Source organism: Natrix helvetica (genome assembly GCF_964273705.1).
Source record: "Natrix helvetica genome assembly, chromosome: 1".
Taxonomy (NCBI): Eukaryota; Metazoa; Chordata; class Lepidosauria; order Squamata; family Natricidae; genus Natrix; species Natrix helvetica.
The window spans coordinates 346,995,869-347,067,957 of NC_138548.1; the positions used below are offsets into that span (position 1 = coordinate 346,995,869).

Below are 72,089 nucleotides of genomic sequence, written 5' to 3' on the forward strand. Positions count from 1 at the left end.
AGCTAAGAGGAAGCTTTTGAGTAGAGTTGAACAATTTTCTAGGTTCACACAATATGCAGAGCCCAATCATATCATGATCATTATATCTGCTTTCTTCTTCCTCTTCCTCCTTTCTTTCCTTCCCTCCCTCCTTTTAACCACTTCACGTATCAAAGGAGATATAAAGTTACTCTTCGCTTCCAGAAAAAATATCAATAATTTCAAGGGGGGGGGGGAAACCAGCCCAGAAACAAATACTAGAACAATAAATGTTCTAAATCTGATTAATTGGACAGCAATTATGCCAACAAGCAAAAAATAGGTGACCCTATGTAACTAAGGGGTCGGTGGCTCAGTGCTTAAGATGCTGAGCTTGTCGATCAGAAAGCTCGGTAGTTTGGTGGTTTGAATCCCTAGCGCCGCGTAACGGAGTGAGCTCCTGTTACTTGTCCCAGCTTCTGCCAACCTAGCAGTTCGCAAGCACGAAAAAATGCAAATAGAAAAATAGGAACCACCTTTGATGGGAAGGTAACAGCCTTCGGCATTTAGTCATGCCGGCCACATGACCACGTAGATGTCTTCGGATAGCACTGGCTCTTCGGCTTTGAAATGGAGGTAAGCAACGCCCCCTAGAGTTGGGAACGACTAGCACATATGTGTGAGGGGAATCTTTACCTTGTATAACTACAGCTTGCTGGGTGACTGGGCTAGTCACTCTTAGTCCTATTTTCCATGATGGTAGTTGTGGCCAGAAACAAACCTGCTATGTTTGCACTGCACTTAGGATTTATGGCATGCAGACACCAAATAGAATATTAATGCTAAGACTCATCCCAAGATTGAACCCTCTGCAAAGTGACTGGTCAATGGCCAATATTCAAATAAACCTACCAATCAGGAGAATCCCCTTGTCTGTCATTGATTAGAAAGCATGGAGTTGGAATACATGACATCTGTCATTATAGGCAGTCCTTGACTTACAGCCTTCAATTTGAACCCAACATTTTTGTTGCTAAGCAAGACACGTTAAGTGAGTTTTGCCCTGTTTTACCACCTTTCTTGCCGCCACTGTTAAGTGAGGTGCTGCAGGTGCTGGGTTTGTAACACAGTTGTTAGGTGAATCTGGCTTCCACATTGACTTTGCTTGCCAGGAGGGTGCAAAAGGTATACACATGGCCCCAGGATGCTGCAACCATCGTAAGTGTAAGTCAGTTGCCAAGCGTCTGAATTTTGATCATGTGACCATGGAGATGCTAGAACCATCATCTATGTAAAAGCTAAACTCTATCACGAAATCTCCAGAACTTCGAAGCCTACAAACCTGAAATTTGGCATGTATGTTCCTCTTGGCTTCTAGGTGCTCACCAAGAAAGGATTTTTTGAAATGACCAGCACATCATCAGTATTTCTTATAACTGCCAGTTGCCTTATAGTAACATGCTCTGATGCTACCCCTTCGCTATACCGGGCATGGGCATGGCCAGCGCGTGACTCATCTGTCCTGCAGGCTGGGAGTTTAGACATTCTACTCCCCCTCCCCACCTGAAAAGAACTCTGTTCCAACTGCCAGTTTCGTAGCGAAACACGGGTATCCAGCTAGTAAGTGTATAAAACAGTCACAAGTCACTTTTTTCACCGGCTATAACTTCAAACAGTAACCAAATGAACTGTTCTAAGTTGAGGACTAACTATAGAAAACTGTAAATGGTGCACACTCTACATTCCTTCTTCACCCCAAAACATAGACACCTGGATTCAGGGAGGTGTGGATAAACAATGAAGTGGTTGATCATGTTTATGAACAGCAGTTTCATTTACGGAGTGGTATTGAAAGCCATAAGTCGATGGCCACAAGGTTTAGACAAGCGGTCGCCAACTGGTGATCTGTCGATCACTGGTGGTCCATGAGAAAATTTTGGTAGTCCACAGAAATTTTTTTGCATTTTTTATATTGCACTAAATCAGGGATCCTCAAACTACACCCCCTGGGCCAGATACAGCCCACCAAAGCAATTAATCCTGCTCGCTGATGGGATGGGGTCCTTCAGGCACTTAGCTTGGCTGCCTGTTTAGTAGATCCATCCCCTCCCTCCCTCCCTGGGAGTCCAGGCGCTTCAGTGAGCGGCGCATGAAACTTTGGCCGGGCTCCAAAGAGATAGAGTTTGCAGGGGGGGCAATCTAGCACCCCTGGCTGGCTATAAGACAAACATTCGTTCTTGGCTGTATTTGAGATTCCTAGCTGCAATGGACAGCAAAGCTAGGGTTGACCCCCGGGTGCTTCTCTCTGCCAATAGGCGGACAAGCTAAGTGCCTGAAGGACCCCATCACGTCACTAATTCATATTAGTGGTTTGCGGGATTTAAAATTATGAATTTAGATGTCCTGATTTGTGGGCAACGCATTATTGTCAACCTTCTTGATACGATGCGCCTGATTTTTTTCAAAGAAATCACCACGCCTACGTTAATCAGCAATATTTTTTTAATAGAGGCCTCTTATGTCATACAAACAATTAAGTAAATTAGGAAAAATCAAAATACAAAGATCAAATCATACAAGTTAAGGATTAAAATAACACAACCACCAACATTCTTCTCCCATGCTAGATGCAATAGTAACGGTATGAAAGGCCAATGAGGGACGGGGTCTGACTTTCAATATTTGTAACTAGCTTCCTTTCCCATGTTTGGTTTTTGATGTGCTGGCCTGTCTTTGAATTTGTAACAAGGCAGGGAGGAAAAATGGGACATCTGGTCCTTGAACGAAGATCCTGCTCAAAATATATCTCATACCCGGCGTTCTTGTGTCTTTAAGACTGTGGACTTTCAGAGATGCATATCCAGCCTCTTGTGTGTACTTAGGAGAAAAGGGCATCGTCTAAAATCTTGATTTTTGAGGATTGCAATGGCAGTCAAGGCCAAAAGGAGAATGTTTCTGGGGACACCATTAAGGTCTCCATTGTGGGGTGGACAAAGAACCAAATCAAGATTTCAGTAAGCTTTTAAAGACTTTTCTTGGTTGGATCAGACATGTTCGGACACAAGAATACTTTGACATAGGTCACCCCTCAAAGAAAGTTGTACTAAATGATAGGATGAGGAGGGAGAGAAAGAAAGAAAAGAAAAATGAAAACCCCAAATCCTTTCTAACCGCAGGGGAGTTGTGTTCCACAAAGAAAATAACACAACTGTGTGATTTTTTTAGGTTCACAGAGAAATGAAATCACATGGCTTTGTGTTGGGATAGTTATGAGAACAAAGCCCATTTATAACCTTTATAAGCCTTGCCGTCTCATTAATTATTGTGTTTCCTCGAAAATGCAACCTGTCCCGAAACTAGAGCCTTGCCACATTTTTCGGGTGGGCAAAAATATAAGCCCACCCCCCGAAAATAAACCCTCTGGACAACCCCCCCCTCCGGCCAGGCAGAGCACCGCCCACTGACCTAGCGTTATCCCAAAAACGCCAAGTCGCAGGAGCCGGGGGGGGGAGCGCTCACGTTGCTTGCTGCCTTCGGGATACCGCTAGGTTGGGGAGTGGCATTCTGTCCGGCCAGAGGGGAGAGTTGCCGAGCAGCTGCTCCCTTGTGAACTGGCTCCCGAAGAGCCGGGCACAGCCTCAGGGGCGAAGCAGCCATGAGGTAGCCATGCTCACGAGCAGCCGCCCGGCAAATCCCCTCTCCAGCCGGGAAGAGCGCCATTCACTGACCTAGGGGGTATCCCTAAGGTGCCAAGCCACGTGGTGCTCTACCCGCCCCCCAGCTTGGCACATTCGGGATACCCCCTAGGTCAGAGCATGGAGCTCTGCCTGGCTGGAGAGGGGGGTTGCGCGAGCGCCTGTTCTGCCCGCAGCCTCACCAAGCCCTTGCGCAGCTCTCCCAGGCCAGCGCCGCTGGCCGCTGCTGCCCGCCACCACCCCGCTCCGAGCATAACTTCCAAACTCCAAAACTCGGGGCCGAGTCTTCCAGCATCGGCCGCTCTAGGAGTGCTCTCTATGGTGGGCCGGCTGCCGGACAGAGTGTCTTCCAGGAGGCGGGCAGAATGCCACATGGCTTGGCACCTTAGGGATACCCCCTAGATCAGTGAAAGGCGCTCTGCCCGGCTGGAGAGGGGATTTGCAGGGCGGCTGCTCCTGAGCGTGGTTACCTCATGGCTGCTTCGCCCCTGAGGCTGTGCCCGGCTCTTCGGGAGCCAGTTCACAAGGGAGCCGCCGCCCAGCAGCCCCAAAACAATAAGCCCTCCCTGATAATAAGCCCAAGGCCATATTTCGTGGGGCAAAAGAAAATAAGCCCCCGTCGTATTTTCGGGGAAACACGGTAAAAGCGGGCAATGATACCCAATTATAGTCAGTTCCCCCAAAATCTACTTGGTCCTTTAGAGACAGAAACATCTGGATTTGGGGTGGGTAAAAATGGATGCATGCCAAACTTAATAAAAGACCAGCTATTATGGATCCTATAGAAACCAAAAAGGGTTGGAAATGAAAGCGACTTTTAGAAGCAGCTTTTCCTTTGTTAAAATGTTTTTTTTAAATCATTGCAAAAATCTTTTTTAAAACCCTGATTAGAAAAGCCTCACCAAGAAGGTTTGTATCCCTGAGTATTAAAAGATGGACAAAAGCTTAAGCTTTGAGCCCTTCCTTTCCTAAAGGAAAACAAATCTAAGAAAATAAGAAAGAAAATGGCTGGAGGACCTCCCCGAGATTACACAAATTAAGATGCTGAGATTTTGCTAGACAGGCTGCTCAGGTGGAGTGCATTGGGTGGCCCATCACAGCGGAGGTCGAGGTGGGAGCGATAAAAACTTCTCCTTCATGAAACTGGGGCACGTAAACAGCAGCAAACGCAGTCGTGTTGTAGCCCTGAGGCGGTGGAGGAAGCTGGTGGACGGGGCCAAGACTGTGGGGCGGCCCTTGGGGTGGCCCATGAGAACAAGCTTGGGGTAGAATAGGACCATCGGACTCCTCCCGAGGGCCATTTCCGTTGCGCTTGCCCTTCTGACGGCGGTTGCAAAACCAGACGCGTACTACCTGCAAGAGACAACAAAGCACATGTAAGTTATAGCAAGAGCACTTATACTGCTCCATACCACTTTACAGCACTCTCGGGGGGGGGGTGTTACAACATCAGCATATTGCCCCCAACAATCTGGGTTCTCATTTTACCGACCTTGGAAGGATGGAAAGCTGATTCAACCTTGAGCTGGTCAGGAATTCCTGGTTGTGGGCAGAGTTTGGCTGCAATACTGCCTTCTAACCACAGCTTATGGTCAAGCCAATATGATGAGGGACAGATCATTGTGCTAATCCTCCCCAAAATGGCTTTCTCTCCATAGCTCCTCGCAGAGCCCATCCTCTAGAAGGACTCTACATGACCTGCCCTTGAATGTTGCAACCGCAGAAGAAACTGAAGTGGCCTCTCCAAATGTCATCCTTAGCGAAGCATGCAAACCCGCGTCTGTGTTTCTTGCGGCGTTTGAGGAGAACGCAACTTTCTCCTTCCGTCCTGGCCAGTTTTTACAGAGGCACGATTGTGAGCATTTTAACACACCGTTTGGTTTGGTGGCAGCAGTGCCTCAGACAGAAAGTCCATACAGAGAGTGGGAAGGACAGCCGAGAAGAGTATAGGAAAGACACTTCCAGTTATTCAGGATACTGATTATAAGCACTATGTGCTTAGAGCTCGAAGCATTGTTAAGAGACCCCACACACCCACTTTACGGTCTGTTTTTGTTGCTCCCATTTGGGAGGAGGCCCATATTCCTCCCCAACCTCCTCGTTGGCCGCTGGTGGGCCACAACAGTCACTTGGAGTCACCACATATAAATTGGGCGGCCACATGAGTGTGTTTAATTAATTTTTTAAAAACCTGCTAGATGTCTGGACTTCGACTTCCGTGATACCTGAGCCAGCATGGGCATTGCTCAGAATGCTGGGAATTGAAATTCCCCTCATCCCAAAGCTGGGAATATGCTGCGAAGAATTCCAGAGTTTTTCTTCCTCTGAACTCCTTGGAGGGACTGGCAGAGAGAACCATGTGCATAGCAGCAATTGGGATGCTAATGGGAAAATTGCAGAAATAGGAAAAATGATCTAGAAAATTTGAAGAGGAAGCTAAGAGGAAGCTTTTGAGTAGAGTTGAACAATTTTCTAGGTTCACACAATATGCAGAGCCCAATCATATCATGATCATTATATCTGCTTTCTTCTTCCTCTTCCTCCTTTCTTTCCTTCCCTCCCTCCTTTTAACCACTTCACGTATCAAAGGAGATATAAAGTTACTCTTCGCTTCCAGAAAAAATATCAATAATTTCAAGGGGGGGGGGGAAACCAGCCCAGAAACAAATACTAGAACAATAAATGTTCTAAATCTGATTAATTGGACAGCAATTATGCCAACAAGCAAAAAATAGGTGACCCTATGTAACTAAGGGGTCGGTGGCTCAGTGCTTAAGATGCTGAGCTTGTCGATCAGAAAGCTCGGTAGTTTGGTGGTTTGAATCCCTAGCGCCGCGTAACGGAGTGAGCTCCTGTTACTTGTCCCAGCTTCTGCCAACCTAGCAGTTCGCAAGCACGAAAAAATGCAAATAGAAAAATAGGAACCACCTTTGATGGGAAGGTAACAGCCTTCGGCATTTAGTCATGCCGGCCACATGACCACGTAGATGTCTTCGGATAGCACTGGCTCTTCGGCTTTGAAATGGAGGTAAGCAACGCCCCCTAGAGTTGGGAACGACTAGCACATATGTGTGAGGGGAATCTTTACCTTGTATAACTACAGCTTGCTGGGTGACTGGGCTAGTCACTCTTAGTCCTATTTTCCATGATGGTAGTTGTGGCCAGAAACAAACCTGCTATGTTTGCACTGCACTTAGGATTTATGGCATGCAGACACCAAATAGAATATTAATGCTAAGACTCATCCCAAGATTGAACCCTCTGCAAAGTGACTGGTCAATGGCCAATATTCAAATAAACCTACCAATCAGGAGAATCCCCTTGTCTGTCATTGATTAGAAAGCATGGAGTTGGAATACATGACATCTGTCATTATAGGCAGTCCTTGACTTACAGCCTTCAATTTGAACCCAACATTTTTGTTGCTAAGCAAGACACGTTAAGTGAGTTTTGCCCTGTTTTACCACCTTTCTTGCCGCCACTGTTAAGTGAGGTGCTGCAGGTGCTGGGTTTGTAACACAGTTGTTAGGTGAATCTGGCTTCCACATTGACTTTGCTTGCCAGGAGGGTGCAAAAGGTATACACATGGCCCCAGGATGCTGCAACCATCGTAAGTGTAAGTCAGTTGCCAAGCGTCTGAATTTTGATCATGTGACCATGGAGATGCTAGAACCATCATCTATGTAAAAGCTAAACTCTATCACGAAATCTCCAGAACTTCGAAGCCTACAAACCTGAAATTTGGCATGTATGTTCCTCTTGGCTTCTAGGTGCTCACCAAGAAAGGATTTTTTGAAATGACCAGCACATCATCAGTATTTCTTATAACTGCCAGTTGCCTTATAGTAACATGCTCTGATGCTACCCCTTCGCTATACCGGGCATGGGCATGGCCAGCGCGTGACTCATCTGTCCTGCAGGCTGGGAGTTTAGACATTCTACTCCCCCTCCCCACCTGAAAAGAACTCTGTTCCAACTGCCAGTTTCGTAGCGAAACACGGGTATCCAGCTAGTAAGTGTATAAAACAGTCACAAGTCACTTTTTTCACCGGCTATAACTTCAAACAGTAACCAAATGAACTGTTCTAAGTTGAGGACTAACTATAGAAAACTGTAAATGGTGCACACTCTACATTCCTTCTTCACCCCAAAACATAGACACCTGGATTCAGGGAGGTGTGGATAAACAATGAAGTGGTTGATCATGTTTATGAACAGCAGTTTCATTTACGGAGTGGTATTGAAAGCCATAAGTCGATGGCCACAAGGTTTAGACAAGCGGTCGCCAACTGGTGATCTGTCGATCACTGGTGGTCCATGAGAAAATTTTGGTAGTCCACAGAAATTTTTTTGCATTTTTTATATTGCACTAAATCAGGGATCCTCAAACTACACCCCCTGGGCCAGATACAGCCCACCAAAGCAATTAATCCTGCTCGCTGATGGGATGGGGTCCTTCAGGCACTTAGCTTGGCTGCCTGTTTAGTAGATCCATCCCCTCCCTCCCTCCCTGGGAGTCCAGGCGCTTCAGTGAGCGGCGCATGAAACTTTGGCCGGGCTCCAAAGAGATAGAGTTTGCAGGGGGGGCAATCTAGCACCCCTGGCTGGCTATAAGACAAACATTCGTTCTTGGCTGTATTTGAGATTCCTAGCTGCAATGGACAGCAAAGCTAGGGTTGACCCCCGGGTGCTTCTCTCTGCCAATAGGCGGACAAGCTAAGTGCCTGAAGGACCCCATCACGTCACTAATTCATATTAGTGGTTTGCGGGATTTAAAATTATGAATTTAGATGTCCTGATTTGTGGGCAACGCATTATTGTCAACCTTCTTGATACGATGCGCCTGATTTTTTTCAAAGAAATCACCACGCCTACGTTAATCAGCAATATTTTTTTAATAGAGGCCTCTTATGTCATACAAACAATTAAGTAAATTAGGAAAAATCAAAATACAAAGATCAAATCATACAAGTTAAGGATTAAAATAACACAACCACCAACATTCTTCTCCCATGCTAGATGCAATAGTAACGGTATGAAAGGCCAATGAGGGACGGGGTCTGACTTTCAATATTTGTAACTAGCTTCCTTTCCCATGTTTGGTTTTTGATGTGCTGGCCTGTCTTTGAATTTGTAACAAGGCAGGGAGGAAAAATGGGACATCTGGTCCTTGAACGAAGATCCTGCTCAAAATATATCTCATACCCGGCGTTCTTGTGTCTTTAAGACTGTGGACTTTCAGAGATGCATATCCAGCCTCTTGTGTGTACTTAGGAGAAAAGGGCATCGTCTAAAATCTTGATTTTTGAGGATTGCAATGGCAGTCAAGGCCAAAAGGAGAATGTTTCTGGGGACACCATTAAGGTCTCCATTGTGGGGTGGACAAAGAACCAAATCAAGATTTCAGTAAGCTTTTAAAGACTTTTCTTGGTTGGATCAGACATGTTCGGACACAAGAATACTTTGACATAGGTCACCCCTCAAAGAAAGTTGTACTAAATGATAGGATGAGGAGGGAGAGAAAGAAAGAAAAGAAAAATGAAAACCCCAAATCCTTTCTAACCGCAGGGGAGTTGTGTTCCACAAAGAAAATAACACAACTGTGTGATTTTTTTAGGTTCACAGAGAAATGAAATCACATGGCTTTGTGTTGGGATAGTTATGAGAACAAAGCCCATTTATAACCTTTATAAGCCTTGCCGTCTCATTAATTATTGTGTTTCCTCGAAAATGCAACCTGTCCCGAAACTAGAGCCTTGCCACATTTTTCGGGTGGGCAAAAATATAAGCCCACCCCCCGAAAATAAACCCTCTGGACAACCCCCCCCTCCGGCCAGGCAGAGCACCGCCCACTGACCTAGCGTTATCCCAAAAACGCCAAGTCGCAGGAGCCGGGGGGGGGAGCGCTCACGTTGCTTGCTGCCTTCGGGATACCGCTAGGTTGGGGAGTGGCATTCTGTCCGGCCAGAGGGGAGAGTTGCCGAGCAGCTGCTCCCTTGTGAACTGGCTCCCGAAGAGCCGGGCACAGCCTCAGGGGCGAAGCAGCCATGAGGTAGCCATGCTCACGAGCAGCCGCCCGGCAAATCCCCTCTCCAGCCGGGAAGAGCGCCATTCACTGACCTAGGGGGTATCCCTAAGGTGCCAAGCCACGTGGTGCTCTACCCGCCCCCCAGCTTGGCACATTCGGGATACCCCCTAGGTCAGAGCATGGAGCTCTGCCTGGCTGGAGAGGGGGGTTGCGCGAGCGCCTGTTCTGCCCGCAGCCTCACCAAGCCCTTGCGCAGCTCTCCCAGGCCAGCGCCGCTGGCCGCTGCTGCCCGCCACCACCCCGCTCCGAGCATAACTTCCAAACTCCAAAACTCGGGGCCGAGTCTTCCAGCATCGGCCGCTCTAGGAGTGCTCTCTATGGTGGGCCGGCTGCCGGACAGAGTGTCTTCCAGGAGGCGGGCAGAATGCCACATGGCTTGGCACCTTAGGGATACCCCCTAGATCAGTGAAAGGCGCTCTGCCCGGCTGGAGAGGGGATTTGCAGGGCGGCTGCTCCTGAGCGTGGTTACCTCATGGCTGCTTCGCCCCTGAGGCTGTGCCCGGCTCTTCGGGAGCCAGTTCACAAGGGAGCCGCCGCCCAGCAGCCCCAAAACAATAAGCCCTCCCTGATAATAAGCCCAAGGCCATATTTCGTGGGGCAAAAGAAAATAAGCCCCCGTCGTATTTTCGGGGAAACACGGTAAAAGCGGGCAATGATACCCAATTATAGTCAGTTCCCCCAAAATCTACTTGGTCCTTTAGAGACAGAAACATCTGGATTTGGGGTGGGTAAAAATGGATGCATGCCAAACTTAATAAAAGACCAGCTATTATGGATCCTATAGAAACCAAAAAGGGTTGGAAATGAAAGCGACTTTTAGAAGCAGCTTTTCCTTTGTTAAAATGTTTTTTTTAAATCATTGCAAAAATCTTTTTTAAAACCCTGATTAGAAAAGCCTCACCAAGAAGGTTTGTATCCCTGAGTATTAAAAGATGGACAAAAGCTTAAGCTTTGAGCCCTTCCTTTCCTAAAGGAAAACAAATCTAAGAAAATAAGAAAGAAAATGGCTGGAGGACCTCCCCGAGATTACACAAATTAAGATGCTGAGATTTTGCTAGACAGGCTGCTCAGGTGGAGTGCATTGGGTGGCCCATCACAGCGGAGGTCGAGGTGGGAGCGATAAAAACTTCTCCTTCATGAAACTGGGGCACGTAAACAGCAGCAAACGCAGTCGTGTTGTAGCCCTGAGGCGGTGGAGGAAGCTGGTGGACGGGGCCAAGACTGTGGGGCGGCCCTTGGGGTGGCCCATGAGAACAAGCTTGGGGTAGAATAGGACCATCGGACTCCTCCCGAGGGCCATTTCCGTTGCGCTTGCCCTTCTGACGGCGGTTGCAAAACCAGACGCGTACTACCTGCAAGAGACAACAAAGCACATGTAAGTTATAGCAAGAGCACTTATACTGCTCCATACCACTTTACAGCACTCTCGGGGGGGGGGGTTACAACATCAGCATATTGCCCCCAACAATCTGGGTTCTCATTTTACCGACCTTGGAAGGATGGAAAGCTGATTCAACCTTGAGCTGGTCAGGAATTCCTGGTTGTGGGCAGAGTTTGGCTGCAATACTGCCTTCTAACCACAGCTTATGGTCAAGCCAATATGATGAGGGACAGATCATTGTGCTAATCCTCCCCAAAATGGCTTTCTCTCCATAGCTCCTCGCAGAGCCCATCCTCTAGAAGGACTCTACATGACCTGCCCTTGAATGTTGCAACCGCAGAAGAAACTGAAGTGGCCTCTCCAAATGTCATCCTTAGCGAAGCATGCAAACCCGCGTCTGTGTTTCTTGCGGCGTTTGAGGAGAACGCAACTTTCTCCTTCCGTCCTGGCCAGTTTTTACAGAGGCACGATTGTGAGCATTTTAACACACCGTTTGGTTTGGTGGCAGCAGTGCCTCAGACAGAAAGTCCATACAGAGAGTGGGAAGGACAGCCGAGAAGAGTATAGGAAAGACACTTCCAGTTATTCAGGATACTGATTATAAGCACTATGTGCTTAGAGCTCGAAGCATTGTTAAGAGACCCCACACACCCACTTTACGGTCTTTTTTGTTGCTCCCCTTTGGGAGGAGGTTTCAAAGTATTTCTAGCAGGACTAGCAGATTATGTAACAGCTTTGTTCCCTATACCTCCGAGCTAGACAGTTTTATTTCTCAGTGTCATATAAAATATGTGGGTGTATATATATATATAATTTTGTTATTTATTTATTTTGTCATGCTTGTGTATGTTGGAGATGATGACTAAGAGCTGTATGCAACAACATTTCATTTTAATGTATGCAGATTCAAAGTGACCATAAAGTTATCCTAAGTCTCTACATTTAAATCTAAACTCTGAGGTTTATCTCTGGATTTAACAACCCCGCATTTCCTGAACAGGGCAGTCATAGCAATCTCTCAACACTTGGGTCCCATCCTTGAAATGGGAGTCATGGGAGACTTTAAGAGACAACGTAGAACCGAAGAAGCTTCTTGGAAGAAGTGAAAAAAAAAGCACCTTTGGGGTTTAGTCATGACCTGGATAGCTGAGAATCTCCACAGACAAATGTTGAAGGGGACATCCCAATTGGCTTTACACATTGCAGTCAAGCTTGGTTATTTCATCAGGTGGCACTTGGATTTAATAAAACCACCAATGATTCAGTTTCCAATAAAGGAGAATATTTGTAGCTCAGGGTTAAAACGAAGGGTCCTTGGTGCTCTCTGAGCTTGGTTATTTTCTTGCAGACGTTTCATTTACCCAAACTAGGTAACATCATCAGTGCTACTATCTAGTTGGGATAATAAAATGTCTGCAAGAAAACAGCCAAACTCAGAGAGCACCAAGGACCCCTCATGATTCTGGGAGTTGAAGTCCACAAGTTCTTAAAGTTCCAAGGTTGGAGACCCCTGGTCCAGAAGACTGAATACTCTCTGGGTTGTCCTTCCTTTCTTCACCATCTGGCTGGATTCCCCACCATCCAGTCAGAGCTGAAGAAGCTTCTTGGATGAGAAGCGAAACGTCTTCAAAGGAAAACCAGAAAGTCTAGTTGCCTCTTGAAAAAGCACCTTTGGGACAACCATGACCTGGATGACTGAGAATCTCTATAGATATGTTCTTACAACAAATATTATGAGTAGAGGTTGCTGTGAACTTTATGCATTTCCAGAGGCATCTCTCTGGTTGAACACAAACTCAATATAGTTGTATGATGGGATGAGCTTTAGGCTCATGACCATAGCTTTAAGATCCATATGTATATTAAGATATATATATGCTGGTTTTGTTGTATTCGGGTCTTTTCCTGTGTAAGATTGAGATTGTCTGCTAGATATAGCATATATATATATATATATATATATATATATATATATATATATATATATGTGTGTGTGTGTGTGTGTGTGTGTGTGTGTGTGTGTGTGTGTGTGTGTGTGTGTGTGTGTGTGTGTGTGTGTGTGTGTGTGTGTATCTGTACTGATAAATAAAGGGAGACTAGTATAGATCTATTTCGAGCTAATTAGCTCTCATCAGCTAGCCATACCCTTACTGGGATTTTGAATATATACATACATACATACATACATACATACATACATACATACATACATACATACATACATACATACATACACACACACACACACACACAATAAACAATGGCCAGCAGGGCGGAAATGTTTTTTGCAACTAAATAAAACTTAAGTCATCCTGGGTTAGAATGATAGAAATTATAGTTCAACAGATTTTGATGCAGCCAAGATGAAAAGAGTGCCTACAATCAGGTGTAATGGAGCTGTAATTCAATAGGCAAACCTTTTTCCAAGTTAAAGTGGGTAGGGTTATTATGGCAATCATAGGTTATTATGCCAGTTTTCCAGATTGACAGGTAGAGTGTTCTGAAAGAAAATACCTCATGTTTTGGCATTTTGTCCTGTGGTTTGACAATAAGCCAGGGCATCTTTGTTCTATGGGTTGTACGTTAAGTATTCTGTTCCCTTACTTTTATTCTGAAAAAGTAATCTGTGCAGGATACTGTCTATCACCCAACCTAAAGGTCATCTTCTAAATTAATTTTTCTCTAAATTAGATGGCTGAAAGGACCCAGAATGGACTATCACTTTTTCTTTGGCCCCAGGACATAAAAAGAATTTTAATTTCCCATTGTTTGCTAAGGCAAAAAGTAAATAAATAAAAGTCTTTTGGAATGCAACCCACTCAAAACTGTCAATTGGCAACTATCACCATGTCTGATAGCAGTGACTTTCACAATTGAATTCTGGGTGGTGACATGCTTCTAACTCTCTCTGCAATTCCTTTCTAAAGGATGATCCTGACCAGGGGTGGGTTCCTGCCAATTCTAACCTCTTCTATAGAAGAGGTTCCACAAATCTACAGTGCCGTTTAGAACCGGTTCCAGCTCCCTCCCCCCGCCCATCCGCACATCATCAAGATGAAGAGCGAGAGGAGGAATTCTGGGAGTTGAAGTCCACAAGTCTTAAAGCTTTCAAGTTTGAACATCCCTGGGGTTTTTTTTCTAAAGGGTTAGGGGTGCAAGGGACTTGTAACTTGACAGCTTTAAGACTTGCGTGCTTCAAATGCCAGAGTTTCTGAGCCACCATTTTGGTTGCTAAGCAAGAGCGTTGTTAAGTGAGTTTCACCACATTTTACAAGTTGGCCATGCCCACCCAGTCACATGGCTGGCAAGCCACTCCCACCCAGTCACATGGCCAAAAGGCCACTCCCACAAAGCAGGCCACTCTACAGAAGAGGTTGTAAAAAAATTTGAAACCTACCACTGATCCTGGCCCTTCCCTAACAATGGAATATCTGTGTAATGTTCACACCTTTTTCCAGCTCTACAATATATTTTGGAGTACCCAGAATGGACTATCCCTCTATCTTCTTCTTTGGCCCCAGGACAGTTAAAGAATTTCAAATTCCCATTGTTTGCTAAGGCCAAAAAATAAATAAAAAGTGTTTTGTTCTTTTGGAATGCAACCCACTCAATTGGCAACTATCACCATGTGGGATGGCAATAACTTTCACAATGTAACTCCGGGAGGTGACATGCCTCTAACTCTCTCTGCAATTCCTTTCTCACCCTCTTGGAGTACCCCAGAATGGACTATCACTCTTATCTTCTTCTTTGATTAAAAAGGATTTTAATTTCCCATTGTTTGCTAAGGCCCCCCCAAAATAAATAAAAGTGTTTTGTTCTTTTGGAGTTCAACCCACTCCAAAACCGTCATCCTGGTTTCTTCGAAGCTCTGAATCAAAACAAAACAAAAGGGTGCCACACTTTGAATAACCAGACATCAAAATCTGGCCCTGGAGAGTTAGGATTTCACGCACCGAGATGATGGCTGCTTTGGGGACATGCAATTAAGATGGGGGGGAGAATCACTCACATCCTTCTCCAGGCAGAGGTCGCCAGCAATCTGTGAAATCTCCTGCAGGTTAGGCTTGGGGCAGCGCATGTAGTACAACTCGAGTGAGCCCCTCACGTTGTTCTCAATGCTGGTGCGCTTTCGTTTCCGAGCCTGGATCATGGCCGACTCCATGGAGCACAGTTGCTGCACAGAGGACGAGAGCTATGTTTGGGATCACTGCTTGGAGGTCACAACCCCTTCTGACCCACCCAATAAGACAGCCCCCTTCTCCACCTCAGCTTAAAGTTATCACAGTCACAGAGGTGGCAAAACAAAAAATAGCTTCAGGTGTCACAAACAAAGGCAAATATAAGTCTCCCAAGATAATGTTGCAGGATCCAATCTGGGTCGGTCACCGGGACCGGAGGTTTTGTCTTCTGAGTTTTCGGACTTGTGCTAGAGCCCATCCTCAGGGAACTTTCTCGTTCCCCTGAGGATGGGCTCTAGCATGAGTCTGAAAACCGCTGGTCCCGGTGACCAACCCAGATGTCTCCAGCATCTGCTACTTACAAGGTTAAGCAATCTATATTCTGATAAGTCCCATTGCAACAATCTAAACGTCCTCCCTTGGGTACCTTCTGGTCTTTTAAACTCTCTACCCTACTCATTTCTGCACAGAGGCTATGTCCAACTTACGATCACAATTTCAGCCTTTCTGTGACTAAGCAGCACGGTTGTTCAGTGAGTGACACTGGATTTTACATCCTTTTTTTCGCTGAGGTTATTAAGCGTAGGGCTGCAGATTCACTGTTAAGTGAATCATATGGTCGTTAGGTGAATTTGGTTTCCCTTGTTAACTTTGCTTTCAGGCGTCAGGGGGAAAGGTCGCCAATGGCGATCACATGACCCAAGGATGTGGCCGCCATCATATACGCACAATGATTGCTGATGCCTGAATTTGGATCATGGGACCATGGGGATGCCGAGACCGTTTTAAGTCACTTTTTTCAATGCTGTTGTAACTTTGATCACTAAATGAATGGTTGTAAGTCAAGGCCTACCTCTCCTAGCATTCTAACATTTTCCATTCCTCCCTTCAAACCTGCTGCCCTCTCCCCCATTTTGTAAAGCCCTCCCTCTGACCCATGTTTCAATTTGGATATATCCAAATTGGATATTCCTTTTTCCTCCAAGCCTACAAAGATTTCTAGTCCCCAATTTCTTCTACCGACTCCAACTTTGTATTCCCCCCCCTTCCAAAATTTCTTTCACATGTCATGCGAAAGGAGCATCTCTGCTAATTAAGGCCACCAGATACATTTAGAAAGCTCACAAGCCAACATAGGTGGTTTAGGGTTCTACTGTTAATCAACCAGCTGTTATTTAAAGTCAGATACCTATGATTCAGGAAGAGTAAACAACCACAAAGGATAACCTGGGTCTACTTGAAATTGTCTAGCCCGCTTTCAAAATTATCTAAATTGGCAACTATCACCATGTCTGATGGCAGTGACTTTCTCAATTTAAACCATGCTTCTGAATCGTTCTAGAATTCCTTTCTAAAGCATGATCCTGACCGTTTCCTAACAAAGGAACATCCACGTCGTGTTCACACCTTTTTCCAGCTCTACAATGTACTTTTGGAAATCTCAAAGTCGATGCAATATTCCAAGTGTGATCTTTCCATTCATTGTTACATTTAATTCTAAAATCCATTCTCAGTGATTCCAAGCATAGAATGTCCTCTTTTAAAGCAGCAAACTGTGAGTTAACTTATCATCCACCATGATTCCCAAATCACGGCCCCTCTCAAGTCCCAATATTGGACGTGCAAGCTGGATTTTTCGTGCCTGTGTGCCTCAATTTGCATTTACATCAGGGGTGGGTTCCGGATTCCGTTCCAACTGGTATGGTTGGAACAGCCTTGGAGTTACCCGCATGCAGGCGCGCGTGGCGTGCGCATGCGTTCTAGCGTCAAATGATGCTTCTGCAAGCCTCTGTGATGCGGCAGCTGCTCCGCGGAGTGTCATGCAGGCGCTGTATGCGCCATGCGTGTGCGTGGAAGCACCCAAATCATAAAGCACTGGTAAGGAGCGCGGGTGGGCGGGCCCTCCGGAGCACAGTTAACGGAATGGTACCCGGTCCTCCGGGCAGGATCCGGTACATCTGTACCGGGGCGTACCACCTGCAACTCACCACTGATTTACATCTATTAAACCATCCACTTTCTTCTCTGAAGTCTATTCACCAGCTTGGAAAAATCCTTATGGGATTTTTTGTACTCTCATTTAGATTTTACTAACCTGGATAGTGACGAATAATATCAACAAACGTGGTCTCCTTACCTTACTATTCACCTGAACATACAGAAACTATTTAAAAAGCAATTGATCCATGAAGGGCTTTTTGGAATATCTCTCTAATTTGAAAAGGGTTCATTTTTATTCTTCTGTTTTTCTAGACAGCATCTCCCTTTTGCCTAATGGCTGTTGAATTTTGATTATAAACTTTATACGTGAGAAATGTCAAAGGCTTTTTGAAAACCCAGGTATACTGTCTACTAAATTACTCCATCTACATTTTTGCTGACATCCTAAAAAGAAAGTTAATGAGATAAAACTTTAAAGGGGGAGGGCATACTAGTTCCTTTTCAGCAAAAATTGTTCTGAACATTAAAATTATTTCCTCTTTAATATCCTCAACATTTTATCCAGAATGGACATAAAACTGTTTTTTAATTAATTGATTGGGCTTTTCATTTCATCTCTATCTCAGTTCTCCTGATATCCTTCTTAAGAAAGATAATTCAAGGATGTTCTACGCCTTCAAAAATGAAGACAAGAATAAATACCTTATTTGGTTTCTCTATCATTTTTCCTCCCCTCTTTTAGCGCACCTTCAAATTCCGTCATGACTTCCTGTTCACTTCCCTTGCCACAATATGCATAGCTTTTTTTTTATTGGTCATTGTGTCTTTTTTGAGTTGAATTGTTCTGCAACTTTTATGAAATGCTTGCATTTTTTTTTTAATTTGCTATTCCAGTTTGGGTAATTAAAAAAGAGTGTGGATTTTAATGCTGTGGTAGCATATTTACAGAACATCCAACTGATTGTTACTAAGGAATTAATGAACACAATTAGAGAGCTTCAAATATTGACATGATCGATTGATGATTAGATTGATCATCCCCTCCTATAGAACCATTCAGGTCCCAATGACTGACTGACTGACTGACTGACTGACTGACTGATTGACTGAATGAATGAAAGAAATATATCTGCAGAAATACTGAATGGAGGAAGCTGATCCATACAATCAAACTGTATCTTTGCTGAGCAATATAGCAAAAATCCATCCAATTTCCTTTGCCACTGTAACTAAAATACAGGCACTGCAATTTTTTTCACCAGCCTGCTCTTCCCATGCTTAGAACATAGAATTATAGAACTGGGGGGTATTTGGGAGGTCTTCTAGTCTAACTCCCTGCTTGAGCAAGAATGTCCCTATTCATTCTGGACAAGTGGTTGTGCAGTCTCTTCTTAAAAGCCTCCAGTGATGGAGCATCCACACCTTCTGAAGGCAAGCTATTCCATTGGTTGATTGCTCTCACTGTTAGGAAATTTCTCTTTATTTCTAGATTGCTTCTCTCCCTAGTTAGTTTCCAAACATCGTTTCTTGCCTTGCCTTTTGGTGCTTTGGAAAATAGTTCGACCCTTCACATCTTTGTAGGAGCCCCACAAATATTGGAACACGGCTATCATGTCTCCCCTGGTCCTTCCTTTCACTAGACTAGACATACCCAACTCCTGCAATCGTTCTTCGTATGTTTTAGCCTCCAGCCCTCTAATCATTTTTGTTACGCTTCTCTGTACTCTTTTCCAGCATCTCAACATCTTTTTTTTTATATTGTGGTGATATTGTGGTCACATCGAAATGTGATCCTACTGGTGGTTGTCTTACAAATGGTTGTCCCACAACTCCAAGAGACAAGCTATTCCATTGATTAATTCATTTTATCACTCTCAAGTCAAAACCCTCTCACAAAAGGGATCCACTAAGGATGTGTAAAACATGCATCAGTCTGAGAAAATGGTGTGTTTTGCAATAGTGGTGAATACTTGTAGCTTTGGGTGTAGATTGAGGGTGAAGGTTTGTTCTCCGAGTTGGGTTGGATTCCGAAGCGGGCTAGGTAACATCTTCAGCAGACACACCAGTGGTGGGATTCAAGTTTTTTTTTACTACCGGTTCTGTGGGCGTGGCGTGGTGGGCGTGGCATGGCTTGGTGGTAGTGACTTGGTGTGCATGGCAGAGGAAGGATATTGCAGAATCCCCATTCCCTCCCGATCTGCTAGGACCCGGGAGGCAGGGAATAGATGGGGGCAGGGCCACTCAGAGGTGATATTTACCATTTCTCTGAACTACTCAAAATTTCTGCTACCGGTTCTCCAGAACTGGTCAGAAACTGCTGAATACCATCTCTGGGACACACCCACACCTGAAACCCTTATAAACAGAAGAAGACTGACACTGACTACGCTGAAGATGTTACCTAGCCTGGTAATAAAGCATTTGGAAACCAACCCACAAGCTTAGAGAATGAACCTTCACCCTCAAAAAAAAAAATGTATTCCTGCCTTTCTTTCTTTGGGGACAATCTCACCATACAGGAGATGCACTGAAAAAAAAAATTCAATGAGCAAATAGCAATTTTTTGTGTGCGATATTCTGGACCACCCCAATTCTGAATGGTGCTCTTTTCATTTCAAACGTTAAACAAAACCCTTTACATTTTATACTCCTCAGGAAAGAGGCAGGCTGACATTTGCCAAGTAGAACTCTCAGAAAAGTGCCATTATTACGGTAATAATTATTGGTAACAATTAATAAAACTTAGCCTCCCAAATGAAGAATTCGTTCTGGAGATAAGATAAGCCATTCATCCGTCCTTGAAACTCACCTCCTGCAAATTCTCGTTACTGTCAGCCTCTTGAAGCCAACGCTGAAGAAGGGGCTTCAGCTTGCACATGTTCTTGAAGCTGAGTTGCAAAGCTTCAAAGCGGCAGATGGTGGTTTGACTAAACATCTTCCCTACATGAGTAAGTAAAAACAAAACAAAACCAAAAAAAAAAAAAAGACAACCAAATCAATATTTAGAAGAGGAATCTAGGACAGGGGTCTCCAACTTTGGCAATTTTAAGACTTGTGGACTTCAACTGGAGTTGAAGGTCAGATGTTGATCCTATAGATATCAGAACTCAATCTTGGTCTCACTCTCATTGACTTCAAGGGGCTTTTTGTAAAGCATTCATGCTTTGTGGTAACTAAAGAAAAATAGGGAATATTCAATATTGTTGGCAACTACTTTGCTAATAGTTCAAGTGTTGGAAGAATTTTTGAAAGCTGTCTAAGGCAACTTCTTGCCCATTGTTTTCTATACTTTTTAGATTCAAATGCAAAATTGTTTTCAATAAAAACCTAACTAAAATTAGGCTGTCTACTTCATGGAAAAAAGGAAGGAAGGAAGAAAAAGAAAGAAGGAAGGAAAAGAGAAAAAGGAAGGAAGGAAAAGAAAGAAAGATAGAAAGAAAAAGAAAGAAAGAAAGGAAAAGAGAAAGAAAAAAGGAAGGAAGGAAAAGAAAGAAAGATAGAAAGAAAAATAAAGAAAGAAAGAAAGGAAAGGAGAAAGAAAAAAAGAAGTAAAGAAAAGGAAGAAGGAAGAAGGAAGAAAAGAAAGAAAGAAGGAAAGAAAGAAAGAAAGAAAAGAAAAGAAAAGACTGATTGATTCCAGGTCACAGAAAAATTCCTACAACAAGAGTAGACAGTGAGAAATGCCTCTGAAAGTGCTACAACAAGAGATTTAATTGACTGGATTAACCAACACACTTAAAAATATTGCCCTGTAAATTAGGTGCCAGTTACACCTTTTAATATAAAAACTATAAAAAGGAGCATCCCTTGTTAGATAACAATGCCTTCAATGAAGAGAAGTTTCCCACTTTTTGGAACTATTGTTTGGACTAATGGGTCAATCTTATCAACAGATCAAGATTAATTCCAATTCAATGCAACATGTCTCTTTAGTTCAGCCAGCCTTCTCCCCCAACTCTTTTGTTCTACAAGCTCTTATCATTCTGAGCCATGACTGCTCAAGTGCCACGGAAAGACTCTTAATCTTAGTTGAGACAAAAGTTGAGTTTCTTCTCATCCTAGTAAACAAAACAAAAAAACCACAAAAAATTTCATTTCTTTGATACTTTACATGCCTAAAACTCAACAGCTTGTACCTACCATAGAGTAAACCGAGGGCCAGACCCACGTCTGCCTGAGTGAAACCCAGGGTAATCCTTTTGTGCTTCAGCTCCTTAGCAAACTGTTCCAGCTCTTCTGTAGTGGTTGTTTCCTAAGGGAGGGGGGGGGGAAGAAAAGAAGAAGAAGTACCATTTCAAGACACCAATAAGACCTCCTTGATGCACACTCATTTTTCAGAAAAGAAGTTACAACTTTTGGCTGAATGTCTATGTTGTTGTTAGTTGCAAAGTTGTGTCCAACCCATTGTGACTAATGTTCCTCCAGGCCTTCCTGTCCTCTACCATCCCTCGTAGTCCATTTAAGCTCATGCCTACTGTTGGATACTTGTTCTAACTACAGTGGTTTCCACCAAGGTCCTCTGTTCCGGCGGGAACAGGGGTTTAATCCTATTAGTCGAACGGTCTGACAGCTCCCTATAAAAGGGCTGCTGTCAGACTCAACCTTCGCTGGATTGTTCTCACTTGTTGTACTTAATAAAGAGCTGTTGTTACCGTTAAGCCTGTGTGTGCCTATCCATTACCCAATCTAACACCTACTGCTTCAGAGACTCCATCCAGCCACCTCATTCTCTGTCTTCTCGTTCTTCTTTTGCCCTCAATCATTCCCAGCATGAGGCTCTTCTCCAGTAAGTCCTTCCTTCTCATTAGGTGGCCAAAGTACTTGAGTTTCATCTTCAGGATCTGGCCTTCTGAAGAACAGTCAGGGTTGATCTCCTCTAGGACTGACCACTTTGATCGCCTTACTATCCAATGGACTCCAGCACCAGAGTTCAATGTCTATGGAGATTCTCGATCATCCAGGTCATGGTGGCCGCAAAGGTGGGGTTTTTTTGTGTTTTGTTTTTTGTGCAAAAGGCAACTGGACTTTCTTGGTGTTTCCTTTGAAAATATTTCGCTTCTATCCAGGAAGCTTCTTCCATTCAATTCAGTTCAGTTCTGAAGAACTAAATAAGCTTCTTGGAGGAGAAGCAAAACCTTTTCAAAGAAAAAAAAAACCCCAAGGAAGTCCCAGTTGCTTTTTGGAAAAGAAGCACCTTTGGGACAGCTGCTCCCTCATTTGGAATTGAGTTGAGCAAATTTTTAACTTTTTGCTCCTATCACCTCATCTGGAATATATATTTACTTATTTTTAAAATTGTAAAAAAAAGGAAGGGGAGCAAGGTTCAATTCTATTTTCCCATATAGCCGCTCAATGAGTGATTTTGAACCAGTCACTATATATATAGCATATGTGCTGATAAATAAATAAAGGGAGACTAGTATAGATCTATTTCAAGCTATTTAGCTCTCATCAGCTAGCCATACCCTTATTGGGATTTGAACCTGGGCTGTTTTTACATGTTAGGCAGTTGTATTAGCCACTAAATGGTTTCCTGCCTGGAAGGCTCCTAGGGTGGAGCTGAAAGGCAAAAGGGAAGCAGTATGCTCCCTCCCATATTTGGGCATACCAGGTGCTTTAACATAACATACATACTGTACATACATACATACATACATACATACATACATACATACGTGTATGTGTGTGTTCCAGCATAACTTTGGAATGCCTTGAGAAATTTGAACCAAACTTAGTACACAGATGATTTACTCACTGGAAACAACAAATACTGTGGGGGTAAGACACCCATAACACCCTGTGGGTGTGGGTGTTCTGTTAAGATACAGCTTGTTGTGCCTTAAAGTGGATTCTACTGTATTGCCGTAAAATGACTTCTACTGTGCAGGGTAGTGGAGTTGCCATAGTAATGGCTTCACAGTACTCCACAAGGGGGCGCCCTCTGATAAGGGGGAAAATCCAACATTAGAAATTATGTTTGATCCAGGATTATTTTTGAGGACAAATGTGTGGATTAGGATAAAAAAAATACCCGGGCAACACCGGGTTATTAGCTAATATTCTCTGTGTGTGTGTGTGTGTGTGCACACACATGTACACATATATTACATCATATAGGTACATATACAATCTCCCTTTTATACTAATCAGGATAAGACCACCAGACTCAAGACTTGAGGACAATGGTTTTAATTCTCATAATCTGTTTAAGAGCCAACGACGTTGAAAGAGAATTGAAAAGATTCCATGCCAGACTATAAGTAGTTTGCAACTCAAAAGAAATCCAATGGATTCCTTCAAAATCACTAGAAATCCATCACACCAACAGATCTCCATGCTTCTTCATTACCTGAACCTCCCCCTGCAGGAGTGATTTATTAAAATTTCTTGCTAGAAGGCAGAGTTCAAGCTCACCTGTATCACTTTCATTGATTCTAATCTATTTCTTTCTCACTCTTTGGAGCAGTCACAGGAGATAACCTCCAGCAGACAATTCCAATTTCCAGCAGACAATCTTCACACATTTATGATAAGAAAAGGAATCCAACCAACAGGCTGGATTTGTGTGTGTGTGTTGCTTCTAAAAAAAAGCCACCAGCCAATCTTTGCAGCCTGGAGCCTACTTAATTGCCTCATCAGAGTTAAATCATATCTTCTCCAAAAGAAATCTGCCAGGTTTTCTGTCCCTTCAAGCCCACATTCTTAACTATCAAGTACAGACTCCAAGGGATACTTAATAAGAAAGAACAATTGCAACCAGGAAACCTTCTAGAGAAGACTTCCATATTGTGTAGGTCAGAAGGAGAACTGAGAAAATATCTGCACCCCCCCCCCCATATCTTGGACATAAAAGTGTTCCAAATTCCTCCCCCGGGGACATTACTATAGGGCATTGCATGCCAAAACAATGCCATCACTCTAACTGATCATCTAATTCTCACAATGCTGTCTAATGTCTATGTATATCAATCCACGAAGTATGGCTGTGGCATTATTATTTATCCTTCCGATTATCTTCTTTATTTTCCCTTGGACTGGTATTAAAAAATAAGCACCGAGTGCTTCTGTACAAATTTCTTGTGTATCTAATTACACTTGGCCAAATAAAGTATTCAATCCAATCCTGTTTCTTCCACAAATAGCACTATGGCTAGCATACACCCTTGATTCTTCAATCAATCAGAATAGAGCTGGAAGGGACCATGGAGATCTTCAAATCCAACCTCTTGGCTCAATCAGGAGAGCCTATGCCATTTCAAACAAGTGACTGTCCATTCTCTTCTTAAAAACCTCCAGTGATGAAGTGCCCACAATTTCTGAAGGCAAATTGTTCCACTGGTTAATTGTCCTCACTGTTAGGAAGTTTCTCCTTAATTCCAAGTTGCTTCTCTCCTTGATTAGCTTCCACCCCTTCTAGTGCTTTAGATTTAGAAAGTAAGTTGACCCCCTTTTTCTTTGTGGCAGCCCGTCAAATACTGGAACACTGCTATCATGTCACACCCTAGTCCTCCTTTTCTCTAAACTAGCCATACCCAGTTCCTGCAACCATTCCTTATATCTTGAAATTTTGGGTTTAGACAATTTAGAACGTTGCCGTCTTCCGTCCGACCTAAGTGTAGTAGTACATAAAATTATCTGCTACAATGTCCTACCTGTCAATGAATACTTCAGGTTCAACCACCACAACACACGCGCTAACAATAGTTACAAACTTATGGTAAACCGCCCCAAACCTGATTGCAGAAAATACGACTTCAGCAACAGAGTGGTCAATGCCTAGAATGCACTACCTGACTCAGTGGTTTCTTCTCCAAAACTTTAACCTTAGACTGTCTACCATGGACCTCACCCCATTCCTAAGAGGTCTTTAAGGGGCGTGCATAAATGCACCAGCGTGCCTACTGTCCCTGTCCTAATATTCCCTTGTATTCGTAGTCATTTCATGTATTCATAATCATGTCTATACTTATATCTGTTATCTAATTCATGTTTGACCAAATGTATGTATGCATGTTTTAATCTCCAGGCCTTTAATCATCCTGGTTGCTCTTCTTTGCAAGTTCTCAAGAGAATCTTCTCCGATTCTGCCTGATTTGGGGACTGTGAAGGGGGTGGGTTTGGCTCCTCCCAAGACCTATTCTGCTCCAATTATCTCTTGCAGCGATTAACCATTCTCTAGTAGGCTCATTCGCCAGAACTCATCCGTGACCTGAGATGAGCTGGAGATTGTGAAAGTTGAAATCTCAAACATGGAGGATTCAAAATTTGGAAAGTTGAGCAAGATAACCATTCCTGGAAGCTTATACTCCTTAGAAATAGACATCATACATCCGTGCAGGGGTGAAGAACAAACCAAGGCCCAAGCCCAGATTCCTTCCATAGACTGGAGGCCAATTGCAAGGTCTACCTTGCCCGAGGCAAGAGGATGAACTCTTTCAAGGCACCAACAAGAGTGCTTTGAAGTGACTTTAGCACTACAAGTGGCTCTCCGAAATCCTTAGCCAGACATTACTGGGAGAGAGGGGGATGGTGTTGGAAGGCCCTGGGGAATGTCATTTCCAGTGAGGAGGGGTAGGAGAAGGAGGGGGTCTTGATTGAAAGCACCAAAGGCAGGATGGAGCAGACAGGATAAAGAATCTGTAAAGATTGCAGGGCAGACACCAGATCCACAAGAGGTGTATTGTTTCTATATGTTGCACCCCCCCCCCCAAAAAAGGTCAGGGGTCTCCAGGCCATAGCAGATTCTCCTGATGTGGCAAACTTAATACACTGGCTGAGCATGCTTAACTATATAGTTTTCATTGTGATGTGAAAACAAGATACTGTATAAACCATGGTGTAGGGCTTAAGTGAACCAAGATGCTATTGTTTGTTCAATGAACTATGATCTTCTGGTGCAGGTCTACCTTCATTCATGGAAGGTCACTCTTCCCTCTTCCTCTCTCCCTCTCCCTATCTCTCAGTTCCCTCTCTCCCTCCCTCTGCCCTTTCTCTCCCTCTCCCTCTCTACCCCTCTCTCTCCATCTCACTCTTCCCTCTCCCTCCTTCCGTAACATAAGAGCACTTGTCTTTTGAACTTACATTTACATTTTGAAAATTTGCATTGATCTTATCTTCATTATTGCCTGTAGGGTTCTTGATTGGGTGACCAACCCTTATCTCTAAACATGCTCTGGATATTTTAATATTTAGAAACACAGAAACACAATAAAACTGACAGCAGAAAAATATCTAGGGGATTCATTGAATCTGGTTTGTTTTGTTTTTTGTTTGTTTGTTTTTAATTTTAATGTTTATTTTTTTATTCCCTTAATACAGGTAGTCCTTGACTTACAACCGTTCATTTATTGACGATTCAAAGTTATAGCGACACTGAAAAAATGTGACTTATGGCCATGTTTCATACTTACAATCATCGTGGCATTCCCCATAGTCACGTGATCAAAATCCAGATATTTGGCAATTGGCTTATATTTATGACGGTTGCAGTGTCTGTGTGTGTGTGTGTGTGTGTGTGTGTGTGTGTTTGTGTGTGTGTGTGTGTGTGTGTGTTAGGTGATGCCCTTATGCGACCTTCCGACAAGCCAAGTCAATGGGGAAGTCAGATTCACTGAACCACCATGTTAGCAATGTAACAACTGCAGTGGTTCACTTAACAACTGTGGCAGAAAAGGTCACAAAATGGGCAAATTCACTTAACAACCATCTCACTTAGCAACAGAAATTTTGAGCCCCATTGTGGTCACAATTGTGGTTGTTAAGTGAGTAACAAGGTTGTTAAGCGAATCCAGCTTCCTCATTGATTTGCTGGTCAGAAGGTCGCAAAAGGGGATCACGTGTCCCCAGGACACTGTAATCGTCATAAATATGGATCGGTTGCCGAGCATCTGAATTTTGATCACGTGTCCATGGGGATGCTGCAATGGTTGTAAATGTGAAAAATGGTCATAAGTCATATTTTTCAGTGTTGTTGTAACTTTGAACGGTCACTAAAGAAACTGTTGAAAGTCGAGAACAATCTATAGAATAGAAAATAGAATAGCAGAGTTGGAAGGGACCTTGGAGGTCTTCTAGTCCAACCCCCTGCCTAGGCAGGAAATCCTATACCGTTTCAGACAAATGGCTATCCAGCATCTTCTTAAAGACTTCCAGTGTTGGGGCATTCACAACTTCTGGAGGCAAGTTGTTCCACTGATTAATTGTTCTAACTGTCAGGAAGTTTCTCCTCAGTTCTAAGTTGCTTCTCTCCTTGATTAGTTTCCACCCATTGCTTCTTGTTCTACCCTCAGGTGCCTTGGAGAACAGTTTGACTCCCTCTTCTTTGTGGCAACCCCTGAGATATTGGAACAATGCTATCACGTCTCCCCTAGTCCTCCTTTCTATTAAACTAGACATACCCAGTTCCTGCAACCGTTCTTCGTGTGTTTTAGCCTCCAGTCTCCTAATCATCTTTGTTGCTCTTCTCTGTACTGTACAGTCCTTCAAATATTATAATAGTTTTTTAGTTTCCCTTCCCATTTGTCATTTCTCCTCTAGGCTAAACCCATCAACTGTCCTTCATCCTTTCTTCTCGGATCATAATTTTCACGCTGGCGATCCTTTCTCTCTCTCTCTCCTCTGAATTCATTACAAATTGTCCTCTTCCCTTTAACTATCTGGAGCCAGACCAAGACACAGAATTCTGGATAAGGCTTGATTAATGCACAATAAAATGAAGTATTTTTAAAAAAATTTTTAGAAATTAATTTAAAAATGATCGTATTCTTAACACAACCTTTTCGTAGTTGGATGACACTGCTGATCGACAGTTAGCTTAAAGTTAATCAACAGTCCCAATATTTTTCCTACAAGGTAAGTATTCCTCACCCCATCCCTATGTATTTGACCATTTTTTGTGTACAGCAAATACAGCATTTTGAATTTGTTATCTGCTAAATTTCACTTCCTAATTCAGTTGCTTATTCTACCAAAACACAGCATTCTAGTCCCCCCCCCCCAAAATTATATTTAGCAAGCCAAGTTTGGTCTTTTGAGAACTTTTTAATTCAGCCTTCTCCAACACATTTTGAATTACAAGCCATCCATAACTTCAAAGTGTGAAAAGAAACTACAGTACTCTTAAGATCCAGAGTGAGGAATAATCATTTAAATAATTGATAGAAATGCTGAAGAACACTTTCACGCAGAGAAACTCAGTTTGTCAGTCAAAATACTGCTCAATTCTGACATACAGCCCAATGAATCCATCCCAAGAGTGACTTAGCCTTCCATCCCTCAGAAGTGGGTAAAATGAGGACCCAGATTGTTGGGGGCAATAGGCTGATTCTGTAAACCGATTAGAGAGGGCTGTAAAAAGCACTGTGAAGCTGTATATAAGACTAAATGCTATTGCTATTATTCCATCATCATATATCACCTAAATTTTATTAGGTGATAATAAAGGATCCAGATTGTTGGGGGCAATATGCTGACTCTGAAAACCACTTTGAGAGGGCTCTAAAGTGGTATATAAATCTAAGTGCTATTTCTATTGCTATTCTTCCCTGTTAATTCTAATTTTAGTGATCCCTGTTAATTCTAATTCTCTTTTTATTTTTAAAAAATATTGTTGCAGTTTTGATTTTATTGTAAGCAGTCTAAAGTCTCTTGGATCGTGAGATGGGCAGCATATAAATTTAATAAATCATCACCATCAGAAGTTCATCTATCCAATTGGCTAACCAATTGGCTAATCATAGAGGGAAATAGGGAGAGAATATTCTCTTTGTCATGTGTTTATGCTGCTTTTTTTTTTTTAGAAGTACAGCTTTCCATCCCCCAAATCAGAAATACCCTCCTAGGTCATCTACTGTAATCTGGGTTTTGTTTTTATTGTTTACCTTGATGAACAAGCATTAACTCTTCAATATTTATAAACTTTCAAATAGTGTTTGCACAACAATGGAAAAATGATGAGGCCCTGACAGATGACAGTATAATAAAAAAAATGTTAGAATGTGCTGAGATGGATAGATTGACACTTACGATAAAAGAAAAAGAAACAGAATACTTTTTTAACATGGGATTTATTTTACCAATGGTTAACTAATAGGAACAGAGGTTAGGAACTACGTAAACAGAATCAGAAAAGATAATAAAAATGTTTATTGAAAATGTTGCAAGATGGATAAACTAACTTACTATTTTGTGATTAATATTGATATGTGCATTAGGATTACTAGTATGTTTATGGTTATTGTTGTATACTTATTTAAAATTAATGTGCCCAGGCAACACACTGTTCAAATAGACATGGCATTTTTTATGTTTATAAAAGAAAAATGTATCAATAAAACATCTATTATAGAAAATATTTATAAACTTTCTTTTAGATACTTGTTCTAACTACAGTGGTTTCCACCAAGGTCCTCTGTTCCGGACGGGAACAGAGGTTTAATCCTATTGGTCGAAGGGTCTGACAGCTCCCTATAAAAGGGCTGCTGTCAGACTCAACCTTCTCTAGATTGTTCTCACTTGTTGTCCTTAATAAAGAGCTGTTGTTACCTGTTAAGCCTGTGTGTGCCTTTCCATTACCCAATCTAACACTTTCACTTTAATTTTAATACATGACTTTGATCGATAGCTTTTTGACAGAATCTCATCATTTTTCCATTGCTGTGCAAATACAATTCTGGTAATGGTTAGTATATGTAAAACCAGATATATAGTCTTTTAATCATATTTTTCCGGTATAGAATAGAATAACAGAGTTGGAAGGAACTTGGAGGTCTTCTAGTCCAATCACCTGCCTAGGAAGGAAACCCTACACCACTTCAGACAAATGGATATCCAACATCTTATATATAAATGCCCAACAAAAATATCTCTGGTTTTAAATCAATGTTGCTTTATCATTTTTCCCCCAACCAAGTATGTATTTTTGTCCAGTATTTTTTAGCTTACTATTAAGGATAAAGGAGAAACTGAGTATTTTTTTGATATGGGATGTATTTTATCAATGGCTAGACAACAGAAACAGAAGTCAGAAAGGAGGAGATATAAAAAGAGGGAATATTAATGTGGAGAGTTGTTAAAGAAGATGTTAAGTATTATTATCATATTATCAATGTTATTGTGATGAATATTGCAACAAATATGTGGATTATGATTGTTACCCAGATCACAGAGTTGATGGAAATTGAATGTTACATAAGTAAAATAAATAAAATACGAGGGGGGGGGGGAAGAAATTCAACATGAATTTCTTAGCTGCGTGGTAGATCTTGAGTTGGGAATGGGAAAAAGGGACACATTGAGTTGTTTCTTTTCTCTGGAAATTTTGACTCTTTTTAAAAGAAATGCCGCACAATTGCTTCTCTGGGCTTTGAGAGCAGGATCACAATGTTTCATTAATTAATGTTCCCCAAGGAATGAGAAACTTCAAAGAGTTTTTACTCGATCTGGGCCAAGAGCTGATCTGGCCCACCACCCTGTATCTCACAGTAGGCAGTCAATATACATTCCAAAAACACACAAACATGAATAGAGGGGGGGTGGGTTTGATACCCCTCCTACACTGAGGGTCCCCAGCAGCTGGCATTTCAGAATAGCAAACTGCCCTGAAAGACCGACAGCTGTTGACTTTTCCCCTGTCTTTCTTGGACTTGTCCAATCCTCTCCTTAAAAATAATTCCCCACCGATGGCCATCACCACCCAATGGCCGTGAAGTTCATACCAGGCACAGCATTAATATATATATATATATATATATATATATATATATATATATATATATATATATATATATATATATATATATATATATATATATATATATATATATATATATATATATATATATATATATATATATATATATATATATATATATATATATATATATATATATATATATATATGTATATATATGTTGTAATTGTACTGATAAATAAATAAAGGGAGACTAGGATAGATCTATTTCGAGCTAATTAGCTCTCATCAGCTAGCCATACCCTTACTGGGATTAGAACCCGGGGTGTATATATCTTAGGCAGAAGTCTTAACCACTAAGCCACGGGTTCTCTTCCTTATCAGTTGACGGGTTCTCTTCCTTATCAGTTGAAATGAATATATATATATCAGGGTGACCCAGAATTCTAACACTGGGAGAAATGAAACCTTTCCATTTTCTATATCATGCATTGATTTTGTATTAACCTATCACGTGCTTTCTCTGGCTTTAAAAAAATTGCTTCAATTGTTGTAGATCTGAAAGAAACACCTACAACAACAGAAAAAGAAAGGGAGAGAGGAGGAGAGAATGAAAGGAAGATGGGGGAAAGAAGAAAGAGGTAAGGAGAGGAGGATGGAAGGGAGAGGAAGAGAAGGAGAGAGGGTAGGAAGGGGAAGGGGAAGAATAGGAGTAGGAGAAAGGTAAGGGAAGAAGGAAGGGGAAGGAGAGGAGGAAGGAAGGAAGTAGAGAATGGAGGGAGGGAGAAAAGAAAGGGAAAATAAGGTGGTATTACAACAGGAGGAAGGGATGGTAAATAAAGCAACCCAAACTATATATTATAACCTATTAAATGAAATAATAAATGTGTAAGAGTGACAAATGTAAAGATGAATAACAATTATGTGAATGTAAATTTAAAATGGTATGTAAGAGAATAAAAAAAAATGGAAAGAATTGTTGTAGTCTTTCCATACAGGAAAACCTTTTTAATTGCCTCATTCATTGGCATCCTCTTTTTTTTGCATTCTTTGCTAGCTCCATAATAATCTTTGGGGAGTTTTATTGTAAGCCGTCCTGAGTCTTTTTGGACAGTGGAATGAGCAGCATATACATTTAACAATAACCATTGAGATACTGAGAGCAGTGTTACCATGTGACGACACTGCTATACAGGTAGTCCTCGACTTACAACATTTAATCCATTTAGTGACCTTTCAAAGTTACAACAGCACTGAAAGAACTGTCTTATGACCAGGTTTCATACTTGCAACCATTGTGGCATCCCTATGGCCATGTGATCCAAATACAGATATTTGGCATCAGACTCATATTTATGACGGTTGGTTGGAGTGTCTCCGGTCATGAAATCCCCCCTTTGTGTCCTTCTGACCAGCCAAATCAATGAGGAAATCAGATTCACTTAACAACCGGGTTACTCATTTAACAAACCACCGTGATTCACTTTAACAACTGAGAAAAGTTGTAAAACGGGGCAAAACTCGCTTGGCAAATTTCCACATAAATTTTGGGCTCAATTATGGTTGTAGGTTGAGGACTACCTATACTGCATTGCTGGTTTGTTGCAAAACTGGCATGGATTTCACACAGTGCTGTGCAATACAGATGTCATAAACTATGAACAAATTGCAGTCATGTCAAAACTTCCCATAATCCACACACACACACACACACACACACACACACACGCGCACACACACACGCACACATACACCCAGCCTCTGGGGCACCAAGTTTGGGAACAGTGATGGCATCCTGACTGTTAGCACAAAAGAGGTTTTTTTTTTGTTATAACTGATATGCAGGAGAACAAGATAAAAGCTAAAACATTATCAGTCTGCTCGTGGCGGGGGAACCCCACTCCTTGCTGCACTCCTAAAATCTCTGAATTTTAGAAACAAAACATAGAACTGTGACTCATTTTACAATGTGGCTTTATACCCACTATACCAAGCATCTCCAACCATGGCACTTTAAGCCTTGGTGGACTTCAACTCCCAGAATTCCTCAGCCAGCAAAGCTGGGGAATTCTGGGAGTTGAAGTCCGCCAAGGCTTAAAGCTGCCAAGGTTGGAGACCCCTGCACTATACAGCCTAAAAAAAAAAAGGTAGCCAAGTACCGTATGCCAAAACACTAAGTTTTCACATTCACATGATGCCAAAATGTGATTTTTAACATACCAGGTTAGGCTAACCCAATCAACTGAAGATTGATGTATATTTTATTTACTGATCAATTGAATAAATCCAACTAGCGAGTGAGCAAAACAGCTGGGACCCACAAAAAAAGAAGCAACTAATCCAAGACAACGGAGCATCTTTCCTAGAAGGAAATCTTAAAGCTTTTTAGTTTTAAAAGGTAGTTAAGAGTTTTAGATAGAGGTTTGTCCTCCGAGCTTGTTGCTTGGCTCCTGGACATTTCGCTACCAAACTAGGTAACATCTTCAGTGGGATTTGGGGTCAAGTGTCTTGTTCCTTTATACAGGTCCTGGGTGGGTGGGTGGCCTTGAGATTCAACCAGTTACAAGATCAACCAACTACCCAGGAACTATATAAATGAGGAATCCTTGGTGCTCTCTGAGCTTGCTTATTTTCTTACAGACATTTCATCGCCCATACTAGGTAACATCTAGTTTGGGAAATGAAATATCTGCTCAGAGAGCACCAAGGACCCCTCATGTCAACCCTGAATGACAAATATTCTCCTTTATATGGTATCTGCATAAACAAATGAGACCCTTCATCCCAAACCCCCACTGAAGATGTTACCTAGTTTGCTAATGAAACTTCTAGGAGTCAAGCAGCAAATCACCTCTTTGCCTAAACCTACAACCTGAGCTATGAACATTATCCACAATTTCTCATGGTAGTTAGTCTTCAGTTCCATTGGAAACCTAGCATTCTGCCCAATAGGGGTGAGAAGAGAAAACAACAACCTTTTTCGAAATTCTCCAAGAATTTATAAGTAAATTATTTTCTCTTACATCTTCAGAAGTGTATACGCTCTGCCAATCAAGTCCGACTTCTTGACTCTGTAATCAATTTCATTAGTTGACCACTTCTAACAGCAGCTGTTGGGATTAGGTGACTTTAAACAAATTGGGAGGGGCAATGATTTTATGGACCTTAATTAACATGTTGATATGCTGAAAAAAAATCTCAAAGCTGTTTGTAACATTGAACACATCCTGGCACTAATTAATCACCCTTAATCCTCCTGATTCCACCAGGGCAGTAGAATCTGAATACTAGTTCTTGAATGGGGGGGAAAAAAGGAAGCTGTTGGCTTTACATCCTTCGCAACAACTAAGGCAATGGATACTTGAGTTGATGGCGTAATCTGACACAGCTTTGCAATTACTTTTAAAAGAAAGAGGGCCATTTAGAGCTTTATCTCCAAAAGTTCAAGGGTGTAAACTAAAGAAACAGCTCTGCTCAGGAGGAAACTAAAGCCACCTTTTCTCAACTTGATCTTCCGTAAATCCCAATTCTCATAATTTCTGCCTGCTTCTAATTTGTGACACCTTAAAGTGATTGTGCATGATAGTATGAGCTTTTATGAACTTCCAGTGTATACTATAAACTATGAATCTGGATCCAACTATTTTCAATTTCATTTTTTTCCCAAATTCAACACCCATTTTCCCATTATATGTTTCTAACATAGATACAACAGGTTGGTGTGGGATTGAAAAAAAAATGAAATGCAAAAAATACAGATTTACAAAAGACCCATCCTAAATAACATCTCATATAGCCTTGTCATTTCCGAACACAGATTCCATGGTCATCTTGGTTAGCATTCAACTCACTTGAATGAGATTTGTGATTTAGCATGTTAGGTATAACCACTAAAACTGGCAACTAAGTTGCAGTGTTTGGACAAAGCCTAAACAGTGGCTAATTAAGAAACCAGGTTACCAGTTGCGTGATGACCCGTCACTGAGCTACAAACTAATTATACAGTCTTGGTTCACACAATATGCAACACGCTGAGACAGAGTTAGCTAGTTTGTGATTCAGCCTTGTTACAAATCCAGCCACTTATTTATGTTTCAGTTTAACACATTAACAGAGTTGGAAGGGACCTTGTAGGTCATCTAGTCCAACCCAATATGAGCTTAGAGATTCTCATTCAAACATGACCAAAAAACAAAAGCGCCATCAGGAAAAAAAAAAACCACTGCTTTATTTACGGCTACAATCATGACAAGCAGGACATGATCCCGAGCTGGGATCTAAAACCCGAGGTGCAAATCTTCCAGAGACTTAATGGACTACACCTTTAACAGAGTTTTTTACCAGCTTGGAAATTATAATACCTATCAAGGAGCCCCAAAGGAGACCATGGTTGATTCCATGTTGTTCTACCCAGCAACAATAATGCACAGTTCAAGCCCAGCCACTCCATAATAAATGTGAAATCCCAGAGCCACAAGGTGGTTTTTCTAAAAGGCAACCGGACTTTCTGGTCACCCCCCCCCTTTTGAAAACATGACACTTTTCATCCAAGACGCTTTTTGGGATGAGAAGCGAAACATTTTCAAAGAAAAAAAAAACCCAAGAAAGTCCAGTTGCCTCTTGGAAAACCCATCATTGGGACAACCATGACCTGGATCAGGGGTAACCAACCTTTCGGACCTCAGGAATCACTAAATTCACAATTTTAAATCCCGCAGACCACCAATATGAATTTTTTAAAATGATAAATAGTATTTAGTGCAATATAAAAATTGCAAATAACTTTCCCGCAGACCACCAACATTTTCTCGTGAACCACCAGTGGTCCACAGACTACCAGTTGGTGACCTGGATCACTGAGAATCTCCATAGATGTGAAGTCCCAGAGCACTTCATACAATTCCTCAATCCTTCATTTGCTCCCCACATTTGCCTAACAGGTCTCAAAGAGGTACGAATGCTAAAACCCTCGGGCTAAAATGCTCTGCTAAAACAGAAGCTACACCCAAACAGATCAAACCCGGGATTGTTATGTGAATGCAAAAAAAGGGAGGCACTTCCTCCAGATTGCAAGACCACAGCTGAATGGCAATGAAAAAGAAGACGGGGGAAAAAAAGAACTGCTAGGAATGCTCCCGAGTAGGAACCAGCCACTTTAAAAGCAACCTTTAGCATCCTATAAGAAAATCTGAGCAACTCTTTAAAAAGAAAAAAACCTGGCAAGGACACAATTATTCTTTATTGGCTGTATGTGATTGGACACACAAAAGGAATTTGTGTCCGGCGCATAAGCTCTCACTGTCCATACAAGCAACCAAATGATGGGTTGTATATTGTAGATCATAGTTACAGTAAGGAAATAATAAGATACAACAAAGTCATATCAGTATCATAGATGCAGGCTGCATTACTATTAAACCTTCTCATTGTTCCTATCACCCATCTCCTCCCACTTATGACTGCCTAAGTGTAACTTTGTTGCTTGTACCCTTACCATTTATGTCGATATTGATTCTTTCCCGATTGCTTACTGGTACCCCATGACTATCATTAAGTGTTGTACCTTATGATTCTTGACCAATGTATCTTGTCTTTTTATGTACAAAAAGAGAACCTATGCCATACAAGACAAATTCCTTGTAGGTCCAATCACACTTGGCCAATAAAAGAATTCTACTCTATTCTATTCTGGATGCCAATAGGAGAAAGTAGTAAGAAAGACGGGAAAAATGAGAAGACGAGAAGGAGAATATCAACGAAATTTACTATACTAGGATGCTCAATTGTGTCCTTGCCCGGTTTTTTTTTAAAAGAGTTGCTCATTTCTTAATCTTATACTTTGAGAAGCGCCTTGCAAAAACCAAGTTTGGCTCCAATCGCCTCCCCCCCCCCCCAATTTTCTTACCTCTTCTCCGCTGCCCTCTTCCTCTTTCGTTTCCTCCGAGGCCATCTGATCGCTGGGGGTCAGACTGCCATCGCTCCGGGGACTCTCCGCGTTGTCCGAGTCTCCGGACTGGCTGGCCGGGCTGATGGAAGGCTCGGAATCCGGACTAGGCGAAGCGGCCTCCTTGATGCTGTTGTTGCTGCTGCTGCTGCAAGAAGCCGGACTGGCCTGAACCTGGACCGGCGCCGAAGGGAACAGACACCCGCCGGCCCAGGGATGCCCTCCATAATAGGGGCCCGCTTGGTCGAAGTCGCGCTCGACTTTGATCTCGGCCTTGGAAGCCTGGCAGGCATCCCCGGGCGGAGCCAGGACGTAAGGGTTGACCATGATGCCCGGAGGGTGGTTCCAGGCATCCCCGGGGGCACCGAAGGGGTACCAGGTGCGAGGCACTTCACCCCCGCCGGGGTAGGACTCCCCGATCCCTCCCTGGGCGCCGTAGTCGGGCTTGAAGCCAAAGGCCTGGCCGGCGGTCGCCCCGCTGAAGGCTTCGGGCAAGAAGCCGGGCGAGGAGGTTTCGTGCTGTGGGACGGCCGGGAGGTTGCCGAGGTGCAGGCTTTGCACCGGGAAAGGGTAGGAGCGGCCCAGATCTCGTCGCAAAGGCCCCGCCATGGGTGAGCGGTCAGGAAGGAGCCTCTGCCTTGTTGCTCGGAAAGTTAGCCAAACTGCCCCGGGAGAGGGGAGGGGGGGGAACGGGGTAGGCCCCAAACCGCTCTCGGACGGGTTGGGTTGAGCAAGGAGATGATGGAGCAAGGCGAGAGGCGTTAAAGCATCCAAGGTCTCCCTTAGACGGCTGAGCGTTTCTTCTTCGGGGGAATGGGGAGACTTCCCGATCCTGGGGAGAGCAGGGAGCAGGCAGGCGACGGGGAAAGCAGCAGCTCCGAAAAGTTCGACGGAAAGTCCCAAGACGGGACTTCTCCCTTGCAGGAGAAGTCAAGTCCAAGGGGGAGAAGGCTGAGCCTCGGTCCTTAGCCCAAGAGGAGAGCCAGAGCCGGGGCGACGTCCAACGATCTTCCCCAAAGGCCAGCGGAGGAGCAGGGAGTCCCCACCGCCCCGCAGAGTGAAGATTGCTTTCGGCCCCGGGCGCTCAGATAGCTGGGAAGGTGGAAGGCATCCTGGAAGGGGCCCGCCCTCCTGCTTAAAGTGGCCCTGACCACGCCTCTCCTCCAGGTATTGGCCAAAAGTCCAAAAAGGGCCCTGGGCCTTCCCACCTCTGGGGTCCGGCCCATCCCCTGGTGTCCTCTTCAAAGCCCAGTCAAGGGTGGAATCCTGGGAAACCCCCATTGCCAGCATTGCGCAAGAGATCTTCGGCTGCTCTGGGGGGAAATCTAGGCTGGAGAGGGAGGGGAGGCAGCCCCAGGGATGGCTTCAAAGCCAAGGGAGAAACTGGGGAAGGGGGGGGCAAAGAGGCCACCGAGGGCCTCAATTGGTGGGATTGAGGGGAAATAAGTTGGGTGTGTGTGTGTGATCCAGCTCTTGGGTTCCCCTAGAGAGGAAGGGGTGCTGAATATTGGGTCAATGATAACAAGGAAAAGGGACTTTGCTTTGGAGCTGTGAGCCTCCTGACATTTTCTGTGGGATGCCACCTTCCACAGCTGTTGTGCAACCTCGCAAGAGCTAACCTCTTTCTTTCCAACCACAAAGTGTATATATAAATGCATAAATGAGGCCTTTCCAACTGGGCTTGGAGCTTCTCCAGAGGGGCAAGGGGCTGCTGCATCTGTTGGATAGCTGCCTGTTAGGTTGCAGTGCAGAAGAGAAAGGACTTTAAGGGAGAGGAGAAGGTAGGGCAGGGCTGATATACATATATATTGAGATCATTTATAAGCCTTGATTATGTCTCAAAACGTGAGAGTATGCAGATTAAGATGCCTAAAACAACGAATTTCACTTTACTCACTTGTGGTGGCTTTACTGACTCCCTTTAAGCAGCTTTCGTTTCTCCTTTCTTTTTAATATTGTTACATTACTTATAGGTAAAGGAGTTCCTGCGACTAGTAGTTGCCGACCTTAGAGGTTGGTGCTCATCTGTTTCATTTACTCATAGCCCCATCCAAAATAAATTCAAAATTAAAATCTCTTTAGGTCAATGGAACTAGAAAGTGTTAGAAATAACCCTCACTAGTATCTAACTATGTTTAGGAATGGGTACATTTCAGCGGCAATCTTATGCAGATCTGCAGTTTTTTTGCAATGCAATTCACTAGTATGTAACCTTACTTATTTACAAGGTGATTCTAAAGTTGGAGTTTAGCATAATTCTAAGTTGTTTATTCAAAAGTAAGCATTACAGCCTTCTCTGGAGCTTTATGCTGTCCAGGCAGCTGTAATAAGGTCACAGCCTTTAAATTAAGTTGTATATATATTTTTTCTCAGATGTAAGCTCTGCTGAGTCCCATCATTCTTACTCCCAAGTGAAATCGAATAAAATTGCAGTTTTATTGTTTGGCATCCTATTGCTTTGCATTCCATAATGTTTGTATCACAGAAGAAAACCCAAGGAGATTAATAATAAATACGGTACCAGTTTATAAAATTATGAAAGTGTGCAAGAAAATAACAACTGCTACAGAGACTTTTTCTTCAACTTTTAAATGGAAAGTTCATAAAGTTGAATCCATCAGATCTCATCCGTATAATCTTTCCAGTTGCCATCACAAAGTTGGATCTTTATGCGTGGTTACTGTAAGGCAGGCATGTCCAAAGTGCGGCCCGGGGGCCAAATGTGGCCCTTTTTCAAATTGCAAGCGGCCCGCAGCCTCTTCTCCCCACCGGAGTTATTTGTTTAGTCTTTCATAAAATACCGTATTTTTTGAAGTATAAAGATGCATCTTTTTCCCCTCAAAAAAGAGGCTAAAAATCTGGGTGCATCTTATACACTGAATACAGCATTTTTTGCCTCCCAAAACTCTGCCCCCTTCACCAAAATGGCTGTGCATAGCCTTTAGGAGGTTTTTAGAGTGCTCCTGGGGGCTGCGGAGGGCATAAATGAGCAAAAAACGGGCCATTTTTTGCTCAACTTTGCCCCCCTAGCCCCCAGGAGCACTCTAGAAGCCTCTTAAAGGCTATTCTTTACTTTACTTTATTTCATATTTCTAGACCGCCCCCTCTCCCGGAGGGACTATTCATGCCCTTTAAAAAAAAGGCCCATTTTCGTGAAAAATGGGCCATTTTTGGGAGAGTGCAAAAACTTTTTTTAAAATTTGCCTCTTCAAAATCTTGGTGCGTCTTATACTCTGAAAAATATGGTACTTAATTCGCATTTAATGTTAAAGGTTCAAATAATGTCAGGCTGAATGATCAGCCCCACACATTTTCACCTCACCAAATCTGGCCCTCCTTGCAAAAAGTTTGGACACCCCTGCTGTAAGGAATGCATAGCTTGAATACAGTGGCATGCACTTTCAATAAGATTTGTGGGATCTCTCCACAATTCATCACTTTTTTTTATCTATCACGTTTATAAACCTTTGAATTGCCTTTGTTCCACAAAGGAACAAGGAAGAAATTTTCTGAGCAATTGGGTCCAAGTTATTGCAGCTGTTATTTATAATTCTTCTGGCTTCTTTCCCCTGTTTCTTGATGCTTCTTAATGTCATTATACCTGCAGTATTAATTTATATTTTTGTTTGCACCAATAAGGGAAATGCATTCTGGGTGAATTCAGAAATCTATCCTAAACTTCAACTTTTGCCTCAGTTCTTCTATTCTTGCAACTTGGAGCAGCTGTGGTCAGTTTCACCTGAGAAACTCTACCATTTTAATAATCTCCTTTACTTTCCTGGAAGTAAATTACTAAATTTAAATAGATTTACTTTGGAGTAGACACATATCATATTATTTGCATCCTTGGGATATGTTGGAGGGCAGCAACCATAATGAGAATGTTATTGAGATCAAGAATTGCAACCTGCTTTCGGAGTGTGATATTGGAGAATGCTTTTGAGGGATTTCTTTGGAAATAAGGCTAGGAATTCTAGTATGACAGATAGAAAAAATGGTCTCTCTCTCTCTGCCTAGTTTCCTACCTTATACATAATCAGATAAATATCCATTTCATTGCTTCACATCATTTTAAATTGCTCTTTCCTTCACAAGCAGCCAAGAAATACACCCATAGAGTAAGAGAGAACTTTAGTTGTTGCAAAGGACATCAGAAGCTTCCTCTTTCTAATTTTTTTTGTCTCTTTTTTCCTTGCACTTTTGCCTTTTTCTGTTTTTTCTTTATTCTGTGTTGGTGTTAGCTTTTTCTCTTTCAAAACTTTTAATAAAAGTAATACTCTGTGTGTGTAGCTTCAGGAAGGGCATCAGGCCAGTAAATGCTCAGTTTTATCCAGTTGCCCCATTCTATACCTAATTAAAGGATTACAAAGTCGTAAATTGGAATTTTATGTATGGAAAAAAGGAGGATCTTTAAGACACCAAATTGATTCCGTGACATATCAATAAATATATTAACTTGCAGAGTCAGCCCAATATACGGTAGTTAACTTTATGAAAAGTGAAGAAATGCTTATGGAATGGAAGCCCCATTTTTTCTTCTCTTTCCAGACATTTCTGAGGAGCACATTACGTGATTTACTTTTGCATTTTCGCATACAATGGCTCTGTGAAGTAAATGAGTTTGAGGAAGAAAAAAAGTTAAACTTAAAGGTAAAGCAGAATAGATTTTCCCCCCTGTCTGCTTTATACATTTCATTAGACTTTTTTTTTAAGGAATGAGTTTTAAGATCCTTTCAAAAGGATTTTCAATGTTATATTCTTTCATACCCCGTAAACCATTTGAGTGATGTGTATGTACATCAAAGGAGAAATGTAGGAGAAAAATAAGCCATACTTTTAATATAAATAAATAGAAAAGAAGCTTAGGGAAGCTTTCAGTTTCACCCAACCTTACAGGTGAAACCAAAGAGTTACTTATTCTCCTCTTTTTATATCCCACTGCGCCCGCAAGAAGATCGGAGGAAAAGCACTGTATGAAGTGAAAAAGGATTAACCTAAATTTCAGCACTCTAGGTAACCATTCCAATGGTGTCTTATTAATAACAAAATTCCATTTCATGGATTTGTATATTGCCTTCCATACATAGCATATGGGTATAGGTGTTGAATATGTTGGACTGCTTTGGGAGGGAGAGAAAATTCAGGTTGAAATTTGCCCTCCCTCCGCTCCCGCCTCCCTCCCCACCCCCAGCCACAATGCTCTCTGGATAATTGTGGCCTTATCACTCCCATTTTTGTTCAGCCTACCACACAGGATGGTTCTTATGTGGGGGGAAATAGGAGGAAGAGACACTTGTGTTCCTGAAGGAAAGACAAAAAGTTAATCCGATTTGTAAAACAGCAGGTGATTGCTAAAATAACGAATAGATTAATACCATGTACCAGTGTATCTCAACCTTAGCAATTTCAAAATGGTGGAATTCAGCTCCCATGCTGCATGGGGAATTCTGGGAATTGAAATCCACCTCTCTTAAAGTTGCTGAGGTTGTAGAGTTAGTCCTTGACTTACCGCAGCTTGTTTAGCGACCGTTTGAAAGTACATCACAGGAAAAAGTGACATGCCTGGTTTTCACACAATCATTACAGCATCCCCATGATCATGTGGTCAAAATTTAGATGCTTGGCAACTGACTCATATTTAGGACGGTTGCAATATCTCAGGGTCATGTGGCCCCCCCCTTTTGCCAGCTTCTGACCAGCAAAGTCAATGGGGAAGCCAGATTCACTTAACAACCGTGGCAAGAAAGGTGGTAAAATGGGGCAAAGCTCACTTAACACATGTCTCACTTAGCAACAGAAATGTTGGGCTCAATTGTGGTCGTACGTCAAGGACTACCTGTATACTGTTAAAAACACTGACTATAGGAAAACTAACTGGGTGGCCTTGGGCCATTCACAGCCCAACTCAACTCACAGGATTGCTGTTGTGAGGAAAATGGGAGGAGGAAAGGTGTGTTTGGCCATGTTTGGTGCCTTGAATTAATTTTATACAACAATAAAGGTGGGACATAAATAAATGCTCTGGCTGCACTAGCCCTTTATTGTAACAAGCCACAAATCATGAAACAAGTGTTTTAATACAATACAATACAATAGCAGAGTTGGAAGGGACCTTGGAGGTCTTCTAGTCCAACCCCCTGCCTAGGCAGGAAACCTTATACCATTTCAGACAAATAGCTATCCAACATCTTCTTAAAGACTTCCAGTGTTGGGGCATTCACAACTTCTGGAGGCAATTTCTGTTCCACTGATTAATTGTTCTAACTCAGGAAATTTCTCCTCAGTTCTAAGTTGCTTCTCTCCTTGATTAGTTTCCACCCATTGCTCCTTGTTCTACCTTCAGGTGCCTTGGAGAATAGTTTGACTCCCTCTTCTTTGTGGCAACCCCTGAGATATTGGAAAACTGCTATCATGTCTCCCCTAGTCCTTCTTTCTATTGAACTAGACATACCCAGTTCCTGCAACCTTTCTTTTGCCTCCGTACTATCTCCTTCATAATCTTTACGACTTGGGCTACTATGGAATTGAGATGTAATGAAATCATTCCTGAATCTAGAACTAGATTGGATTAACTGCTTAATTCTGGCAGAGATGGAAAGATTGTTCTCTAAAGAAGAATTAGGGGTGACCTTGATAGCAGTGGTCCATTATTTGAGGCTCTACCACAAAGAAGAGGTGGGGGGGGAGGTCAATTTATTTTCCAAAGCACCAGAAGGCCAGACAAGAAACAATGGATGGCAAGTATAATACAATAGCAGAGTTGGAAGGGACCTTGGAGGTCTTGTAGTCCAACCCCCTGCCTAGGCAGAGGAAACCCTATACCTTTCCAGACAAATGGTTATCCAACATTTGGATAACCAGTGATGGGAGCACCCACAACCTCTGGAGGCAAGCTGTTCCACTGATTAATTGTTCTCATTGTCAGGAAATTTCTCCTCAGTTCTAAGTTGCTTCTCTCCTTGATTAGTTTCCACCCATTGCTTCTTGTTCTTGTTCTACCCTCAGGTGCCTTGGGAAATGGTTGTGACTCCCTCTTCTTTGTGGTAACCCCCTCCAGACATTGGAAGACTGCTATCATGTCTCCCCTAGTCCTTCTTTCTATTAAACTAGACATACCCAGTTCCTGCAACCGTTCTTCATATGTTTTAGTCTCCAGTCCCCTAATCATCTTTGTTGCTCTTCTCTGCACTCTTTCTAGAGTCTTTTTGTTATTTTTTACTTTTGTGGCAAGCCTTTCTTCATTGTGAGCCTTAGCTTTCCTCACTTCATCTTTACAGGCTCAGGCTGTTTGCTGATATTCTGCCTTAGTTATGCCCCCCCCCCTTTCCACTTTTTATACTTATCTTTTTTGTCTTTCAATTTGTCAGAGTTCTTTATGCAGCCATGCTGGTTTCTTTTGGGAGCTGTTATTTTTCTTCTTCATTGGTATTGTGCTAGACTGGTCTTTTGTAATCTCATTTGTAATCAAGTAATCAAGGTAATCAAGGTAATGTAAGTAATCAAGGAGATAAGCAACCTGGAATTAAGGACAATGTATATGTAGTTGTAACTATATAACTAACAGTGAGGACAATTAACCAGTGGAACAGCTTGTTTTCAGAAATCATGGGGGCTCCATCACTGAAGGTTTTTAGGAAGAGACTGGACAGCCACTTGTCTGAGATGGTATAGATTCTCCTGCTTGAGCAGGGGGCTGGACTAGAAAACCTCCAAGGTCCCTTTTAGCTCTATTTTATTCTAAATTCTTTTTTCCCCTTTCCCTTTCTCTCCTTCCTTTCAGAAAACCTGTTTTAGCACCTACTGTTATGAGCTTAAAAGATGTGTTTTCACAGCAAGATTTCACTGGGGAGGAAGGCAGAGAAATGACCTGCTTGCAAAACTTACCTGCCTACTTTGACAGTCATCAAACTTAATGTAGTTTCATTTAAAGTGATGGATTGCCTTTTTAAGGCAATTCAAAAAGCAATGAATTTTACGAGGCTCGTGTGTGTTTGCTCTTAAATCAGTCCAATATCAATTGCCTTGCCAAAGGAGTCTTTCGGAGCACCGGGAATTAGACCTATTAAGGAACAAGCTGCATTATAAAATAAAATAAAATAAAATAAAATAAAATAAAATAAAAGGCAGTAGATTATTACCTTAGATATTAAAGAGCACCAGTTTAACATTCCATTGGGGAAAAATAAAAGAACTCTTAAATGCCAGCAAGCCTCCCCCACCCTTAAAAACCTTCCTTTTTGAAATGTCCCAATCCTCCCCAGGGGATGCTTACCCTAACCACTAGGCCCCATGACCCCCAGACATTCCAGAAGACATGAGAAGGCTTGGCTTGGACTTTTGGTGCTCATGAGGGCTTATAAAGTGATAAAACCCCCAGCAGATAGCTGAGAGATAAAACCACAGGAGTCAAGGTCTCCCCCTCTTTTCTCAGCCCCTCCCTCCAGGACAATGTATCAAAGGGACTTCGGGCTCCATTATCTTGCTAAATGGGCTGTCAAGTTATCAATTGCTCTTCTCGGGTCCTTGATGGCTCTCCTGGTGGGTTGGTTTCCTGGACTCCTATTTTCTCTTGCCTACGGGGCTGCAGCCTCCCCACCTCCCAGCTCACTTCCAAAAGGATCCATCAGCTTCCCCCAACAATGAGGCATTCACACCTCGGCTGCTTTCTGACAGCGCCTCCTCCCCAAATGTACCCAACTCTAGTGGTAAACAACCTTCATCCTCTGCCTGGCAAAAATCAAGGTCATTTGATGATCCTGCAAGGCACCAGGCTCTGCGGTACCTATCCAGTGCATTTTATTATTTTAATGTTGCACCGACGTCCCATCAGAGCTAAGAGGCTGAGTTGCAAAAATCAGATTGTGATCTTAAGCAAGCCAGTCTCTGGGATTAAGCCCACCTGTCTGCAAAGAGTCACAGGCAGGTTTATCTGGCAGAGGTGTATAGATTGCGACTAGATCCAGATAATATTTGCAACAGTTTCTTGGATGAGAAGCAAAATGTTTTCAAGGGAAAACAAAATCCAAGAAACTCCAGTTGCCTTTTGGAAAAAGCATCTTTGGAACCACCAAAGACCTGGATGACTTGAGAATCTCCATAGACTTTGGTGTGTGTTGTGCAAGCCCATTGATTGCCATTCGTTTAGTGTGCAAATTAATTTGGTTAATTCAGTTAAAAAAAACAGATGAGAAAATTGTTGCAAATATTTGGATATTATACTCATTACACCTCTGCTAAATAAATAGCCTCTTTGCAGAAGGTTCTTGGATGAGAAGTGAAATGTTTTCAAGGAGGAAACACACACACACCCCACCCACAAGAAAATCCAGATGCTTTTGGGGAAATAACTTTTGGGACAAAACACTACTACAGATATGCTACCAAAGGTGCAAATTTATGTGAATGCAGCTGAGGAATATAAAGATGGGAGTAATTGTACCGTGTATTGCACTTTGAGCTGGAGGAAAGGTGGGATATGGCTCTTAAATAAATATGAAACACCCCAAAGAGTTCTAAGTATTTCCAGTATTATTACTCAGGTTACAAATCTGTATTTACTACAGTATGCAGCTTTATTTACCAACCATGCCAGCTGAACAATATTCAAAAACCTGATGCCATTTATGAGTTGAGTTGTGACTATTCCAGAGTTGCTGGTGGGAATGAATGGACTCTGTTGTCATGCATATGAATGCTAATTGGGGAAGGACTGGTTATATGCTAGTGGCTGGGGAAAGTAGAAGTTGTAATACCATGCCTCCAGGGGCCTGCCGAGGAGGTTAGGTGCTGGCTTAGAAACGTGGAAACTGAATTCTACTCTCTCCCTCTCATTCTCCCTCCCTCTCCCCCTCCCTTCCTCCTCTCTCTCCCCCTCCCATTGTCCTTCCCTCCCTCTCTCATTCTCCCTCCCTCCCCCACAGGATTATTGTTCTTGGGAAAATAGGAAGAGAAGGGAGTATTAGGTATTGTCACCATTTTGATTTACTTATAAAGTAATACAGATGGTGTTGGAAGAAATGTCCTTCTGGGTTCGGCTCCAAGTGGGGAAAAAGACACTGGAGACATGGAGGCTGCTTGGAAAGATAGTTTTAACGGTGGACAGGACCACATGGCTTGAGCCCTGAACAGAAAAGGTGATCACATGCTTCAATGTTGGGGAGAAGAAGAGAAGGGAAAAAAAGAGAAGACTGAAGAAGGGCTTGCAGGGCTTTTTATAATCTGTTCGGCCCCACCTATCGGTTTCCTGTTCCTGTGTAAGAAATGTATTCTGATTGGTTGCCAGACTCCCATGGGCCCATGCAAGGGCAACCCTCTAGGCTGAGTTTTGAATCCAGATTTGATTGAGTTCAGATGCCATGTGGTCAGTTGAGTAAAGGCTTATGTTATCATGCCTTCATTCCCATTCCCCTGGAGCTGAAGGGGAGAACTCTTTATTATGTAAAGTGGACTAGCTTGGCCTTCTTAATGGCCCATTGACAAAGTGAGGATGGACAGGAAGCTGTAGGAATTTACTTTGTGTTTAAAAAATTTTTCTCCCTTTTTCACATCCAGGAAAATATAATATTCTGCCTTTTCAATATTTCCTAGGATATTTCATTTTTCTGGGAGAGGGCTGGGTGATAACTTTCCACAATCCCTCTTTTTTTTCAAAACATGTGAGTGGAATGGACATGTTATTGACAAAAGATCAAAATTTGTCATATCAGGGAAACTTAATTTTTCTGATGGAAAGGCATTGAGAGAGACAGTAGAAGGATCCCTTCAGTGGCTCCCAGAGAGCTTTCAACCATGAAGGTCTAGCAACCAGGGCACAATTTCTGGAAAGAAATTTACAGTATCCAATTTTCCATGCCAATTAGTATCAGATATCACTTTCTGTGAGTTTCCAGACAGGTTTCAAGCAAGCAGAAATCCCAAAATTCTTCGCAACTATGGTTTTGCCTTTTAAAAAACCAGGGGCTGCCCATTTCCAAGGGATGGTTCTTGAAACTGCCCTAGCTCTTATTTTAGTAAGGCCAAATTGAGTTTCTGTAAGAAAAGTCCCTGCGTGAAAGGGCGCGAATAGAGAGAAGGTTCCCGCAGTGAGGAACGCGAAAAAGTCCCTCCGAAGGGCACTCAGAAAAAAGCCCCTCCAAAGGGCACACATAGACCCTCCGAAGGGCAAACAAAAGTCCCTTCAAAAGGGAGCAAAAGTCCTCTAAGGACGCGAAACTGTAAGAAAAGTCCCTGCGTGAAAGGGCGCGAAAGAAGGTTCCCGCGGTGAGGAACGCGAAAAGTCCCTCCCAAGGGCACAGAGAAAAAAGTCCCTCCGAAGGGCACCCATAGACCCTCCGAAGGGCAAACCAAAGTCCCTTCAAAAGGGCGCAAAAGTCCTCTAAGGACGCAAAATTGAAGCGGGGAATACGAAGTGGCAAACCTGCCTACGACGAAGTGAGCCCACATCTGAACGGGATCATGGGAAGCGGTAACTCACAGGTGGCCACGGAAACCCCCCTAGGGGAACTGTTGGGGGCCTGGGAAGAAAAGGCAGATGCCTGTCCTGGCCGGAATGAAAAAAAAGGAAAGCAAAACAGATTGTAGAAAAATGGGCTTTGCTGAAAGATGATACAGGAAAAACTAATTTGGCTAAAAAGGTACTTAAAAGAAAAGGGAAAATGGTGGGATTTCTTTTTTTCTCTTGTCTGTCTCTTTCTCTGTCTTCTATGTAACCATGTGGTTTGTTTGTTAAGATTTGTGCCTTCCCCAATTTAACTGAGATTCATGGTGGGAATGATTTTGTTTGTGAAACTCATGAGTTTTGTTATCCCCCCTTTGTGTGTATGTCTAAGTCTTTGTGTGCCCTTGAGGTAATTGTAACTATAAAATGTCCCCAATCCAAAAAAGACAAGAATTTTAAAGTATTCAAAGAAAGAAAAGAGTAAACTGGCAGAAATTGCCTTCACTCAGTTTGTTGGGCCCACAAAACTAAGTGAAGGTGGAGGGAGTCTTTACTTTGCGTCTGTTCGGCCAGCAGAAACAGAGTACAGAGAAGTTTTTTTCCTTCCTTCCTTCCCTATACCTTAAAGTAACAACCCAAGAAATGTTTTAAGATCATTTGCAAGAAAAGTTTCATCCTTGCATTTATTGTGTGTCTAAATGATTTTACCTGTTCATTTCTTTCCTGAAGCATGTGAATCCAGACCCCATTTCTCATCTGTGATATCCCCATAATGTTTATCTGTTTAGTAACTGATGGTTTTATTTTTCAAACTCTGTCTGCAAGCTATCTACCCCTCACGCCCCTCCCTTACCTCTGGTCCTCCAACAATGCCTTTTCTGTGGGGGAGGGGATCTTGTTCTCATGTCTTTCAGCCCTGCACAATGAGCAGAGCACATGGCTCCAGATGCCTCTAGAGGAGACCCTTCATCCATTTGAGCCAGGACTTGGGTTTGGATCTAGTCCTCCACTGAATGTCCAGCAACCAGAGTGAAGCCTAACTCACCAGCCTTACCACCAAATCAAGCATGCCACCCTAGCAGACATGAAAGAACCCTGAAGGGGATGAAGAAGTAAAGACCAAAGGACTCTCTTCTATCCCCAAAGACAGCTGTAAAGACTACGGGGGAGGGTGAAAATTGATTGTAAAGTTTTCTTTTTTGCCTCATTGTAAGCTTTCCTTTCTTATCTCATTTATATAGTAATCAGTAATGTATTCATGTAAGAATTGTATTTGAGAGTGGCTGGCACAGCAAGATCTGAACACCTTAGATTTCTGGCTGGTGGGAGGGAAATTTATCCAAAATATCTGTATTTTCTGTATTGTAGAAGCACACACACATACACACACACACACAAGAGAAAGAGAGAGAGAGGCCCCATTCAGAACTAGACTGAAACTATCTCCTTGACTTAACTCCACAAAGCTTTTCCTAGGTTGATTTTTGCCCTTGCACAAAGGCCTAAACAGTGATATCACCCTTTTAATCCCATGGGGGAGGGTCAATTCCCCTCAGGCAATTCCCCAAGTAGCAGAATGGATCTTCAAAACTCAAACCCTGACAGTGACTCTAAAAAAAAGTGATGCTGCCCAGTTGCCCAGTAAAGCAGGATATGTTGCACAGGTGGTCTCATGAGTAGGAGTCCCCGGGCTCATTGTGTGTATTTTTTAAAAAATACTAAATAGCCTGGGCACAATTGCTGGAAAGAAATTTACAACATCCAATTTTCCATGCCAATTATTTTCAGATGTTTGATATCACTTTCTGTGAGCTTCCAGACAGGTTACAAGCAAGCAGAAGTCCTAAAATTCTTCACAGCCATTCTTTTCCTTTATGTTACAGGCTGCCCATTTCAAAGGGATGATTCTAGAACCTGTCCTAGCTCTTATTTTAGTGAGGCCAAATTGAGTTTAGCTAGTGTGCAATACAAGCTATTTAGTATTTATTTTTAAATTGCACACAATGAGCCCAGGGACTCCTATCAGAAAACACCAGTGCAACATGTCCTGCTTTACTGGGCAACATCATTTTTTGGGGGGGGGGAGTCACTGTCAGGGTTTGAGTTTTGAAGATCCTTTCTGCTACTCTTCAAGTGGGGGAATTGCCTGAGGGGAACTGACCCTCCCCCATGGGATTAAAAGGGAGATATCACTCCTTAGGCTTTTGTGCAAGGGCAAAAATCAACCTAGGAAAAGCTTTGTGGAGTTAAGTCAAGGAGATAGCTTCAATCTAGTTCTGAATGGGGCCTCTCTCTCTCCCTCTCTCTCTCTCTTTGTGTGTATGTGTGTGTGTGTGTAGCTACTTCTATAATACATAAAATACAGAGATTTTGGACAAAATTTTCCTCCCACTAGACAGAAATCTAAGGTGTTCAGATCTTGCTGTGCCAACCACTCTCAAATACAATTCTTACATGAGTACATTAAACTGATTACAATATAAATGAGATAAGAAAGGAAAGGTTACGGACTTCCGGTTCTGGCGGCTACGGTGATGGGCAAGAACTTTGCCCGCTCCCGCTCTTCGGTGGGCTTCCCCCGTCCTCGGGGGGGCACAGGACGCCCCGGAGAGGCGTCCTGCTGAAGGAGCGGCTCGCGGAAGGCTCTGGCACCGCCGGCGGCTGGTGGGGGCTTCTCCGCTTTGCTCCAGGCACCGGAGAGCAGTTTCGGAGGGCGCGCCTGTGTCTCGCTCTATGCTGATCGGAGAACGCAAAACTGAAGGAAGCAGCGGCGGTGCGGTGAGATGCTTCCTCTCTTCATCCCCTTACTTTTGAGCTGATGGACTTTTCAGTAATTTTAAAAGTCAATCTTTCGGATTTATTCTTGGAGGAGCGGCTGGAGGGGAGGGGGATTTCCCCCCCCCTTGGACAAGCGGCTTGTAAAAATTCTGCTCTCGCCCCCAGGGGAAGGAGGAGGGGGGAGAGCCAACTAATGATGCCTCACCCCAGTAAAAGTGTTTTTCATGGGACTTAGTTCCAGAACTTATTGATGACCTGAGAACTTTGTGAACTTTTAAAATTTTTCCTATGCCTCTGAGCCCAAAGCTGGCAGGGCAAGATGGCACACTTCCGTTGTCTTCATGAACTGTGAAACCTGACTCCACCTTTAAAATTCAGGCTTCCGGTCTTTGTCTCCGTGTCACCCAGAGGAATCTCTTGTGGATTGTTATTTTCTGAACTCTTTGGAGAAAAAACTTTCATCTATTGCTAGATTGACTAAAGAAACTCCCACCTGTTTGGATCTTCTGCCTTCTGGACTCATCTGCCTGCTCTACTTCTCCAGCTGCCCAGTCTCTACACTGACTGATCTCTTTGTTTTATAAACCATGTCTCCAAAAAGACCACCCCCTGGAAAACCTGGCTTTGCTACTTCTGCACCGACATCTGCAACATCCAGTCCTGCCACACAGTCAAAGATTACAGAACTGATGCAACCTAAGAGTACAGAGATGGATTTGCAACAAATGCTCCAGCAACTCATACAGGGCCAGGAAGAAATTAAGAAACAATTAAAAGAAATGAAGGAAGAAATTAAAGAGAATCAAGTCCAAATTTATAAGAACTCACAGAGACTGGACCTTGTGGAGGGTGGGGTGGCGGAGGCGAGAGGGGGGGTAGAGGCTTTACAGAAGGGAAACAAAGAACTTGATATCCAACAAATGAAAACAGAGTTTGAGAGAATGTCCTTCTATCTTAGATTTCAAAATGTAATAGAAGCAGATGGGGAAAATATAAGGGACATTATGACTAATATTTTAGCTGAATACATACACAAAGATAAACAGCAGATGGAATGGGAGATAGATCTGGTCTATAGAGTGAATTCAGCATATGCCAGAACACACAATGTACCCAGGGAGGTTCATATTAAATTCCTTAGCAAAAGCACAAGAGATGAAATTCTGGGTGCACAAAGGGGGCAAACATTGACATATCATGACAGGGAGATAACCATCCTGAAGCAGATCCCCCAAAAAAATTAGGGAGAAAAGGAAAAATTATTCGCAATTGGCGAATAAACTATACCAGAAGGGGGTGTGGTTTAGATGGTTGATGCCTGAAGGTATGCTGATATTCTGGGAGGAGACAAGAATCAGAATCAATACACCCATAGAGGCACAGGCCTTTATGGAAAAAAATAAAGCGAACCTAGAAAAAACAGAAGACACCACAATGCTCACACAGGACACGGGAGGGGCCGGAGCTCTGCCAGCGGGGGGGGGGGGAGGGGCAACACCAAGAAAGCTCAGATCACAAAAATGAATAAGAAAACCATAATGTTATAAACAGACCGAAAGTAATAATGAAATTATATCTAGACTATATCATAACTATATAAACTGATTGAAAACTATTTTTTCTAGAATTAACATGCTGATTTTTTATGATTATGTATTAATGTTTTATATTTAGATGTATCCTATGAGTTTGGAGGGAGGGGGCATCTGCCGCACTTGCAACTGCCAAAATTTGTAACCATTCCACTTACCCTTTTCCTTATAAATGTTTTAAAAAACCAATAAAACTTTTTGAAAAAAAAAAAGAAAGGAAAGGTTACAATGAGGCAACGAAAGAAAACTTTGCAATCAATTTTCACACTCCCCCGTAGTTTTACAGCTGTCTTCTGGGAATTGAACAGTCTTTTGGTCTTTACTTCATCTCAGAGTCCTTTTTCATGTCTGCTGGATGGCATTGGGTTTGGCTTGCTGGTAAGAGTGGTCAGTCAATCTTGGTAGTCTGTCCCAGGCTTGGCTAAGTTTTTTCCTCATGTCAGGTTTTATCAGGAGGCAATCACCAGCAGCCAATTTGAGAGTTATGGTTTGAGCCAGCAGTCCTTTGTTTCTGAGGTAAAAAAAGGAGGCCAAGAATACAGTTCTTTACAGACATATCTTTAGTGTCATGTTGTGGAATCTCACCCATTCTGTCCAAGTGTGGAAATCCAAACATTATTTCAGAAGGCAGACGATGTAAAGTTCATGGAACATGACATTCCCACTGCCTGTATGATTGAAACACTTTTGCAGTAAGATGAGTAAATTTCCAAGAGGGACAACAACTTGTGTTGCAAACAAACAAACAAACAAAATGTCATAGGGTAGAGCACCTTGACTCATAAGCATTTAAAAATGCACTCAGGTGTAAAAGAGGGAGGTAAGAAGAACAGCTTTTTAAAAATTGCAATTAAAAAAAGGTACTTTGAGTCAACACTCCAAAATATCAAATTCCATTCAGATGGAAGCAAATTCTCATTAAGTATGTTAAAACATTTACAAATGTAAGCAAAATATCTCAAAATTATTTCTTTTTATAGGTTTAATTAAGCATTTTAAACCACAAAAATTTCCAGAAGAAAAATAAATAAAAATTGTATTCAGAGCAGACAAAGAAATGTAACTGCATAATTTTTATATGCAGATAAAAGATCACAATAGTGAAAGGTAAGCGGGAGCAGATCACCCATTTACTCCAAATTTCTCAGAAGAGAGAGAGGAAAAAAAAGTGGCTAAAGTGAGGAGAAAAATTTCAGCAGCCTTTAATGACCCAAAAGGGAAAGAAGGAGGGGGGGAATGCCCAGAGGCTTTCACAGGTATCACTGGGGCGTTTCATACACACACTCATGGTAAAAATGAGCAGACACTCATTCTCCCCGCTTTTCCTGCTTCCCTCCAAAGAATGACCCAGAAGGAAGAGTGGGGGGGGGGGATTCACACAGGCAATCACAGGTCTCTGGATCCCTTCACTTATCACTCCCTGGGGCATCAGGGACACATACTCATATTCATACTGCAATCAGACCTTCATGCTTGCTCATGCCAACCAATCATAATAAGTATTTCAGGAAGCTTTTTTTCCCCACAAACCACCAAGCTTCATTTTCTTTTATTAAAGGATCTCACCCTCCCTTCAGGTTTGGAAATGATAACGCACACGCATACACACACATACCATTAAACAACCTTGTAACATACTGTTTCTTTATATGAAAGGGAATCAAAATACATTCATACCAACTTTTACCATCAACACACTCACATTTGCACTGCAATCATTAATTTCACATACAAAAATCCCATTTCATTCTTTCTTCATGCAAAGCAGTTATTACAATTATTTCAGGGAGCTGTACATAAGCCAATGAGCTCCATTTTCTATTATTAAAGGATCTCAACTTCCCTCCAGGTCTGGAAATGATCACACACACACACACACACACACACACACACACACACAAATACAATGGAGCAACACTTTCAGGCCTGTCCCTTTAAATCTTCAATTTTCTTTCCTTGGGGAACATGTGGCTCATTCTCCAAGCATGGGAAAACTCAGAGAGCAGTGTATAGATGCACACCTAAGAATTTCTTAACAGACATTACATCAAATTAATCAAGTCCAATTACCTAGGTCTTCCATTCAGACAGGCTTTACCTTATTACCTGCTAAATTTCTTACTTTTGCTTGAAGTTACCCCCGTTGTTCTATCTCCTTAAGCACTAGATAGTTAATGCCTGTCTCTGCCCTGGGGTGTTTGTTTCTAATTTGGACCTGCCAGCTGTGCTGGCTAATTTTTAAAGATCCAAATTCTATCTTGATATCCCAGCACGCGCTGGCATTTTTAAATATCAAGATGTATAGAAACAATGTTCAGAGATGTTTGTCCACACATTATTTGCATTCAGCCAGGGTTCTAGGTTGGCGCTTCCAGCACACGCTGGCATATTTTTAAAGCTCCAAACCCTATCTTGATCTCCCAGCAATTTCTGGCATAGTTTTAAAGACCAAGATGTATGGAGACTTTCATTAACACATCGTTTGCATCTGGGTGGGGCCCTTGATTCATCTGATGGTGGCCAGAAAATCAGCAAATTTGTTGACAAAATCTAAATCAAAACTGCCTTCTGGAGGCCAGGTTTTTACTTTAGGACTAATAGAGTAGGTTGGTCAGAAAAATGTGCAGACAGTTTTTTTTTACTCAGGTTGAAGGCAAACCTTTAGTAGGAATTTCCTTCATTTCATACATGCACACACAAGGCAACACTCTCCTCCTCCCCCCAAAAGGGAAAAAAATCTATACTCACCTGAAGAGTACAATCTTCTAGGGCTAAAACACATGAGAACAAGGTTCCCTCCCCCACAGAAAAGGCATTGTTGGAGGATTAGAGGTAAGGGAGGGGTGTGGGGGGGGGGGTAGATAGCTTGCAGGCAGAGTTTGAAAAATAAAACCATTAGTTACTAAGCAGATAAACAGATAAACATTATGGGGATATCACAGATGAGATTGGGGGTCTGGATTCACATGCTTCAGGAAAGAAATGGACAGGTAAAATCATTTAGACACACAATAAATGCAAGGATGAAATTTTTCTTGCAAACATTTCCTGGGTTGTTACTTTAAGATATAGGCAAGGAAGGAAGGAAAAAAAATCTTTACTCTGTTTCTGCTGGCCAAAACAGACGCAAAGTAAAGACCCTCCCCAGCTTCAGTTAGTTTTCTAGGCCCAACAAACTGAGCGAAGGCAATTTCTGCCAGTTTACTCCTTTTTTTTCTTTGAACACTTTAAAATTCTTGTCTTTTGGATTGGAGACATCTTAGTTACAATTACCTTGAGGGTGCACAAAGACTTAGACATACACACAGAGAGACAAAGAGGGGATAACAAAACTCATGAGTTTCACAAACAAATTCCCGCCATGAATCTCAGTTAAATTGGGGAAGGCACAAATCTTAACAAACAAACCACGTGGTTACATAAAAGACAGAGAAAGAGACAGACAAGAGAAAAAAAAAGAAATCCCACCATTTTCTTTTAAGTACCTTTTAAGCCAAATTAGTTTTTCCTGTATCATCTTTCAGCAAAGCCCATTTTTCTACATATCTGTTTTGCTTTCCTTTTTTTCATTCCGGCCAGGACAGGCATCTGCCTTTTCGTCCCAGGCCCCCAACAGCTCCCCTAGGGGGGTTTCCGTGGCCACCCTCGAGCTACCGCTTCCCATGATCCCGTTCAGATGTGGGCTCACTTCGTCCTAGCCGGGTTTGCCACTTCGTATTTCCCCGCTTTACTTTCGCCTCCTTAGAAGACCTTTCGCGCCCTTTTGAAGGGACTTTTCTGTTTGCCCTTCGGAGGGTCTATGGGTGCCCTTCGGAGGGATTTTTTTCCTGTGTGCCCTTCGGAGGGACTTTTGTCGCGTTCCTCACCGCGGGAACCTTCTCTCGATTCGCGCCCTTTCACGCAGGGACTTTTCTTACAGTTTCAAGTCTTGGGGAAAGAGACCTGGAGGACCAGCCGCACAGTGACCCAGGAGGGGTGCTGTCGGAGCGGGTATGCGTACTTCCCTTTTTTTCTTTCTCTAACTTTCTTATGGGCTTTAGCTTTTTTTCTCTCACAGGACAAAAACAGCAGCAACAACAAAAAAATAAAAAAATTCATTCAATTTTCCATCCATTTTCACACACACTAGTCACACGCAGGCAGGCATACACACATTTCCCATGCTTTAAAATTAAATTTTTAGATAATTAAAATTTAGAAGTACTCATCTTCTTTGCAGGCAGTCTTTGAGCTCAAACTCAAAACCCCTTTAAAGCCTAGATCCAAATGGCTAAAGCCAAGATAAAGTCCACCCACAGACTCAATGGGGTCTGTGCTGGCATGGGAGGCTTACCTGGGCCATATCCACTGGTTAGGCTAGCTTGGAGTCCCATCTGGGGGGTGTCAATTGTTGAAAGAAATATCCTTCTGGGTTCGGCTCCAAGTGGGGAAAAAGACACTGGAGACATGGAGGCTGCTTGGAAAGATGGTTTTAATGGTGGACAGGACCGCATGGCTTGAGTCCTGAACAGAAAAAGTGATCACATGCTTCAGTGTTGGTGGAGAAGAAGAGAAGGAAAGGAAGGGAAGAGAGGAGCGAAGAGGAAGAGAGTGAAGAAGGCCTTGCAGGGCTTTTTATAATCTGTTCTGCCCCACCTATCTGTTTCCTGTTCCTGTGTAAGAAATGTATTCTGATTGGTTGCCAGACTCCCATGGGCCCGTGCAAGGACAACCCTCCAGGCTGAGTTTTGAATCCAGGTTTGATTGAGTTCAGACGCCATGTGGTCAGTTGAATAAAGGCTTATATTATCCTGCCTTAATCCCATCACTCTGGAGCTGAAGAGGAGAACTCTTTATTATGTAAAGTGGACTAGCTTGGCCTTCTTAATGGCCCATTGACAAAGTGGGGATGGGCAGGAAGCTGCAGGAATTTACTTTGTGTTTAAAATGTGTTTCTCCCTTTTGCATATCCAGGAAAATATAATATTCTGCTTTTTCAATATTTCCTAGGATATTTCATTTTTCTGGGAGTGGGCTGGGTGATAACTCCTACAAAAGAAAGAAAGAAAGAAAGAAAGAAAGAAAGAAAGAAAGAAAGAAAGAAAGAAAGAAAGAAAGAAGAAGAAGGGAAGGAAGGAAGGAAGGAAGGAAGGAAGGAAGGAAGGAAGGAAGGAAGGAAGGAAGGAAGAAAATGTAAGCATGGGGTTTCCCCATCTTTTGACGTATTATCAGATCTTAACAACAGGTGTCAAAGTTAGGGCAGAATCTTAGGACACTATATTGAAGTATGATTTGAGTAGGTGTTTCTCAACCTCAGAAAGGTTAAGATGCGTGGACTTCTGTTCCCAGAATCCCCCAGCCAGCCATGCTGGGAGTTGAAACCACATCTTAGTGGTTGAGAAATATTGAAGGACAGTATTAATATTTAATCCATGCATGGGAGGTGGGGTCTTTCTTTAAAAGAAGCATTATGTAGACAGGATAATGTCAAACAAATAATAAGGTGATGGGGATTTTTAAAAAGGGGGGGCATAGCTTGATCCCCCCCCATACATTTGATGCAATAGACCAGGCTTGGCAACTTGAAGACTTGTGGACTGCAACTCCCAGAATTCCACAGCCAGCAAATTCCCCATGGATGCATACAATGGAGGCTGCATCCATGTATTTTGAGACAAAATTATGTACTTTTGTCACCATTTCACAGCAATATTTCTGACACTTTTATGCACAGGTGACAACAAATGATGTGAGGTGTAATACTGAACCCACCTCCTTCTCCCCCCACTCCGAAAAAAATCAGCAGGTAGTTTAGAGCAGGGGTGTCCAAGCTTGGCAACTTTTAAGATCTGTAGACTTGTGTAAAATACTCTCCAAAATGCTGACCAGAGGAGGATAAATGTCGCTGAGCAACCAACGGCCATCTTGGTTGGACAATGTGACAGTTGTTCTGGAAACTTGAACAAACTGAAACTTATATTGGGGTGAAAAACCCAGGAACTTTAGTACTGGCTTTTCTCCAGTTAGTGCCAAGATGGCGTATCTAAACTCCCAGAATTCCTCAGCAATGAATAGTGGATATTTCTATCTTCACTGTGTTATATTAACTGACTTTGTTCTTTAGTGAAAAGAATAGAATTAAATATTCAAGTGTATTGTATTCTACAAGAATTACACTTTTTTTTTAAAAAAGATAACTTGATCAGTTAACATTACAATGCTAATTTTTTTACTGTAGGAAGTTATCACCCAGCCCTCTCCCAGAAAAATGAAATATCCTAGGATATATTGAAAAGGCAGAATATTATATTTTCCTGGATGTGAAAAAGGGAGAAACACATTTTAAACACTTATCTAAAAATTTAATTTTAAAGCATGGGAAATGTGTGTATGCCTGCCTGCGTGTGACTAGTGTGTGTAAAAATGGATGGAAAATTGAATGAATTTTTTTTAATTTTTTTGTTGTTGCTGCTGTTTTTGTCCTGTGAGAGAAAAAAAGCTAAAGCCCATAAGAAAGTTAGAGAAAGAAAAAAAGGGAGGTACGCATACCCGCTCCGACAGCACCCCTCCTGGGTCACTGTGCGGCTGGTCCTCCAGGTCTCTTTCCCCAAGACTTGAAACTGTAAGAAAAGTCCCTGCGTGAAAGGGCGCGAATCGAGAGAAGGTTCCCGCGGTGAGGAACGCGACAAAAGTCCCTCCGAAGGGCACACAGGAAAAAAATCCCTCCGAAGGGCACCCATAGACCCTCCGAAGGGCAAACAGAAAAGTCCCTTCAAAAGGGCGCGAAAGGTCTTCTAAGGAGGCGAAAGTAAAGCGGGGAAATACGAAGTGGCAAACCCGGCTAGGACGAAGTGAGCCCACATCTGAACGGGATCATGGGAAGCGGTAGCTCGAGGGTGGCCACGGAAACCCCCCTAGGGGAGCTGTTGGGGGCCTGGGACGAAAAGGCAGATGCCTGTCCTGGCCGGAATGAAAAAAAGGAAAGCAAAACAGATATGTAGAAAAATGGGCTTTGCTGAAAGATGATACAGGAAAAACTAATTTGGCTTAAAAGGTACTTAAAAGAAAAGGGAAAATGGTGGGGTTTCTTTTTTCTCTTGTCTGTCTCTTTCTCTGTCTTCTATGCAACCATGTGGTTTGTTTGTTAAGATTTGTGCCTTCCCTAATTTAACAGATTTATTCTGGGAATGACTAGGATGTGTAAACCTGAGAGTTCTCTCCCCCCCTCTTATTTTCTCCTTGTCCTTGTGTAAATGTGTTTCTTAAGTCTTTGTGCAACCTCAAGGTAATTGTAACTATAAAATGTCTCCAATCCAAAAAAGACAAGAATTTTAAAGTGTTCAAAGAAAGAAAAGAGTAAACTGGTAGAAATTGCCTTCGCTCAGTTTGTTGGGCCCAGAAAACTGAGTGAAGGTGGGAGGGAGTGTTTACTTTGTGTCTGTTTGGCCAGCAGAAACAGAGTAAAGAGAAGGGTTTTTCCCCCCTTCCTTCCTTCCCTATGCCTTGGGGTAACGGCCCAGGAAGTATTTTGAGTTCATTTGCAGAAAGAGTTTTATCCTTGCATTTGTGTGTGTTTAAATGATTTTGCCTGCTCGTTTCTTTCCTGAGGCATGTGAATCCAGGCCCCATTTCTCATCTGTGATACCCCCATGGTCTTACCAGTTTATCTGTTTAGTAGCTGATGGTTTTATTTTTCGGGCTCTGCCTGCAGGCTATCTGCCCCCCCCAGGCCCCTCCCTTGCCTCTGGTCCTCCAACAATGCCTTTTCTGTGGGGGGGAGGGGACCTTGTTCTCATGTCTTTCAGCCCTGCACAGATGAGCAGAGCACATGGCTCCAGATGCCTCTAGAGGAGACCCTCCATCCATTTGAGCCAGGAATTGGGTTTGGATCTAGTCCTCCACTGAATGTCCAGCAACCAGAGTGAAGCCTAACTCACCAGCCTGACCACCAAACCAAGCATGCCACCCTAGCAGACATGAAAGGACCCTGAAGGAGATGAAGAAGTAAAGACCAAAAGACTCTCTTCTATCCCCAGAAGACAGCTGTAAAGACTATGGGGGGAGGGTGGAAATTGATTGTAAAGTTTTCTTTCTTTGCCTCCTTCACAGAAATTGTAAGGTCTTCTTTCCTGTCTCATTTATATTGTAATCAGTTTAATGTATTCGTGTAAGAATTGTATTTGAGAATGGCTAGCACAGCAAGTTCTGAACACCTTAGATTTCTGTCTAGTGAGAGGGAAAGTTTGTCCAAAATGTCTGTATTTTCTGTATTGTAGAAGCAGCTGCACACACACACACACACACACACACACACACACACAGAGGCCCCATTCAGAATTAGATTGAAACTATCTCCTTGACTTAACTCCACACAAAGCTTTTCCTAGGTTGATTTTTGCCCTTGCATAAAAGCCTAAGCAGTGATACCTCCCTTTTAATCCCATGGGGGAGGGTCAATTCCCCTCAGGCAATTCCCCCACTTGAAGAGTAGCAGAAAGGATCTTCAAAACTCAAACCCTGAATGTGGCTCAAAAAAAAATGATGTTGCCCAGAAAAGTAGGACATGTTGCACTGATGGTCTCTGATAGGAGTCCCTGGACTCATTGTGTGTAATTTAAAAACATACTAAACAGCTTGTATTGCACACTAGCTAAACTCAATTTGGCCTCACTAAAATAAGAGCTAGGGCAGGTTCAAGAGCCATCCCTTTGAAATGGGCAGCCTGTAACTTAAAGGAAAAGCATGGCTGGGAAGAATTTTGGGACTTCTGCTTGCTTGTAACCTGTCTGGAAGCTCACAGAAAGTGATATCAAACATCTGAAAATAATTGGCATGGTAAATTGGATATTGTAAATATCTTTCCAGAAATTGTGCCCTGGTTGCTAGACCTTCATGGTTGAAAGCTCTCTGGGAGCCACTGAAGGGATCCTTCCGCTGTCTCTCAATGCCTTCCCATCAGAAAAATTAAGTTTCCTTGATATGACCAATTTTGATCTTTAGTCAAGAATATGTGCGTTCCATTCACATGTTTTGAAAAAAAAGGAGGGATTGTAGGAGGTTATCACCCAGCCCTCTCCCAGAAAAATGAAATATCCTAGGATATATTGAAAAGGCAGAATATTATATTTTCCTGGATTTGAAAAAGGGAGAAACACATTTTAAACACAAAGTAAATTCCTGCAGCTTCCTGTCCATCCTCACTTTGTCAATGGGCCATTAAGAAGGCCAAACTAGTGACTTCTGGTTCCGGCGGCTGACGGCGACAGGCAGGGACTGCTCGCCCCGCGCATCCCCGGTGGGCTCTCCACTCCTTGGGGGGCACAGGACGCCCCGCAGAGGCATTCTGCCGGAGGAGCGGCGCGGCGGGGGGACCCCTGGATCGGCAGCGGCCGGCGGGGGTCCCCCGCTTTGCTCCAGGCACCGAGGAGCACGAAGGGGAGACGCTCCGGCGTCTTCGCTGTGAGGCTGTGCGGAGATAAAGAAAGCTGAAGGATGCGGCAGCGGAGCAGTGAGGCGTAGACTTCCTCCACTCCCATTACTAACTTTAAAATTCGTCAGTTGTGCAAACTTTATTCCCCGGATTGACTTGGAGAGGCGCGGCTGGAGGGGAGGGGGATTTCCCCCCCCCCTCATACAAGCGGCTGGAAACAAGTGTGCTCTCAGCCCCAAGGGAAGGAGGAGGGGGAGAGCCAAACCAAAGATGCCACACCCTTACTAAGTGGATTTTCGGACCTAAACTTATAATATAATGAGATCTGGAAGCTTTGGGAATTTTGAACTTTGAAAACTTTATTTGTTGCCTCGAAACCCGAAGCTGGCAGGGCAAGATGGCACACTTCCGTTGTCTTTATGAAATGTGAAACTTGACTCCACCTTCCAAACTTCAGGCTTCCGGTCTTTGTCTCCGTGCTACTCAGACAAATCTCTTGTTGATTGCTACCTTTTGAACTCCCTGGAGTGAAAAACTTTTGCTCTTCTGCCAGGGTGATTAGAAAATTCCCCTCTGCCTGGACCCTCTGTCTTCTGGACTCTCCTGGCTGTTCTACCCTTCTGACTGATCCTTCTCTATACTGACTGGACTCTTTACTTTATAAACAATGGCATCTAAAAGACCACCTCCTGGAAAGTCAGGCTTTGCTGCCTCTGCCCCGATATCTGCAACCTCCAGTCCTAGTACACAATCAACGCTAACAGCCTTAAAGCAACCTAAATCTACGGACCTGGAGTTTCATCAAATGTTCCAGCAAATTCTACAGGGACAAGAGGAAATAAAGAGACAACTGAAGGAGATGAAAGAAGAAATTAAAGAGAACCAGGATAAAATTAATAAGAACTCACAGAGACTGGATCTTTTGGAGGATGGGGCGGCTGAGATGAGGGGGGGTGGATAGAGGGTGTGCAGAAGGGAAACAAAGAACTTGACACCCAACAAATGAAAATAGAGTTTGAGAGAATGTCTTTTTATCTTAGATTCCAAAACGTGATGGAGACAGATGATGAAAATATAAGGGACATCATGACAAACATCTTGGCTGAGTATATTCAGAAGGAGAAACAACAGATGGGATGGGAAATAGACCTGGCCTATAGAGTGAACTCAGCTTACGCTAGAACACACAATGTTCCCAGGGAGGTACACATTAAATTTCTTAGGAAAAGCACAAGAGATGAAATTCTGAACGCACAAAGGGGGCAAGCCTTGACATACAAAGATAAGGAGATAACCATCCTGAAACAGATCCCCAAGAAAGTGAGGGGAAAAAGAAAACATTATTCGCAATTGGCGAATAAATTATACCAGAAGGGGGTGTGGTTTAGATGGTTGATGCCTGAAGGTATGTTAATATTCTGGGAGGAGACAAGAGTTAGAATTAATACACCCATAGAGGCACAGGCCTTTATGGAGAAAAACAAACTACTCCTAGAAAAACCAGTAGACTCCTCAACAGACATACAAGACACAGGAGGGGCCGGAGCTCTGCCAGCAGGGGGAGAATGGGCGACATCAAGAAAGCTCAGATCACACAAATGAGTAAGAAAAGTCACCTGATATAAACTGACCGAAATTACCAATTGAATTTACCACACTGACTATATGTTATTACTGAATATTGAATTTTATGCAAATGTATACTATGAGTTTGGAGGGGGGGTGCACCTACCGTATTTCGCAGCTGCCAAAATTTGTAACCTTTCCCTTACCTTTTCCCTTTGTAAAATATAAAAAAACCAATAAAACGTTGTTTTAAAATAATAATAATAATAATAATAATAATAATAATAATAATAATAATAATAATAATAATAATAATAATAATAATAATAATAAAAGAAGGCCAAGCTAGTCCACTTTACATAATAAAGAGTTCTCCCCTTCAGCTCTAGGGGGATGGGATTAAGTCATGATAATATTGGCCCTTCACCCAACTCCCCACATGGCATCTGAACTCACCCAAACCTGGATTCAAAACTCAGCCTAGAGGGTTGCCCTTGCATGGGCCCATGGGAGTCTGGCAATCAATCAGAATACATTTCTTACACAGGAACAGGAAACAGATAGGTGGAGCCGAACAGATTATAAAAAGCCCTGCAAGCCCTTCTTCACTCTCTTCTCTTCCCTTCTCTTCTTCTCCACCAACATTGAAGCATGTGATCACCTTTTCTGTTCAGGACTCAAGCCATGTAGTCCTGTCCACCATTAAAACCATCTTTCCAAGCAGCCTCCATGTCTCCAGTGTCTTTTTCCCCACTTGGAGCCGAACCCAGAAGGACATTTCTTCCAACATTACAATGCTGAGTTGCCTTTTCATAAATGTCTCCTGTTAATCAGTTGAATCCAACACATCTGGAGAGTCCCAATTCAAGAACAGCTGACTCTTGCCAAGAAATTAGAGGTCTTTGATGCTCTTTGAGTCTCTTTTCTTGTAGACATTTCATTATCCAAACTAGGTAACACCATCAGTACTAGTGAGAGCAAATCTCACTCCCTAGTAGCACTGTTGATGTTACCTAGTTTGGTTAATGAAATGTCTGCATGAAAACAAGCAAGCTCAGAGAACTTCAAGGACTCATTTCAACCCTGAACTACAAATATTCTCCTTTATTCTTGCCAAGAAAGCCCAAGCTATCTCCATTTCTGTTGTCTTCCCACCATTCAGGGCCCATTCAGTGGGCTCCGTTTTTTTCTTTGTATATTTTTGTGGACAACCTCACTTTTATTGGAAAAGGGATCCACAGTTTTGGAAATTAACAAGTTTTATATCATTTCCCTTAATAAGTAGAAGACATAGAATAGAGTTGGAAGGGACCTTGGAGGTCTTCTAGTCCAGCCCCCTGCTTAGGCAGAAAACCCTACACCACTTCAGACAAATAATTGTCCAATCTCTTCTTTAAAATGTCCAGTAATTGAACAAGTATAATGTTTTTGACTCATTTATTTAATAGGTTTTCTTTAGCTAGCTTGAGGACTTGTGTGGAGAGCAATTGTATTGTAAACTTCAACTCCCAGAATTCCTCAATAGTGGATATTTCTATCTTCACTGTGTTATATTAACTGACTTTGTTCTTTAGTGAAAAGATATTTATCTTTAGGTGATATTTATGCAGAAATGTTGAACATTCATAAAAGGGAATCAAGTTGTCAAAGAACATGGTGATTGGACACCATCAAAACTGACCAGCCATGGCATAGAAACACTTAAAGAAGTACATCAGGAGATGTGGAAAGACCTGGTCAACAGAATGGCCAAGAGTCAGACGCAATTGAATGGATAATATCATCATCATCATTGAATATTCAGAAAGCTTCACAAACTTTCAAGTACCATTGTTTTCTCTTTTGGAGTAACGTTTCACCCGACACAACCCAGAAAAAGTAGAAAGGCAAGAGATAAAATGGAATCTACTTTAATTCAATCTAATTTACCTCAGCACCGTTCATAATCTTTCCCTATCTTATACTTTGTATCGTTTTTTGTTTGTTTGTTTTAACCCCATTCGTCTTTCATGGGATCTTATCAATGTCATCCAATCAAGACATTTTTGGATTTCCTCTTTCTTTTAATGCATTGATTTTTCTTCCGTTTTCCTGCAATTTGATCTCCATACATATATTCTCTCGGATTAAGCCACCTCAGTGTAGGTCCTTCATCTCGATCCCTTTTGCATTCAGTCCTTGCTGATTTCTTGACCCTCTCTTTTCTTTCTGCACATTAGGCCTAGGATGGTGATATGAAAACTTAGAAATGCCTTGACATCTGAAGATGACCAAATTTGTCTGAACATGCCCAGTGTAGGAACAGCAATGTTTTGATGGTCAAGAGTCTCACACAACACATTTAACCTCTCACCTCTGCCCCATTATTGGGGAATGATACAAAGTTGGTGGGTCTGGACTGCTCCTTTTCAATACTGGTTTTGGGGAAGAAGTTGAAACTGGGTTAAGCCTAGTTTGGATCTTACACTCATTTTAACATGGTGGGTTGTCTCAGAGGTGCTTTTCCACTAGTCTTTTCTTGCTTTTTTCCCCCCTTGAAAACCTTTTGCTTCTCATCTAAGAAGCTGCTTCTTGAATCAGAAGCAAAATATTTTCAAGGGGAAAAACAAACCAGGAAAGCCCAGTTGCCTTTTGGGAAAAGCACCTTTGGGAGAACCATGGTTGGTTCTTAAAATATCAGGAGAAGGTATCATTGAACTTAATTGCCTCGTCCTTGAAATCTGGCAGTACATTTGGAGGGAGAGCCAGAGGTCGAGAAAAGGAGAGGGACATTTATTTATTTATTTATTTATTTATTTATTTATTTATTTATTTATTTATTTATTTATTTATTTATTTATTTATTTATTTGTTATTTGTTATTTATTTATTTATTTATTTATTTATTTATTTATTTATTATTTATTATTTATTTATTTATTTATTTATTTATTTATTTATTTATTTATTTATTTATTTATTTATTTATTTGTTATTTATTTATTTATTTATTTATTTATTTATTTATTTATTTATTATTTATTATTTATTTATTTATTTATTTATTTATTTATTTATTTATTTATTTATTTATTTATTTATTTATTTATTTATTTATTTATTTATTTATTTATTTATTTATTTATTTATTTATTAATTATCCAAGCAGGAGAAATACTCTACAGCAATGTTTGACAGGCTTGGCAACCCTAAGATGTGTGGACTCCAACTCCCAGAATTCCCAACCAGCATGCACAGATGTTGGGAAACAATGAAGGATTTTGCTCTGAACTCTACCTGAGCCCCCTTTCTTCAAAAGGTGGGGCTGACATCAGAAGATTGGGACATTTGACAGAGAGGGGGGGGAAGGATACTGTAAAATCCCCATTTCCTCCCCATCATCTGGGACTCGGGAGGCAGCGAATAGATGGGGGCGGGGCCAGTCAGAGGTGGTATTTACTAGTTCTCCGAACTACTCAAAATTTCCACTACCGGTTCTCCAGAACTGGTCAGAACCTGCTGAATACTACCTCTGTTCTCCCCCCCTTCGCTAAACTGGGCATGGGTGTGGCCAGTGCGCAATGCATCCCAGGGCCAGGAGTTTGACAGCCCTGGTCTAGGCTATAATACAATACAATACAATAGCAGAGTTGGAAGGGACCTTGGAGGTCTTCTAGTCCAACCCCCTGCCTAGGCAGGAAACCCTATACCGTTTCAGACAGATGGCTATCCAACATCTTCTTAAAGACTTCCAGTGTTGGGGCATTCACAACTTCGGGAGGCAAGCTGTTCCACTGATTAATTGTTCTAACTGTCAGGAAAATTCTCCTCAGTTCTAAGTTGCTTCTCTCCTTGATTAGTTTCCACCCATTGCTTCTTGTTCTACCCTCAGGTGCCTTGGAGAATAGTTTGACTCCCTCTTCTTTGTGGAAACCCCTGAGATATTGGAACAATGCTATCATGTCTCCCCTAGTCCTTCTTTCTCTTAAGCTAAACATACCCAGTTCCTGCAACCGTTCTTCATATTGATGGAGGCTGAAACTCCTGAATGCTTTTGACAATAATTTGCTCTTTGCTGATTTTAAATGTAACCACAGTAGCATTATCCCCCCCTCCAGAAACAATAGAATAATGTCATTACCTGACAAATTGTGCTACATCATGGTTTATTTAACTGCAGTTTATTGAATAAATTACAATTGTTTGGTTTGGCACAACATGCTAAAAGTATATGTTACAGTCTGCAAACCACAAATAAGCTAGTTTGGGATATCATTCAAGGGCATAACCTGTTTTGTTTTGGCATGGCTTAATTATGCTAAACCAGAATTTTGGAGTAGCTGATCATTTTGTGCATTCTTCTTCTCAGCTTCCAACTCTGGTTGTCCTGGAGGAGAAGCTAACATTAATTTCAGTGAAAGCTTGTGTAGTTGATTTAATGCATGAAATGCCAAGGTAAGGAGATTAAATCCATCCACAAGATAGGATGCCAGTTTAACATGTCATACAAACAAAGCCCATGTGTGATCAGAGTTTATCTGTGCTTTGGCTGCTGAAAAATGGTCCCCTGTAGTAGAGACGGTCCTTTTTCACACATGTAAATATTTGTGCCCACATGTTCCTGAATGAAGAGTCATCAAACTTCCTCATCTAAGAGACTGGATGTTTTAAGAGAGGGGGGAAAAGTCAACAATAACTTTTCTAGTAACTAATATTAGCTACATTTATTAAGGTACCCAAAATAATCATTTTAATTTCATTTTAATTATATTTTCATTAAATTAGCCAACATGGTGAAGGCATTGAGCTAGAAGTAGGGAGATCCACATTCAACCACACTTTTTTCTGGATGACTTCAGGCCAGTCATTCTCTTACAATTCGATAGAATAACAGAGTTTGAAGGGACCTTGGAGGTCTTCTAGTCCAACCCCCTGCTCAGGCAGGAAACCTGCTTATACCATTTCAGGCAAATGGTTGTCCAATCTCTTCTTGAGTACTTCCAGTGTTGGAGCATCCACATGTTCTGGAGGCAAAGCTGTCCCAGGGTGGTGGTGGTGGTGGCATTTTGGGGGAAAACTAGAGGAGGAAACACTGCTCTATGTCTTACCCTTCTCAGGAAAAGGGAGAATATAAAGCTAACATATACAATAAATAAACGGAGGGTAATAGTTCTTCAAAGATCCCCAATATTTTGCATTCTTACTAGATTTACTTAGAACTATGTTCTAGCAGGTTCAGCTGAGCGTCTTATTACAAAAGTATATATACAATTAACCTACACATAATTCCTGCCCTTTATTATTGTGACGCTACTGAGAGCCAATATTGGCTATTCACCTTCTATGCCCGTGATGGCAAAACTATGGCACGGGTGCAGGGGTGGGTTCCTGCCAGTTCTAACCTCTTCTATAGAAGAGGTTCCACAAATCTACAGTGCCGTTTAGAACCGGTTCCAGCTCCCTCCCCCTGCCCGTCTGCACATCATCAAGATGAAGAGCCAGAGGAGGAATTCTGGGAGTTGAAGTCCACAAGTCTTAAAGCTGTCAAGTTTGAACACTCTTGGGTTTTTTTTTTCCTAAAGGGTTAGGTGTGCAAGGGTCTTGTAACTTGACAGCTTTAAGACTTGCGTGCTTCAAATGCCAGAGTTTCTGAGCCAATATTTTGGTTGCTAAGCAAGAGTGTTGTTAAATGAGTTTCACCCCATTTTACAAGTTGGCCACGCCCACTCCGTCACATGACTGCCAAGCCACTCCCACCCAGTCACATGGCAGGCAAGCCACTCCCACTCGGTCACATGGCTGGCAAGCCACTCCAACAAAGCAGGCCACACCTACAGAAGAGGTTGTAAAAAAAATTTGAAATCCACCACTGCACGCATTCCAGAGGTGGCATGCAGAGCCCTCTCTGTGGACACATGTGCTGTCACCAGCTGCTCTTCTGGTTTCCGGTGTGCACATGTAGGCCGGCCAGCTGGTCTTCACGGATGCTGGAGTGCCGGAAAATGGCTGAAAAACAGGTATGGGCTAGGGTTGGTGTCTGGCTGCTGCTACTGCTGGTTCGCTCAGGGATGCACTCTGTGGACGCATGCACAGAAGCAAAAAACAAGATGAACCGAGAGAACCGGTTCAGGGGCGTGGCAGGCCGAGTTTCTACCTACTCAGCCGAACCAGTACGAACCGGTAGGAATCCACCTCTGGTATGCGCACGCTGGCCAGCTAGTCTTTGGGTTTCCAGTGCTGTGGTGCGCACACCTGCATGCACATTCCAGTTTGGGCATTTGGTGCCAAAAAGGTTTGCCATCACTGTTCTATGCTCCCTCCTGAATGATCAGTTATCTTTTACTTCCATATTCTACCCAGTGACGGTTTGATTTAATTACCCAGCAAGTCTTAAAGGTGCACCTTTATCCAGGAAACCTCTCCACCCTTCCTTCAAGGTGATACTTTTTAGATTAGCTGGACCACGACTTCCATCAACCCATGGGGCATTTTCAGCAGATCTATTCCATGATAGAAGTGCCATACACAGGAAGACTGTCTTTAACACCCCTTCCCCTAGCTGGCACATGCCAATTCTTTACCAGCTTGGATGGGTCAAAGCAGCACCCAAACTGAAGTAGATAATATTGGGTGGTAGTTTTCTCCCATTCGCTGCCTCCTCCGCCATTCTACACCAATTTGGGGTACCCTTGTGGCAGGCAACCCCCTGCATTTCTCCCTCAGTGAGAGGAATAAAACTTCAATCAATATCACAACCATTGAAACCAACAGCAGAAACACATTGTAAATTATTGCTATTAGTTCAACTCCATTCAGTTGCATATGTGCTAAACTCTGCTTTGTCTCATCAGGATTTCTTGAGCGAAACCCAATGGGTTAGGATTACACAAAGCCACACATTAGGCTTCAAAACAGTAGCAGTTCATATAATATATACAGAATCTGCGCTGCTCAATTCAAATAAACACAGCGAAGAGAGGTTTTCTGTCTTCCAATAGGCATGAATATTTTTGCGGCTCAATTCCAGCAACTCTACATTAAGCCAAAATTAAAGGGGAACATCCTATCTCTCCCCCCCCCCCCAAATTTAAACTTACAAGTGGAGTCAATTTCCAGATTAAAAAGACCTTTAAAGGCACAAACCAGTGTTTTTCAAAATTGGTAACTTTGTGTGGACTTCAACTTGGAGAATTTCCTAGCCAGCCACCATGCCCATTCGTTTAGAGAGAGAGGATATGCATAAAACAGTGTTTCTCAACTTTGGCAACAGATGGGGTGGACTTTAACTCCCAGAATTCTCCAGTCTGGCCGAGGAATTCTGGGAATTGAAGTCCACCCATCTGTTGCTAAGGTTGAGAAACATATGGTAGATATACAGAGGATCCAGCATTGCCAGGCCTGTCCCCATCTAAACAGCTATTCCTTATTTGCAAATGAATTTCATAACAACACCCCCCCCCCCAAATATGGCTTAGATCTGTAAGAATAAGGAGGAATAAAAACTCTGAAACAAGTTTGTCTGCAACACCGAATGTATATGGGGTACCCATGTCTGTGCACACAATCTGGGTAGACTACTCCAAATTAGTGGATCAGGAAGGAAAAATGGTAATCCCACTCACAAGACAGGCATAAGACTACAATGCTGTTGTTTAAAGTAGCAAATTAGATGGTCTTGTATACTCCCCTTTCTCTCAGGGAAGAGAAGGCCTTGCTTTTTTTAAAACAGGAAGAAACATGCTAAGGTGTAGAGGATTCCCACTATGACACATGATCACACGGTTTCTCAAAAAATAGGCTCATGCTTCTTTAATATAGAACGGCTTTTCTACATTTGCACATTAGCTTGGGGGGGGGTTAAATTGGAACCTGACACAGGTGTGTGTGTTTGTGTGTGTGTGTGTGTGTGTGTGTATACACCCACGCACATTGAGGTGGTGTATGTAGAGGCCATGCAAGCTACCCAGCAGTTTTGCATTCCACACATACACTTGTGCATGTTTGCATACATGGAAAAGAGATCTGTGACATGCATGCAACCAGAGGTGGGTTTCACATTTTGCCACCATCGGTTCACCCCGTGCGCGCCCCTTCCACACACCGCCCAACCTTCAGCGCATGCGCTTTGCTCACTCGTGCCCATGTGCCTGGCCTCAAAAATGTGCCTAAATAGGATGGCATGGAGATGGGATGGGGTGATTTCCGCTACTGGTTCAAGTGAACCGATCCGAACCGGCTGAATGCCACCTCTGCATGCAACCCATCAGGAGATGAGCCGATTTCATGCCTGCACTGGGGCAGCTGTGGGGTGTTGGGACAGCTCCCTTTGTTTGATCAAGGTTCAACATAATACACAAGTTGAAGGGAAGGTGACCAATTGGGCATCAATATATGTAGAGGTACAACCTATTTAAACAAACCGCTCAAGTGCTATTTAGGCCTTTGGGGAT

General features: G+C 42.5%; 1 protein-coding gene across 3 annotated transcripts; it reads right to left on the reverse strand.

Moving 5' to 3' along the window:
- Positions 1 to 10,282: 10,282 nt before the first annotated feature.
- On the reverse strand, positions 10,283 to 37,992 carry POU5F1 (POU class 5 homeobox 1). Of its 3 annotated transcripts, none has more exons than XM_081937248.1 (6): positions 37,790 to 37,992; positions 36,840 to 37,700; positions 21,385 to 21,496; positions 20,054 to 20,184; positions 15,135 to 15,299; positions 10,283 to 11,093 (listed from the first exon to the last, which is right to left on the reverse strand). In XM_081937248.1, exons 2-6 carry the CDS (start codon positions 37,485 to 37,487, stop codon positions 10,809 to 10,811), a joined length of 1,341 nt encoding a protein of 446 aa, XP_081793374.1. In that variant the 5' UTR covers positions 37,488 to 37,700; positions 37,790 to 37,992; the 3' UTR covers positions 10,283 to 10,808. The 3 variants fall into 3 exon arrangements, with proteins under 3 accessions (XP_081793374.1, XP_081793373.1, XP_081793375.1); XM_081937247.1 differs by having other exon boundaries at positions 36,840 to 37,681; positions 37,785 to 37,992; XM_081937249.1 differs by lacking the exon at positions 15,135 to 15,299 and having other exon boundaries at positions 36,840 to 37,681; positions 37,785 to 37,992.
- Between the last annotated feature and the right edge of the window lie 34,097 nt (positions 37,993 to 72,089).

Bases quoted from the DNA above. Each gene is read 5' to 3' on its own strand.
- POU5F1 (XM_081937248.1), bottom strand. From the start codon at position 37,487: ATGGCGGGGCCTTTGCGACGAGATCTGGGCCGCTCCTACCCTTTCCCG. The intron at 20,185-21,384 runs GTAGGTACAAGC...TTACTCATGTAG, and splicing joins GGCCCTCGGTTTACTCTATG to GGAAGATGTTTAGTCAAACC. The intron at 15,300-20,053 runs GTGAGTTTCAAG...TCCTCTGTGCAG, and splicing joins GTAACGAGAATTTGCAGGAG to CAACTGTGCTCCATGGAGTC.